The sequence below is a fragment of the Neoarius graeffei genome, chromosome 24 (assembly GCF_027579695.1).
Source record: "Neoarius graeffei isolate fNeoGra1 chromosome 24, fNeoGra1.pri, whole genome shotgun sequence".
Lineage (NCBI taxonomy): Eukaryota > Metazoa > Chordata > Actinopteri > Siluriformes > Ariidae > Neoarius > Neoarius graeffei.
The window spans coordinates 18246576-18301860 of NC_083592.1; the positions used below are offsets into that span (position 1 = coordinate 18246576).

General features: G+C 42.3%; 2 protein-coding genes across 6 annotated transcripts; both read left to right on the forward strand.

The window, feature by feature from the left end:
• The first annotated feature begins 20932 nt into the window (after window positions 1–20932).
• Window positions 20933–37066, forward strand: arl6ip4 (ADP-ribosylation factor-like 6 interacting protein 4). Of its 5 annotated transcripts, none has more exons than XM_060907658.1 (6): window positions 20933–21054; window positions 22045–22231; window positions 35719–36036; window positions 36169–36286; window positions 36387–36456; window positions 36756–37066. In XM_060907658.1, exons 2-6 carry the CDS (start codon window positions 22054–22056, stop codon window positions 36810–36812), a joined length of 741 nt encoding a protein of 246 aa, XP_060763641.1. In that variant the 5' UTR covers window positions 20933–21054; window positions 22045–22053; the 3' UTR covers window positions 36813–37066. The 5 variants fall into 5 exon arrangements, with proteins under 5 accessions (XP_060763641.1, XP_060763646.1, XP_060763642.1 ...); XM_060907663.1 differs by having other exon boundaries at window positions 35785–36036; XM_060907659.1 differs by having other exon boundaries at window positions 22048–22231.
• Window positions 37067–37548: 482 nt separating this feature from the next.
• On the forward strand, window positions 37549–40719 carry LOC132872683 (uncharacterized). Its single transcript, XM_060907664.1, has 2 exons — window positions 37549–39054; window positions 39348–40719. The coding sequence occupies exons 1-2, from the start codon at window positions 38502–38504 to the stop codon at window positions 40517–40519; spliced, it is 1725 nt and encodes a 574-aa protein (XP_060763647.1). The 5' UTR covers window positions 37549–38501; the 3' UTR covers window positions 40520–40719.
• The last annotated feature ends 14566 nt before the right edge of the window (window positions 40720–55285 follow it).

Sequence of the window (55285 nt, forward strand, 5' to 3'; positions counted from 1 at the left end):
GCTAACCACTACACCACCGTGCCGCCTAAAATGAGCGCATATATATATATATATATATATATTTATTTATTTATTTATTTTTAAATCTGTTTCAAAATTTGATATGTTGACTTTGTATTATTTTTAATGAAATATGGGGTTTACAAGATTTGCAAGTCATCATATTGTGTTTCATTTACTTTTACACAGTGTCCCAAATTTATGAAATTGGGGTTGTAGAATTAGATTTAATTTTACAGTACTGTACAAAAAGACATAGTAAAACAGTAATAAATTAAGCAAAGTCAACATTTGGTGTTATAACCCATCATCAGTTCATCTGTTATTTCAGTACCACTATGAAGTTTTATAAGGAATATGGATAATAAGTTTTATTGACCATCTTGGAGAATCTGCAACAGTTATTCTGGTGACTTGGAGTTGTTTCTGTTTCTGCAGGTAAAACCTGACAGCCGAGCAGAATGTTTTTGCCTGAAAAGTGGTCTATTTCATAATGTTACGTACAACCCCGATTCCAAAAAAGTTGGGACAAAGTACAAATTGTAAATAAAAACGGAATGCAATGATGTGGAAGTTTCAAAATTCCATATTTTATTCAGAATAGAACATAGATGACATATCAAATGTTTAAACTGAGAAAATGTATCATTTAAAGAGAAAAATTAGGTGATTTTAAATTTCATGACAACAACACATCTCAAAAAAGTTGGGACAAGGCCATGTTTACCACTGTGAGACATCCCCTTTTTCCTTTACAACAGTCTGTAAATGTCTGGGGACTGAGGAGTCAAGTTGCTCAAGTTTAGGGATAGGAATGTTAACCCATTCTTGTCTAATGTAGGATTCTAGTTGCTCAACTGTCTTAGGTCTTTTTTGTCGTATCTTCCGTTTTATGATGCGCCAAATGTTTTCTATGGGTGAACGATCTGGACTGCAGGCTGGCCAGTTCAGTACCTGGACCCTTCTATGCAGCCATGATGCTGTAATTGATGCAGTATGTGGTTTGGCATTGTCATGTTGGAAAATGCAAGGTCTTCCCTGAAAGAGACGTCGTCTGGATGGGAGCATATGTTGCTCTAGAACCTGGATATACCTTTCAGCATTGATGGTGTCTTTCCAGATTTGTAAGCTGCCCATGCCACATGCACTAATGCAACCCCATACCATCAGAGATGCAGGCTTCTGAACTGAGCACTGATAACAACTTGGGTCGTCCTTCTCCTCTTTAGTCCGAATGACACACCGTCCCTGATTTCCATAAAGAACTTCAAATTTTGATTCGTCTGACCACAGAACAGTTTTCCACTTTGCCACAGTCCATTTTAAATGAGCCTTGGCCCAGAGAAGATGTCTGCGCTTCTGGATCATGTTTAGATACGGCTTCTTCTTTGAACTATAGAGTTTTAGCTGGCAACGGTGGATGGCACGGTGAATTGTGTTCACAGATAATGTTCTCTGGAAATATTCCTGAGACCATTTTGTGATTTCCAATACAGAAGCATGCCTGTATGTGATGCAGTGCCATCTAAGGGCCCGAAGATCACGGGCACCCAGTATGGTTTTCCGGCCTCGACCCTTAAGCACAGAGATTCTTCCAGAGTCTCTGAATCTTTTGATGATATTATGCACTGTAGATGATCAAACTCTTTGCAATTTTACACTGTTGAACTCCTTTCTGATATTGCTCCACTATTTGTCGGTGCAGAATTAGGGGGATTGGTAATCCTCTTCCCATCTTTACTTCTGAGAGCCGCTGCCACTCCAAGATGCTCTTTTTATACCCAGTCATGTTAATGACCTATTGCCAATTGACCTAATGAGTTGCAATTTGGTCCTCCAGCTGTTCCTTTTTTGTACCTTTAACTTTTCCAGCCTCTTATTGCCCTTGTCTCAACTTTTTTGAGATGTGTTGCTGTCATGAAATTTCAAATGAGCCGATATTTGGCATGAAATTTCAAAATGTCTCACTTTCGACGTTTGATATGTTGTCTATGTTTTATTGTGAATACAATATCAGTTTTTGAGATTTGTAAATTATTGCATTCCGTTTTTATTTACAATTTGCACTTTGTCCCAACTTTTTTGGAATCGGGGTTGTACTTCAATGACATACAAACATTTAATTTATTTTGTTCAAAATAATAATATAAAATAATTATTGAAAATGTAAAATGTAATTCAGTAATGCAGAGCATACAGTTAGGTCAATATATATTTGGACACTGACACAATTTTTTTTTTTTACCTGTTTACTGAAACATATTCAAGTTATAGTTATATAATGGACATGGACATAAAGTCCATACTTTCAGCTTTCATTTGAGGGTATCCAAATTAAAATTGGATGAAGGGTTTAGGAGTTTCAGCTCCTTAACATGTGCCACCCTGTTTTTAAAGGGACCAAAAGTAATTGGACAATTGACTCAAAGGCTATTTCATGGGCAGGTGTGGGCAATTCCTTCGTTATGTCATTCTCAATTAAGCAGATAAAAGGCCTGGAGTTTATTTGAGGTGTGGTGCTTGCATTTGGAAGATTTTGCTGTGAAGAAAACATGTGGTCAAAGGAGCTCTCCATGCAGGTGAAACAAGCCATCCTTAAGCTGTGAAAACAGAAAAAAAAAAACATCCGAGAAATTGCTACAATATTAGGAGTGGCAAAATCTACAGTTTGGTACATCCGGAGAAAGAAAGAAAGAAAGAAAGAAAGAAAGAAAGCACTGGTGAACTCATCAGTGCAAAAAGACCTGGACGCCCACAGACGACAACAGTGGTGGATGATCGCAGAATAATTTCCATGGTGAAGAGAAACCCCTTCACAACAGCCAACCAAGTGAACAACACTCTCCAGGAGGTAGGCGTATCAATATCCAAATCTACCATAAAGAGAAGACTGCATGAAAGTAAATACAGAGGGTTTACTGCACGGTGCAAGCCACTCATAAGCCTCAAGAATAAAAAGGCTAGATTGGACTTTGCTAAAAACATCTAAAAAAGCCAGCACAGTTCTGGAAGAACATTCTTTGGACAGATGAGACCAAGATCAACCTCTACCAGAATGATGGAAAGAAAAAAGTATGGCGAAGGCATGGTACAGCTCATGATCCAAAGCATACCACATCATCTTTAAAACACGGCGGAAGCAGTGTGATGGCTTGGGCATGCATGGCTGCCAGTGGCACTGGGTCACTAGTGTTTATTGATGATGTGACACAGGACAGAAGCAGCTGGATGAATTCTGAGGTATTCAGAGACATACTGTGTGCTCAAATCCAGCCAAACTGATTGGTCGGCGTTTCATAATACAGATGGACAATAACCCAAAACATAAAGCCAAAGCAACCCAGGAGTTTATTAAAGCAAAGAAGTGGAATATTCTTACTTGAATGGCCAAGTCAGTCACCTGATCTCAACCCAATTGAGCATGCATTTCACTTGTTAAAGACTAAACTTCAGAAAGAAAGGCCCACAAACAAACAGCAACTGAAAACCGCTGCAGTAAAAGCCTGGCAGAGCATTAAAAAGGAGGAAACACAGCGTCTGGTGATGTCTATGAGTTCAAGACTTCAGGCAGTCACTGCCAACAAAGGGTTTTCAACCAAGTATTAAAAATGAACATTTTATTTACAATTATTTAATTTGTCCAATTACTTTTGAGCCCCTGAAATGAAGGGATTGTGTATAAAAAATGCTTTAGTTCCTCACATTTTTATGCAATCATTTTGTTCAACCCACCGAATTAAAGCTGAAAGTCTGAACTTCAACTGCATCTGAATTGTTTTGTTCAAAATCCATTGTGGTAATGTACAGAACCAAAATTAGAAAAATGTTGTCTCTGTCCAAATATTTATGGACCTAACTGTATATCAAAGAAAAGAAAGAAAGCACAATTTTATTCATTACACACTTGTGAAATTCCTCTCTGTATTTAGCCCATCTGAAGCAGTGAACACACACACGTGCACACACACATACCCAGAGCAGTGGGCATCCATGCTAACAGCCCCGGGGGAGCAGTTGGGAGTTAGGTGCCTCGCTCAAGGGCACCTCAGGCCATCCCATGTTAACCTAACTGCATGTCTTTGAACTGTGGGGGAAACCCACGCAGACACAGGGAGGACATGCAAACTCCACACAGAAAGGCCCCCGCAAGATTTATATTTTTCAAAAAATATTGGGAGCAGAAGACTTTTGTACAGTACTGTATATTTTATGAGGTATTATGTTTTTGTGTGATATCTCAAGAACAAATGTATCATTGTAACCACCAGATGAACTGATTAGATTTTGTAATTGATCCAGTGGCATCCTCACTGACACCATTGGCGTCAAGTTCAACTTATTTAATATAGTGTCCAAATACATTCTCTCCATCAATTTTGTGGTTTAAACATATCTTTAAGAAATTAATAAAAAAAACCCTGTGATCATTCAAGCTTGTTAAACTGGCCTTTATAATTACCACAGCTGGTATAAAGCCTCACTTTATATTCATGTTGGACATATACTTACTGGCCACTTTATTAGGAACACCCATCCACTTGTTGTTTTATGCAGTTATCTAATCATCCAATCCCTTGACAGCAGCACAATGTATAAAATCATGCAGATACAAATCAAGAGCTTCAGTTAATGTTCACTTCAAACATCAGAATGGGAAAAATTGTGACTTTCACTGTGGCATGGGGGTTGGTGCCAGATGGACTGGTTTGAGTATTTCAGAAACTGCTGATCTCCTGGGGTTTTCACAAACAACAGTCATTAGAGTTTACACAGAATGGTGCGGGGGGAGAAAAAAAAACAGTGAGTGAGTGACAGTTTTGTGGGTGAAAAAACCTTGCTGATAGGAGAGGTTAGAGGAAAATGGCCAGATTGGTTTGAGCTGCCAAGAAAGATATAGTAACTCATATAATCACTCTTTACAACCATCTCATCTCATCTCATCTCATCTCATTTTCTTCCGCTTATCTGGGGCCGGGTTGCGGAGGCAGCAGTCTGAGCATGGAAGCCCAAACTTCCCTCTCCCCAGACACCTTGGCCAGCTCCTCGGGAAGAACACAGAGGCGTTCCTAGGCCAGCCGAGAGATATAGTCCCTCCAGTGTGTTCTGGGTCTTCCCTGGGGCCTCCTCCCGGGGGGACATGCCTGGAACACCTCCCCAGAGAGGCGTCCAGGAGGCATCCGAAAGAGATGCCCGAGCCACCTCAGCTGATTCCTCTCAATGTGGAGGAGCAGCGGCTCTACTCCGAGCGCCTCCCGAGTGACTGTGCTTCTCACCCTATCTCTAAGGGAACGCCGAGCCACCCTGCGAAGGAAACTCATTTCGGCCGCTTGTATCCGCGATCTTGTTCTTTCGGTCATTACCCAAAGCTCATGACCATAGGTGAGAGTCGGAACGTAGATTGACCGGTAAATTGAGAGCTTCGCCTTTTGGCTCAGCTCCTTCTTCACCACGACGGACCGGTAAAGCGACCGTATCACTGCAGAGGCTGCACTGATCTGCCTGTTGATCTCACGTGCCATCCTTCCCTCACTCGTGAACAAGATCCTGAGATACTTAAACTCCTCCACTTGAGGCAGGACTTCTTCCTAAAACTGCCACCTTATTGTGGTGGAGGGGTTTGTGTGCTTGAATAATCCTAGGAGCTATATTGTCAGGGGCATTACGCCCCTGTTAGGGTTTCCCAAGGCAGACAGGTCCTTGGTGACAGGCCAGACCAAGAGCAGTTCACCAAAACCCCTTATGGAAATAAAAAAATCAAGGACCGTGACGTCGCCCGGTATGGCGCAGCCGGGGCCCCACCCTGGAGCCAGGCCCGGGGTTGGGGCTTGTATGCGAGCGTCTAGTGGCCGGGCCTTTGCCCATGGGGCCCGGCCTCCTGTGGGTTCACCACCCACAGAGGTAGGCGTAGGGGGCCGATGCAGTGTGGATTGGGCGGCAGTCGAAGGCAGGGTCCTCGACGACCTTATCCCCGAACACAGCAGCTAGCTGTTGGGACATGGAATGTCTTTACAACCATGTTGAGCAGAAAAGCATGTTCTGCAACAGCAGAAGACCACACTGAGTTCCACTCCTGCCAGCCAAGAATAGGAATTTTAGAATCAAGAACAAGTTCCTATTAAAATGGCTCGTGAGTGTATGCCACAATATTATGACTAATTTTCTGTAATAAGTTCATAATACAGTAACGTTGTCATACATCCAGACATCTGGGTTTTGCAGGAAAACAACTGGAGAAATGTACATGTGTTCTGTTAATAGCTGGCAGGATGCGAGAGTTTGTATCTGAGAGGAGATCCAAACTATCCCTGCCACCAGGTCTTCAGTGATATTTTTAGAAATAATTTGGATCAGTTTCTGACACAGCTGCAGAACAGCTGCAACCTATTACTGCCACAAGCTATAACTTAATGAAAGTGGTCGGGATACATGACCTGTAAGTTACAGTTACCTTAAATTATTTTGAAATGTGAGAAGGAACAATAAAACAAATGAAAATAGTATAAATAGAATTGCTTTCCTGATCATTTTTAATTAGTTTTACTCAGAAAATGTCCTAAAACTAAAATTGTACTCAGCCTAAAGTTTTAAAATAAAGTGGATTGACTAATACTGTATCTATGTTTAAATATCTTTCAGGAAATATCTACTACAGAGTAATTATTTAGGCTACTCAAACTGCTCATACAAATCATCCTGGATAAGCATGTCTTTCAAAAAAAAAAAAGACATCAGATACCAGTATACAAGCACTATTTTTAAAGATATGGTATCATGATGTATGCTTTACGTACAATAATAATCTGATAACTGACAAAATCAGATAATGACCAAATTATGAACAACCCTAATTCCAAAAAAGTTGAGATGCTGTGTGTGGCAGTGGGGGCGTGGTCAAGCATCTGTCTGTGAACGGAGGGCGGAGTCAGGGAAGGTAAGTGGCAGAATCACTGCACCTGATGTTAGTTAACCTGTGTTTGTGTGTCTTTCCCAGTGACCACAGCCTATAAAAGGAGAGAGAGAGAGCGCAGAGGAAGGGAGCTCTCTCTCCCCAACCAGAAGACTTGTGTGGGTGTGTGTGTATGCGCGCGCAGCTGAAAATAAAAAAAGTTTTTGGAACTCAGTTCTGGCCTGCCGTCCTTCTGTGCTCCACCCACCCGCTCTGATCGCTACACTGTGTAAAATAGAAATGAAAACAATTTGGGACTGGCATGTTTACCGCTATGCTGCATCACTTGCTGGACTTTTGAAGGTGAAATGTTGTCCCATTCTTGCCTGATATAAAATTTCCTTTACTCAACAGTTTGGGGTCTCCTTTGTTATATTTTGTGCTTCATAATGTTCCAAATGTTTTCAGTGGGAGACCGATCTCATTTACTATTCAGCCATGCAGTCGTAATATGTATAGAATGCAGTTTGGCATGGTTTTGCTGAAATGACCAAGGACCTCCATGAAAAAGATGTCATCTGGATGGCAGCATTTTGCTCCATTACATTCCAGGCATTAAGCAAGCGCTCTTATACAGAGCGATGTACACCATACCTAGAGCAACCTGGGGAGCAGTTGGAGGTTATGTGCCTTCCTCAAGGGCACTTTAGTCATTCCTGCTGGTCCAGGGAATAAAACCTTTTGGTCCCAAAGCTGCTTCTCTAATCTTTATGCCATGGCTTCCCCCACAGCTTCAAAATCTGTATATATCATTCAGGATTAATAGTGCCTTTTCAGATGTGCAAGCTACCTATGTCATGTGCACTAATGCCCCCCATACCATCACAGATGCTGGCTTTTGAACTCTGCACTGATAACAAGCCGGATGGTCCCTCTCCTCTTTAGCCTGGAGGACATGGTGTCCATGATTTCCAAAAAGAATTTCAGATTTCCATTAGTCAGACCAGGCCCGGCGCCATGGGGGGGCGAAAGGGGGCGTCGCCCCCTCGTGGCTACAGCCCCGCCCCCTCAACGGAGACTCAGATCACTTAATTGTTTTCTTATGAAAATATAATGTATTATAGACGTATTAATCTCATCTCATCTCATTATCTCTAGCCGCTTTATCCTTCTACAGGGTCGCAGGCAAGCTGGAGCCTATCCCAGCTGACTACGGGCGAAAGGCGGGGTACACCCTGGACAAGTCGCCAGGAGACGTATTAATAATTTGCATTTTCAAATACGAAATATTAAGTGGTTGCGCATTGCACAAAATACATTTCACATAAATCACTACTAAAACTGGCACGGTAGAACAAATCTGATTGGTTGTTATGATTCTTACGTTGCAATCGTAGAATTCAACTGTATTAAGGTAGGATTATTTCAAAAAGCCTGAATTTAATATTAACCCTGTTTTAGACATATGTATCAATCCTAACTACTGGGGACTACTAGTTATTGTGGGTGTATGTGTGAAATGCTGACACAGCCGCGTACACATAGACCTGTGATAAGGACAAGGGGAGGGGTCGTGCGGGCGGGGGTTTTACATATACACAATCCTGTAATATGCAGTCAGTTTACGGGAGTAGTCTTTCCCCCTCCGAATTAAACAAATTCAATCACAATATTGTGAATCCATTTTCTTTCTATAGGCTAAGTTTATCTCCGTTTATGTTGGTGTATGTGTTCATATATGGTCCGCTTTGTGCGCAAATAGCGTAAGAATATGTGTCGTTGACGTCACCCTCCATGCAGCGGGGGTGAAAATTCATCACTTCAGAGTGTTTAGTTCCCTACACGCCTAAACTGGGATCGCGGATTAAGTGGTTAGCGTTGACTCGGTGCGAGTCAGGAAGGCTATTACTGGTGCAGCCGCGGGGTCTGTTGATTTTTTTTAATTATGATTTTGGCCGCCGAGCCAAGTACCTTAGACTTGCATTGACGTTTTGTTTTCATGCCGCGGAGCTATTTGTATGTATTTTAAATGTAAAGGACTTGCCTGTAGGTTTGTGTGTGTTGTTTTATGTTTGGCATCTTTCCGGTTGTACCGCGTGTCTGTGAGAAAATTGGAGGGGAGGGTTAACAGGTGGGCACGGGTGCTGATAAAGCGCAACTGCCCTGGTAATATGTCACATGATTTTCCTGTAAGCAACCTCCGGGGCCGTGGTTTTGTGGTTGGCGCAGTTAATTGTTTGAAACACGTTGTCAGACCACCATCACTACTACACACTATATGAAAAATATTTGCGATTTCTAATTGCCCCCTTAGTAAACTGTTCCTGGCGCCGGGCCTGAGTCAGACCACAGGACAGTTTCCCACTTTGCCTCAGTCCATTGTAAATGAGCTCGGGCCCAGAGAAGACAGTGGTGTTTCTGGATATTGTTTAGCTCTGGTTTTAACTTGCATTTGTGGATGTGGTGATGAACTGGACATAGGTAGAACGTTGATTCAGGGAAGGCACGGAATGAGGGTGGAGCGATGAGTGCTTCCGGGAATGCGATGCCGCCAGATCCAGTGAAACTGGCGTTTGGAGGACTGGGGTGTGATACCAGACAAAGTGTTTTTGAAAACAATTTAGAGGAGTTAGAAAAAGAGGAGGAAGAGTGTAGTACTATTGATGAGGATTCTCAAGAAGAGTTAGGTGAATGGCAAGTAGCACAGAGGAAATCAGTGAAACGTAAAGGGAAAACTAAATCTCATCTCATCTCATCTCATTATCTCTAGCCGCTTTATCCTTCTACAGGGTCACAGGCAAGCTGGAGCCTATCCCAGCTGACTACGGGCGAAAGGCGGGGTACACCCTGGACGAGTCGCCAGGTCATCGCAGGGCTGACACATAGACACAGACAACCATTCACACCTACGGTCAATTTAGAGTCACCAGTTAACCTAACCTGCATGTCTTTGGACTGTGGGGGAAACCGGAGCACCCGGAGGAAACCCACGCGGACACGGGGAGAACATGCAAACTCCACACAGAAAGGCCCTCGCCGGCCACGGGGCTTGAACCCGGACCTTCTTGCTGTGAGGCGACAGCGCTAACCACTACACCACCGTGCCGCCACGAAAACTAAATCAGATGAGGCAAAGAGAGTGAGAAGTGATATCAAAGTTATACTCAAATTTCAAACCCCTTGTACATTGAATCCACTGAAAGTAAGTGAAGCGATATATAAACTAGTTGATGTTTACTCAGTCAAAACTTTGAGAGATGGTAATCTGTTAGTTGTTTGTAGAGATAGAGATCAGAGAATGGGTTTAATGCAATGCAAAAACTTACTTGGGAAGAGTGTTAAGCCTCAGGACTGGGAGGAAACCAGTCTCACTCTCAGGAGTGTTGACTGACTTGTCAGATGAGGATATTAGAAGCAATATAAAAGGTGTAAGAGTCAGCAAAGTTAAGCATTTGTTAGTAACCAGGAATGGAACAAAAGGGCCGAGTTTGTCTGTTTTGTTAACTTTGGATGAGGCTAAAATGCCTGAGAGGGTAATGATAGGCTATGTTAGCTACATGACAAGACCGTACACTACCCCACCAACTAGGTGTTATAAATGCCAAAGATACGGGCATATTTCTACAGCGTGTAAGTAAACATTAAGGTGTGCTAGATGTGGAGGGGATCATGAATACGGTAAATGTGAAGAAGGTGCTAAAATTAAGTGCTGTAACTGCGGAGGAGAGCACAGTACGGCTTATAAAGGGTGCCAGATGTACAAGAGAGCTGTTCAAGTACAAAATGTTAAAGTCAAAGAGAATGTCACTTATGCTGAAGCCATTAAAAGAGTTGACAAGGAAAAAAAGAGAAGTCAGCTGTTACAGTTGGTTTGAACACTGTTCCACATAGGCCTATCCAACCCCAAACAGTTCAGAAGTGTTGCAGAGTTACGGATGATTCTCTTATAGTGAATAAGAAAAAGTTAATTGCTTTTATGGTGGAGGTGGTTAATTGCTCAGCACAGACTGAAAGAAGAATGGAGAGAGTTAAAATAATCATAGGAGCAGCAGAGAAGTATTTAGACATCAAGGATTTATCAGTAGATTTAATCCATAACATGGTGATGCCAGGGGTATCTGAGAGCCAAACACCAGGTAGACATGGTTCATGATGGGTCTATTTATCTTGCAATGGAATGCCAGGAGTTTAATTGCAAATGGGCAAGAGTTAAAGCATTTTATTGAAGAACAAGCAGTTAAACCTAACATAATTTGTATACAGGAGACATGGTTAAAACCTTCTTTAGATTTCATAATACATGGGTATGTATCAGTGCGTAAAGATAGGAATACTGCTGGAGGGGGAGTTGCTACATTTATACAGCAGTGGATTAATTATAGGGCTCTGGAAGTAAGTGAGGATGTTGAAGCTGCCCTGATTGAAATATTAGTTGATAAAACTAAGTATAAAATAGTCAAATTTTATAACCCATGTAAAAGAATCCTGAGAGAAACGCTAGAGGATATATGTAATATGGAGGATGGAAAGTTAGTTGTTTGTGGTGATTTCAACGCTCATAATACTTTGTGGGAGGGGACAAAGGTAGATGAGAATGGGAACACTATTGAGGAATTTATGGATGATTTTAAATTGGTATGTTTGAATGATGGAAGAAACACTAGATTTGATGCTGCCCATGGGACAGAGTCAGCAATTGATCTTACAATAACATCTGATCAGATAGCGGGTGTAAGCAAGTGGGAGGTCATTAATGAGTGCTGTCTTGGTAGTGATCACTATATTATATGGATATCTATAAGAAACCAAAATATTTGCCTTGAAGAAAATTGGTTCCCAAGATGGAAATTGAGACAGGCCAATTGGGGATTATATAGTATGAAGGCAAGTGGAAAATTTATGGAAATTTTGTCTGATTTGACTGAAGATGTAGATGAATTGAACTGTGTAATTACAAATATACTATGTGAAACAGCCGAGGAGGTTATTGGAAAGTCTTCTGGTATGGGTAAAAAGAAAATGGTTCCCTGGTGGTCAGATGACTGTAAAGAAGCAGTCAAGATCAGAAATAAAGCTTTTAAAGTTAAGTCAAATCATACTTACAATAATTGAATTGATTATAAGAGAGCTCAGTCAAAAGCTAAAAGAATTATCAAAGAAGCAAAAAGGAATTATTGGAGAGATTTCTGTTGTAGGATAGGGCCAGAAATTAAGGTTAGTGATGTATGGAGCATGATCAAAAAGGTGGGAGGAATCAGAAGAGAATTTTCTATACCTGTGATTAAAAATAATAATGTGGAGGCAGTAACCAATCAAGAAAAAGCAGAAGTGCTGGCCAAGGCTTTTGTTAACGTTCATAGCTCAGGTAATCTATCTGATGAAGAATTGTGCTGGAGGAATAGGGTAATAGATGAAAACAGAGAGATATTGGGAAAGAAATTGACTGGTGAAAGTGTGATTGATAAGGAGTTTACATTAAGTGAGCTTAAAAGTGCCCTGAATAGAGTCAAGAACACTTTGCCAGGGAAGGATGGCGTATGTTATAAGATGATTCATGAAATTGATGATGTTGCTAAATGTGTTATCTTAAAACTTTATAATAAGATATGGAGTCAAGGGAAATTACCTAGGAACTGGAAACATTCAGTAGTGGTCCCCATTGGTAAACCAGGGAAAGATAAAACTGAAGTTAAGAGTTATAGACCTATTGCTTTAACATCAAATTTATGTAAGATTATGGAAAGAATGGTAACGAAAAGGCTAGTGTATGAAGTTGAGAAAAGAGGACTATTCTCACCCCATCAAAGTGGGTTTCGCAGTGGGCGGACCACTGATCCTGTTATTTGTCTGGAGAATGAAATAAGGAAAGCCCAAATCAACAAAGAATGTGTACTAGCAACCTTTTTTGATATTGAGAAAGCATATGATATGATATGCTATGGAAAGAAGGTCTGCTGCTTAAACTGAATAGGATGGGCTTTGGTGGCAAAATGTTTAACTGGGTCAAAGATTTTCTAAAGGATAGAACTATAGAAGTAAGAATTGGGACAAATCTATCAAGTATCTACTCAGTAGAAAATGGAACACCTCAGGGAAGTGTGTGTAGTCCTGTTTTATTCAACATTATGATAAACGATGTTTTTAATGCAATAGAAGATATTAGAGTCAACAGAGCATGCTGACGATGGAGCTCTTTGGATAAGAGGCCGAAATATAGATAACTTAAGAACCAAAATGCAAGCAGTAATAAACGAAGTAGAAAGGTGGGCTAATGAGTGGGGTTTTAGGTTGTCTATAGAAAAAACACAATATATCTGTTTTTCAAAGAAAAGGGTAAATCCCACAATTCAGCTTAAACTATATGGTCAAAATCTTAAGCAAGTAAATGTCATCAGATATTTGGGTGTGTGGTTGGACATTAAGTTAACTTTTAAAGAGCATATACAGAAAGTAGTAGGAAAATGCAAAAAAGGTGTTAATATACTGAAGTGTATTTCAGGATATAATTGGGGAGCATCAGGGTCCTCCTTGAAAAGGATCTTGTAGCTTTCCCTAGGTGTGGGTGGAGCACAGAGGACGGCAGGACAGAGATCAGGTTCAACAAACAGTTTTATTGTTCCACTTTTCAGGGAACACAATAGGTTTCACGCAGACACACACACATCAGGTGTCTGGCTCGGGAGAGATCTCCTCTGCTCTCGCTCTCCCTCCCTAAATAGGGCGCGGTCCCTGGGAAGACACACAAACACAGGTTAATTGCTCTCAGGTGAAGTGAATCTGCCACTTACCTTCCCTGACTCCGCCCTCCTGTCACAGACCGGTGCTCGACCACGCCCCCGCTGCCACATACCCCCACCGCCCGACTCAGGCCGGGCAGCCGTCCGGCCCGCAGCCGACTCCCCCCCCCCCTTGACGGGAGAGGAAGTCCGCCACGACCATCTGCGCCCCCGGCCTGTGGACCACCTTGAAATTAAAGGGTTGGAGCGCCAGATACCAACGGGTGATCCGCGCGTTGGCATCTTTCATGCGGTGGAGCCACTGGAGGGGCGCGTGGTCCGAACAGAGGGTGAAAGAGCGCCCCAGCAGGTAGTACCGGAGGGCGAGGACCGCCCATTTGATCGCCAGGCACTCCTTCTCAATCGTGCTGTAGCGCCCCTCACGCACTGACAGCTTCCGGCTGATGTATAGGACCGGGCGATCCTCCCCCTCCACCTGCTGGGACAAAACGGCCCCCAGCCCTCTGTCCGACGCATCCGTCTGTAACATAAAAGGGAGAGAGAAGTCAGGGGAGTGTAAAAGTGGCCCCCCCACACAGTGCAGCCTTTACCTCAGAGAAAGCCCGCTGGCACTGCTCCGTCCACTGGACCGGATCTGGCGCCCCCTTTTTAGTGAGGTCAGTCAGCGGGCTGGTGACGTCCGAATAATTAGGTATAAACCTACGATAGTAGCCAGCCAGCCCCAGGAACTGTCTCACCCCCTTTTTGGTCTTGGGCCTCGGGCAGGCCGCAATCGCTGCTGTCTTATTAATTTGGGGACGCACCTGCCCGTTGCCCAAGTGGAAGCCCAGATACCGTACTTCCACCCGCCCAATCGCACACTTCTTTGGGTTGGCCGTGAGTCCCGCCCGTCTCAGCGACCTAAGGACGGCCCTCAGGTGTTGCAGGTGCCGCTGCCAGTCGTTACTATAAACGATAATGTCGTCCAGGTAGGCGGCCGCATAGGTGGCGTGGACCCGGAGGACCCGGTCCATCAGCCGCTGAAACGTAGCGGGCGCCCCAAACAGCCCAAACGGAAGTGTGACGAACTGGTGTAAGCCGAACGGTGTGGAAAAGGCCGTTTTCTCCCGGGATAATGGAGTCAAGGGGATCTGCCAATATCCCTTCGTTAAATCCAGTGTCGAGTAAAAGCGAGCCGTGCCTAGTCGATCGAGCAGCTCATCAATACGAGGCATTGGGTACGCGTCGAATTTAGACACCGCGTTGACTTTTCTATAGTCCACACAGAACCGGACCGAGCCGTCGGCCTTGGGAACCAAGACCACCGGGCTGCTCCAGTCGCTGTGGGACTCCTCGACGATGCCCATTTCGAGCATGGCCTGAAGTTCTTCCCGAACCACCTTTTTTTTGTGTTCGGGTAGTCTATAAGGGCGGCTACGCACTACCACCCCCGGGGGTGTCTCTATGTGGTGTTCTATGAGGTTAGTGCGACCGGGCAGGGGCGAGAACACATCCGAAAACTCGGCCTGCAACTGGGCGACCTCCGTGAGTTGGGTCGGGGAGAGGTGGTCTCCACAGGGGACCGGAGAGTTACGTGATGCCAAATTCCCTTTTTGAACCTCCGGCCCCAGCTCCGCCTTCTCCGGAACTACCGACACCAACGCCACGGGGACCTCCTCGTTCCAGAGTTTGAGCAGATTGAGGTGGTAAATCTGTAGCGCCCCACCCCTGTCTGTTCGCCTCACCTCATAGTCGACATCCCCGACTCGCCGTGTGACCTCAAAGGGTCCTTGCCACTTGGCGATTAATTTGGAGCTCGACGTGGGCAAGAGTACGAGTACTTTATCTCCCGGTGTGAACTCTCTAAGGCGCGTACCCTTGTTGTACAGGCGGGCTTGCCGTTCCTGGGCCTGCCGCAAATTCTCCTGAGTTAGGTGGGTGAGCGTGTGGAGTTTTGCGCGCAGGTCCATAACGTACTGAATTTCATTCTTACTTTGTGAAGGTCCCTCCTCCCAATTTTCCCGCAGCACGTCCAGGATGCCGCGCGGCTTACGCCCATATAATAATTCGAACGGGGAGAACCCCGTGGAGGCTTGAGGGACCTCTCGCACTGAGAACAGCAAGGGTTCGAGCCACTTATCCCAATTACGTGCGTCCTCACTTACGAATTTTTTAATGATATTTTTGAGGGTGCGGTTGAACCGTTCTACTAAACCGTCCGTTTGTGGGTGATACACGCTGGTGCGGATCGGCTTAATCCCCAATAACCCATACAGTTCGCGTAGTGTTCGTGACATAAACGTAGTGCCTTGATCAGTCAGAATCTCTTTCGGGATTCCAACTCGGGAGATGACGCGGAAGAGTGCCTCTGCAATACTGCGTGCTGAGATATTGCGCAGAGGCACTGCTTCCGGGTATCGCGTTGCATAGTCCACTAGAACTAATATAAAGCGGTACCCTCGTGCTGACCGATCTAATGGCCCGACGAGATCCATCCCAATTCTTTCAAACGGGGTCTCGATTAACGGTAGAGGGCGCAAAGGCGCTTTTGGAATGGCCGCTGGATTTACTAACTGGCATTCGCGGCATGCCGTACACCGCCTACGGACATCGCCGCGAATCCCCGGCCAATAGAATCGGGCCATTATTCGGGCTAGTGTTTTATCCTGCCCTAAGTGTCCAGCCATGGGATTAAAGTGAGCCGCCTGGAATACCAATTCCCGGCGGCTCTTTGGAATCAAAAGCTGCGTGACTCGCTCTTTAGTTTGAGTGTCCTGCGTCACTCGGTATAACCTATCCTTCATAATCGCGAAGTAGGGGAAGGACGGGGTGGCGTTCGGCGGGAGCGTTTGACCATCGATTACTCTCACTTGGTCAAACGCATGCCGCAGAGTCTCGTCTCGCGACTGCTCTAATGGGAAATCCGCGAGGGATTCCCCAATAGAGAGAGGAGGAGCCGGTGGCTCCTCACCCTGACGCGAAGATGACGTAGACGGCTCCGCGACAGCTGCTCCCGCCAAAACGACACCGGGACCTCCCCCTGTCAACTGGCAGGACCCACTCTCTACTAGGCGCGTCATTAAACCCCGAAATCCCGGCCAATCAGTCCCCAAAATTAACGAGTGGGTAAGGCGAGGATTAACCGCCGCCTTCACTATAAATTTTTCCCCTCTGAAAATAATATGGACCGACACCAAAGGGTAGCGGTGAACATCCCCGTGCACACACAAAACCTTCACCCCTTGTGCTCCCCCCAATGCCTCGTTTTGAACCAGGCTTTGGCGAATTGAGGTCTGATTACAACCAGAATCCACCAATGCCTGATATGTAGCCCCTTGGATACTCACCGGTATGCGATACGCTCCGGCCCGATCGAGGGCGGCCTCTGGCGCGTCGGGGATCCGAACCACCGCGCCCACTTCCATTGCTGTGCACTGCTGTTGAAGGTGGTCCGGTTCCCCGCAGCGCCAGCAAACCGGCCCGGGCTTCCCCTCTGCACCGGTGCTCTGGGGCTCACTCACCTGAGGTGGGGGAGAGACAGACACAGAAGGGAGACACGGGAGGGCACCGCGGGTGCGGCGGGCCGGCAGGGGTGGTGCCGGCCCCCGCCTCCGCGGTGGGGGAATGGGGCGAGGACGGGACACAGAAGGAGGGGAGAGAGAGAGAGAAAGAGAAGAGGAGAGGAGAGATGTCGACATCCGCTGTCCTGCCGCCGAGACAGCCGCCAGATGATCCTCCGCCAGCTCGACTGCCTGATCCAGCGACGCCGGGCGGTGGCACTGGACCCACTCCGCGGCTCCTGCTGGTAAGCGGGCGATGAACTGTTCCAGTACCACCTGATCGACGATTCCCTCGGCGTCGCGATCTTCGGCCCTCAGCCACCGCCAGCAGGCGTCCCGGAGCTGCTGGCCGAACGCGAACGGGCTGCCGACTTCCTCCATCCGCAGCGCGCGGAAGCGCTGGCGCTGCTGCTCCGGCGTGCGCCCCACGCGCTGAAGGACAGCCCGGCGAAGGTCGGCGTAGGCCAGCCGGCGATCGGCGGGGAGCTGTAGTGCAGCCAGCTGCGCCTCTCCCGTCAGGAGGGGGAGGAGGCGCGCCGCGCGCTGCTCCATCGGCCACCCCGAGGCTTCAGCGACCTGCTCGAATAACGTGAAGAAAGCCTCGGGGTCATCCTGCGGGCCCATCTTAGTTAAGGTGAGGGGAGACGGGCCCGCGGCCGGAGCGCTGGTGGGCCCCGCCGACGCGAGGAGACGCCGGAACGCCTTGCGATCTTCTTGCTGGGCCAGCACCAGGGCATCGAAGCGCCGCTCTTGTTCCTTTCGGAGTGTGACGAGCGCCTGGTGCTGGCTTTGCTGAGCCGTGGCGAGGGCGTGGACCAGGTCGGTGAACGGGGAGGATTCCATGGGGCTGCTGGGTTGGTGCTCCATATCCCGGGTTTCGGCACCACTGTAGCTTTCCCTAGGTGTGGGTGGAGCACAGAGGACGGCAGGACAGAGATCAGGTTCAACAAACAGTTTTATTGTTCCACTTTTCAGGGAACACAATAGGTTTCACGCAGACACACACACACATCAGGTGTCTGGCTCGGGAGAGATCTCCTCTGCTCTCGCTCTCCCTCCCTAAATAGGGCGCGGTCCCTGGGAAGACACACAAACACAGGTTAATTGCTCTCAGGTGAAGTGAATCTGCCACTTACCTTCCCTGACTCCGCCCTCCTGTCACAGACCGGTGCTCGACCACGCCCCCGCTGCCACAGATCTATATAGCTTTGATTAGGTCAGTGTTAGACTATGGATGTATTGTGGTTATGTCAGCATGTAAGACATTGTTAAGTGAACTAGATAGAGTCCAAGCTAAAAGTTTAAGAATATGTTGTGGAGCATTTAGAACTTCCTCAATACCAGCAATACAAATTGAAACAGGAGAAATGCCTTTATATCTTAGGCGTATTAAACTAAGCATGGCATACTGGGTTAATTTGGGTGGGCATGAGGAGTCACATCCTACTAAACAAGTTCTGTTAGATTGTTGGGAGTATGGCAGATCTGTCCATAGTTTTGGTTGGGAAGGCAATAAGAAGGCAAAGGAGTTGGAAATAGATGCCATTCCATATTGTGAAACTGTTTCATTAGTTAGAACTCCTCCTTGGTTGTTTAGTACACCTGTTGTAATAATGGAAACAAAAAAAAAATAGCTAAGAATGGTGGAATATATCAGGATGTAGAGCAGTATCTAGAGAATATGTACTGTGACACTACTCAAATTTATACAGATGCATCAAAAGACACAGAAGGTAAAACGGGTATAGGTATACACATAGCAGAATATAAAGTTAACATTAAAAAGAGAACTTCTGATAACATGTCTATTCTAGCAGCTGAAATGTCAGCTATTGTACTTGCTCTGCAATGGATAGAAGATGTTAAGCCCCCTAAAGCAGTCATTTGTTCAGACTCCATGTCATCCCTTGTATCCATACAAAGTGGTAATTCTTCATGCCGTCAGGACCTATTGAATGAAATTAATCACCTCTTATTTGTAATTCATCAACAGAGAATAGTCATCCAGCTTGTATGGGTTCCTGCCCACAGTGGAGTGAAAGGCAATGAAGAAGCAGACAAGCTAGCAAAGGAAGCTGTCAAAAATGAAGAAGTCCAGCTGAATATTCCACTTAGTCGTACAGAAATCAAGGTATTAATCAAACATAAGGTAAATAAACTCTGTCAAGCAGATTGGGACAAGGAGAAGAAGGGAAGACATTTGTACAGCATACAAAAAGAAATATCAAGCAGCAAATCAAGTTACTCAGGAAGACAAGAAGAGGTATGGTTCACACGTATGAGAATAGGCCACACTGGATTAAATAGCAGCATACATATTATTCATAAGCATCCCACTGGCATGTATGAGTTTTGTGGAGTTAGAGAAGATGTGGAGCATGTATTATTAAGATGTGTAAAATACTCAAGACAAAGACAAGGCCTTAAGAGAATAGTTGAAGCAACCAAAAAGGTTTTCTCTTTAGAGACCCTACTGGGGGAGCCTAGATCAAGGCATATCACTAATGCAGTAACAACTTTTATTAAAGACACTAAGATAGCTGATCGCATTTAATCTTCTCTGTTTTTTTTTTTTTAAATAATGTCCGCGTGATTACACCCCAGTCCAGTAGTTGGCGGTAATACACTATGTTTGTCAACTGCCATAAAACTTAACAGAAGAAGAAGTGATGAACTGTGTTCATAGATGATGGTTTTGGGAAGTGTTCCTGAGTGCATTTCCACTACAGAATTGCGTCTGGTTTTAATGCAGTGTCTCCTGAGGGCCCGAAGATCACGGGGCATCCAATGTTGGTTTTCGGCCTTATCTCTTGCATACAGCGATTTTTCAGGCTTCCCTGAATATTTTAATGATATTATGTACCGTAGATGATGTGATCCTCAAATTCTTTGCAATTTTACATTGAGGAATGTTATTCTTAAATTGTTGCACTATTTCCCCATGTAGTCTTTCACGGCGTGGTGAAATCATCCATATCTTTCCTTCTGAGAGATGCCACGTCTCTGGGATGCGCTTTATATACTCAATCATGTTACTGATCTGATACCAATTAATCTCATCTCATCTCATTATCTCTAGCCGCTTTATCCTTCTACAGGGTCGCAGGCAAGCTGGAGCCTATCCCAGCTGACTACGGGCGAAAGGCGGGGTACACCCTGGACAAGTCGCCAGGTCATCACAGGGCTGACACATAGACACAGACAACCATTCACACTCACATTCACACCTACGGTCAATTTAGAGTCACCAGTTAACCTAACCTGCATGTCTTTGGACTGTGGGGGAAACCGGAGCACCCGGAGGAAACCCACGCGGACACGGGGAGAACATGCAAACTCCGCACAGAAAGGCCCTCGCCGGCCCCGGGGCTCGAACCCAGGACCTTCTTGCTGTGAGGCGACAGCGCTAACCACTACACCACCGTGCCGCCCACCAATTAATCTAATTAGAAGAAGTAGTAGTTGTTGTTTACATTACACAACTTTTCTAGTCTTTTGTTGCTCCTGTCCAAACTGTTTTTGAAACGTTGAAATTCAGTTTCAACATTTGATATGTTGTCTTTGTACTGTTTTCAATGAAAAATAAGGTTTCCATGGTTTGCCAATCATCGCATTCGGTTTTTATTTACGCTTAACACCCCGTCCCCCATCTCTCTCTCTCCCTCTTTCTTTTTTAAGATAGAGGTTTGTAAACACAATGTACATTTATTTGGACTTATATTTTGATATATATTGATCAAGGCACCGGAAGTTATGTTGGGACTACTGAGCAAGCTAAGAGTCTTCTTGCAATAAGGACACACTAAACTACCACAAAAGAAGAAAAGAGAAATTACATGTTCTTTAATTTATTTTATGGAAAATAACCAGAGGTATTTTCTGCTTAAATTCGGTAAGTGACTACAATGTGGTACAAGTTAAACATGGTAAAATACTCTTCAGACTGGATTATTTAATGCTTAGTGTTGCTTGGCTGACTTGTTGGCTTGCCTTAGATAAAAAAAAAGCCTTTAAACTTATGAATGTTAAACTTTATCGCATATTTGCGGTTAAAAAAGGCGTAAAAATAGATATCTCGGTTTACTATTCTGGTAGCTAGACATAAATATATCTGACTATCAGAGTCTCAGGTTTAATGGAGTTTATCAGCGAATGTATGTGTTCCGGTCAAGCCGCTAACAACACAGCGTTTCTGTGAGATGGTATAAACGAGAATATGGCTTCTGAAGTACCAGTAGTATCGCCAGAGTCTCGGTAATTTGTTTATCTTCAGTAACCGCTGTTCCCTGGTCAGTGAGGCGGGGACGTACAGAACATCCCTGCCAACATTCAGTGTACATCTAGTGTGGATATAGGCGGGAATGTTCTGTACCCTGTGGATTTAGAATAGAACTAAGATCATAATAAAATTCATCTCATTATCTCTAGCCGCTTTATCCTGTTCAATGCATGACCGGCAAGTGAATTTTTTTTTCTTTGTTTATTAGCAATTAAGGGTTAAGTGTACATAGGACTGAATGGAATATTTGCACTCATGTCTCTTCATTACCTCTCCGTTTATCTTTTTGCATTGTTTCATTCATTCAAGATTAAAAATGAGTTTTGCATCTATTTACAAAATTAGATGACTTTTGATTTTAACACAACGTAAAATAGTTCTAAGAAGTATTTCCTGTATTTTTCAATGTTATTACAATAGGGGAAGGTTGTCAATTGGGATGCAAGTCCTATATCCTCCTCCTGTCACGCTTGTATCATAAATAACCCTGATTTTTTTTTTGTCTCTATATAAATATATTTAGCTCACTTGATATATTGTATATTATTGTACCTTAAGTTGTAAATAGTGACTGACAAATTAAACTAAACTATCTACTACTAGCAGGTTGCAATGGGACGAAGTCGGTCCCGCAGCAGATCTCCAGAGGTCTCTGTGAATAGGCATGGAAAAGAACGAAGGTCATCAAAGAAACGTCACAGATCCAGCTCTTCGTCCTCCAGCTCCAGCAGTGCGAATCCAAGCCCTCGCAGGAAACGTACACATAGTTCCAGCAAGAGGCAAAATGCAGGTATTTTTGGAGTGTTTGTCTCCTCCCCCCCAAAATCTTTAATATTTTCAAAAGACATCTTTGGATCTTCGGCTAATCCATACAAATTAGTTGGGTAATTGTTTTAATCTAAAAGTACATGCAGTACAAATGAAAGGTTTGGACAGACACTCTTTGCATAAACTTATTAACATATTCCTATTTACTGCATATGTTGTTGCTGTTGACACTGTTAAAGGAACTTTTTTGGCAAAACTAGCAATACAAGATACCAGTCACTGAAACATATACTTTAGCACTGTATTGTTTGGATTGAAGCCTAGATTTGCCAGAAAATAAATCACATGGGGCACTTTTTTATTGTTCACTACGCTCCCCAGTCATTACATCAGGGTGTATAGCAGCCAATAACACAGATGGTGTTTAAACACAGGGCCGTGACAACCAGACATATACTATATGTAAATACCTAAATGCCACATTGGGTTTGTGCCACAGGTTTGGATTGGTGCTATATACAGTAGAGGCTTTGCACTGTCATGTGACCCCATAGCAACGGAAACGATGTTGTAGTCCAGGGGTCACCAAACTACGGCCAGATCCGGCCCGCCACCCCCCTTTGACCGGCCCCCCAGCCCCTCTGCCCCCCATCACTTGAACCGGCCCTATGAGGCAATCCCCAAAAGTGGTCATGGCCTATTTTTTTAAATTGCTTTTTGGCAAATAATAACATGTCTGCATCTTGTATTTTGTTGATTTTATCAATTAAAATTGATATTTAGTTATAAAATGAACTATTCATATTTTCCGAATTTTCGTCATATGCTCGCGATCAAGCAGTGACAGGCAGCGCATGCGCAGAGAACTGTCAGTGTTCAGGACAGCAAAATGGCTAGCGGTAAGCGAAAAGCTGACAGAGAGTGCAGAGTTTTTAAAGAACAGTGGACCACCGATTATTTTTTCGTTCAGTGTAAGGACTGTGCAGTTTATCTTGTATGTAAAGAAAGTGTGCTGGTTTTCAAAGAATATAATCTGCGTCATCACTATGAAACCCGCCACAAAGAGTATGCTAGTTTGCGAGGGCAAACAAGAGAAGACAGGATTCGGAGGATGAAATGCAGACTGGCTGCACAACAGAATGTATTCCTTCACCAAACCCAGATCAACCAGGCTGCTGTCTAAGCTAGCTATAAGGTAGCTCACCTACTAGCTACCCATGGAAAGCCGTTTACTGATGGGGACTTTGTTAAAGTATGCATGCTTGCTGTGCCCGAGGAGGTGTATCCCGACAAGAAGGATGCGCTCAATGCGGTGAGTCTCTCCGCACCTACTATGACCAGGCGAACCGAAGATTTGGGGGACAACGTGTATGACCAGCTGAATGAGAGAGCGTCAGAATTTGAGTTTTTTGCTTTGGCCATGGATGAGAGCAATGACGTGCAGGACACAGCACAACTGCTGTGATCTATTGATCTATTGCTCATATTATTATAATTTCACTGTTTTTTAAAATGTATTTATTTTATAGGCCTATTTATCTGACCTTTATTAAGTGCTGCATACAATTATTATTTATATTATTAATATTATCAACAGGCCTACCTACAATTTATAATTTTCCACTCACCTTTGCCAGTGTCAATCACCTCAAATAGGCAGATGTTTCTTACCTTGACAGCTTTGATATTATTTTTATTAGAAAATAAATGGAATATCAGTGGTATTTCAAATTAAAACAAAGTGTGAAGACTTGATTACTACTTTTGCAAACCACTAGTAAAGACAAACAAATATGTGCCAGGAATCAAGTGTTGATATAGTAGTATGGATATAGTAGTGGGGATGGCCATGCCAGGCTAGTAATCTCTACTACACAATGAGGCCTGCTGGTGGTCATATTTGTCTGGGTCATACAATTCTATGTGATATAGCTGACCCGACCCCGGCCCCCATCACAGTCAGGAACGACAATGTGGCCCCCAGAGAAAAAAGTTTGGTGACCCCTGCTGTAGTCCTTAGTTATTATTGATCAGTGGGGGGAGGTTTTGCTGTGTTTTTGGAAATGCAAATCATTTTGAACGAGACAAAGACATCAGATTTTTAAATTTACCAAAAGTAATTCATCAGGGGGGAAAAAAATTTAGAGAAATTTCTGTATGTAGAAGGGGAAAATGGGGGGGGGGACATTCAGCAGGAGCTGATGTCAAAAGGAGAGATCAAAAACCCTATGGTATGCTCACTTAATTTCTATGAAGGTAAGAATTTAAAAAAAAAATCACAACTGCAGCACGATGCTCATTTTTATAAAGTGAAGTGAACATGAGCATATGCACAGCCTAAACTTCACCGGGACTTAAAAAGTGCATTTACATTCAGGGATCCTTCGGCACGCTTAGGACCCAGTCGTTATGAGAAACACCTGATGATCTGAGTGCAATCAGCTTGTGCATAGAAGGACACAGAGGCTTTGTGAAGTATTATCACTGTCATGTTTGTTTCTAGCCATGTTTATGACTCTGCTTTCGGTTTAGTTTGTGTTTTGGTTTTGCATTATCATGCCTGCTAATAAACACACTTCCTGTACTAAGACCCATCTACCATCACATACCTGACAGAAGACTTAAAGTCTCTATGAAAACAGCGTGCTGATTGCGCTCAAATAATCATCATCATCAGGTGTTTCCCATAATGACTGGGTCCCAAGCGCCCGCACACAACACACTCCGAAGGATCCCCGAATGTAAATGCACTTTTTAAGTCCTGGTGAAGTTTAGGCCCTGCAGACCTGCTGTGTTGATGCTCATGTTCACTTCACTTTATAAGAGCGAGCACCATGCTGCAATTGTGAACATTTTTTTTTTCGTTCTTACATTCGTGAACATGAAGTCAGCATACCATAGGGTTTTTGACCTCCCCTTTTGATACCGACTCCCACTGAAGTTTTTTCCCCATTTTTTCCCTTCTACATAAATACATTTCTCTAGTTTGTTTCCCCATGATGAATTACTTTTGATAAATTAAAAAATCTGATGTCTTTGTCTCATTCAAAATTATTTGCATATCCAAAAATGCAGCAAAACCTTCCCATACTGATCAATAACAACTAACTTGGCTGAATGAAGCATTACAGCATGCCCCCTGTCATGGTGGCTTTGTTACTGTTGCTATGGGGTCACGTGATGGTGCAGAGCCTCTATTGTAGCAGTATACTGCAAACTTTAAAAATGGGTACCCTATGGGTACATGTGGCTCCTGCTTATAAATAAAATTGTATCAGAAAACAATGTCCATACAGTAAATATAACACACATACAGTACATGTTATCAATTATACTAGCCTCATCTCTTGCAAGTATCACCAAGCTGTGAGCAGCATCAGGGCTTTGTTCAAAATACAGTGCTGTGAACTATATCTATTTTCAAAATAGTAAGAAAGCACTTGTTCATGAATTGTCTGAAAGGCAGTATTTAGTACTAATGAGCACATTTTGTTTCACAAGTGTAAAGACTCAAAAAATTAAATAAAAAAATTAAAGTGAATAGCAGAAGTTTGACCCATTATACTTTTAACTTTTAGTTTTCACATTTTGTCAAAGAATTTAAATTTATTCATTGAAAAACATAAGTACTCTTTACAACTCTTGTTGAATGGCTGGAATTCTTAGCCTAAATATCTGCCAAAAAGCTTAAAAAAAAAAAAAAAAACACTTACAAAACCTTTCATTTGACCTTTCAGAAGAACCAAACAAAAGCTGTGATAATCAAAAGGTAAATTTTCTTAAAATAAGCACCACTTACCTGAGATTGAATCAGTAGCTTTGGTGAACCACGAGGTGAATTTCGTTTATCTTTTTTATCTGCCAATTATCTTCCGATACTACAAAGTTATAAAGAGGTTTTTCTTATTTCGTTTCTAGTTCTGATTAGTTCCGAAGTTTATCAAGAAATAGAACAGGTAATCAAACTTGATCAGGATAAGTGCTAATTGGTTACGAAGTTTTGCTATTGTTACACTTATTCTTACATTCTTATACTCGTTCTTGTGTACCTTTTGATAACGCAAGATCAACTGTTCATATCGCAAGATCATGATTCGCAGTTCTGGTGATTTGTAATACTTATGCGCATATACCTTGTGCTATTGTTACGCTCATTCTTACAACACAATGATAATGCGAGATTAACTGTTCATATCGCGAGATCACGATTCACCGTTCTGGTGATTGTAATGCTTATGCGCTATTGTTATCCTTATGCGTATGTGCGATTGTTACACTCTTACATTCTTACAGCACGATGACATAGTGGCAGCAGTAGCCACAAAACCCCAGGTACATTACATTTCAAGATTGTTTGTTTTATTTTAGTAATAAGATAAGAGCCTTTTATTATCCCACAAGGGGAAATTTACATTGTTACAGCATCAAAATATAGAAAGAGAAAAAGATAAGGCAGTGAAGGAGTAGTGCAAAAGTACTAAGTATACAAAAAGTGTGTGTGTGTGTATATATATATATATATATATATATATATATATATGAGTGATTCCACGCTTATGGGGACATGAACTTATTCACCTAAAACCATTTCTTTTTTTTACCATCAGGTCACAAAACTTGTAATCTTTAATGAATGATATGTTAAAAGATAACTTTAATTTCCTGAGATGTAATAAAAACATTTATATGCCAAAGTCAAGCCTATGAGTTCCAAAATGATGTCTGTTACATTACTTCTGTTACGATTGTCCATCTCGCGTCTGTTACAAATTAATTACAATCTAGCTATATACCATGTTAATCTTATTGAAAGAATGTGTATGTTTATTCTACTACACATGTTTATTAATTATATTTGCTAAAACATCACCTTCCTATGTTTCAAAAAGTAATTCTACATTGTTAAAATTGAGAATATATATGTCCACAACACTTCTGTTACGTTCTGACTTTGGCATATAAATGTTTTTATTACATCTCAGAAAATTAAAGTTATCTTTTAACATATCATTCATTAAAGATTACATGTTTTGTGACCTGATGGTAAAAAAAAGAAATGGTTTTAGGTGAATTTTTAAAAATAAGTTCATGTCCCCATTTCAGTACCCATAAGTGTGGAATCACTCATATATATGAGTGCAGAATTATTAGGCAAGTGAGTATTTTGACCACAACATCCTTTTAATGCATGTTGTCCCACTCCAAGCTGTTTAGGCTTGAAAGCCTACTACCAATTAAGTATATCAGGTGCTGTGCATCTGTGTAATGAGAGGGGGTGTGGTCTAATGACATCAACACCCTATATCAGGTGTGCATAATTATTAGACAACCTCTTTTCCTCTGGCAAAATGGGTCAGAAGAGAGATCTGACAGACTTTGAAAAGTCTAAAATTGTGAGATGTCTTGCAGACGGATGCAGCACTCTTGAAATTGCGAAGATGTTGAAACGTGATCACTGAACAATCAAGCGTTTCATTGCAAATAGTCAACAGGGTCGAAAGAAGTGTGTGGGGAAAAAAAATAAGGCGCAAAATAACTGCACATGATCTGTGGAAAATCAAGCGTGAAGCAAACAAGCAGCCATTAGCATCCAGTTCTGCCATATTCCAGAGTTGCAACATTCCTGGAGTGTCAAAGAGTACAAGGTGTGCAATACTGAGGGACATGGCCAAGGTAAGGAAGGCTGAAAAACGACCACCACTGAGTAAGGCACACAAGATAAAACGTCAAGACTGGGCCAAGAAATATCTTAAGACTGATTTTTCTAAGGTGCTGTGGTCTGATGAGATGAGAGTGACTCTTGATGGGCCAGATGGATGGGCCTGTGGCTGGATCAGTAATGGGCACAGAGCTCCACTCAGACGCCAGCAAGGTGGAGGTGGAGTACTGCTATGGGCTGGTATCATCAAAGACGAGCTTGTTGGACCTTTTCGAGTTGAGGATGGACTCGAACTCAACTCCCAGACCTACTGCCAGTTCCTGGAAGAAACCTTCTTCAAGCAGTGGTATAGGAAAAAGTCAGCATCTTTCAAGAAGAACATGATTTTCATGCAGGATAATGCTCCATCTCATGCGTCCAAATACTCCACTGCGTGGCTAGCCAGTAAAGGTCTGAAAGGTGAAAAAATAATGACATGGCCCCCTTGTTCACCTGACCTAAACCCCATAGAGAACCTGTGGTCCGTTATAAAACGTGAGGTCTACAAAGAGGGAAAACAGTACACCTCTCTGAACAGCGTCTGGGAGGCCGTGGTTGCTGCTGCACACAATGTTGGTTGTGAACAGATAAAGAAATTGACAGAATCTATGGATGGAAGGCTTTTGAGTGTCCTCATGAAGAAGGGTGGCTATATTGGTCACTGATTTTGTTTTGTGTTTGAATGTCAGATGCAGTATGTTTATTTGCAAATCTGGAGTTGTCATATCAGTGTACCTGGTGAAAATAAATAAGTGAAATGGCTACATATTTGGTTTTTATTAAGTTGTTATTCTGCACAGTGAAAGTTACCTGAACACATACATATTCTCCTAAAATGGCCAAAACTAAAAACGCCCAACTCTAACTTCCATACATATTCAGCTTTGATATTTATGAGTCTTTTTGGTTGATTGAGAACATAGTTGTTCAGTAATAAAACTAATCCTCAAAAATACAACTTGCCTAATAATTCTGCACTCTGTGTGTGTGTGTGTGTGTGTGTGTGTGTGTGTGTATGTGTATATTATATATTATATACACACATTGTGTGTGTGTGTAATTTTTATATATATATAATATATATATATAAAAAAATCTCCTTCTCACCCCCGGCGGGGGGGGGGTGGTATCCATGTCATCCTCAAGCTCGGGTCCTCTACCAGAGGCCTGGGAGTTTGAGGGTTCTGCGCAGTATCTTCGATGTTCCTAGGACTGCGCTCTTCTGGACTGAGGCTTAAGATGTTGTTCCTGGGATTTGCTGGAGCCACTCTCCCAGTTTGGGGGTTACTGCCCCAAGTGCCCCCACTACCACGGGGACCACGCAACCAGGGCTCGAAATTAACTTTTTTTTCTTTGTGTCCCCCAGTGGTCCCGAATTCTGTGTTGTATTGTCCCGAATGGAAGCAATAGTGTCCCCATTTTTTTCCTCTCTGAAATAACCAGTGGTTAATATTATCATATGAAGTTACTATTATATTTGTAACTATGCGATTTTGAACCCTTTATATCATTTTTACAATAAGTCACAAGACACAAGCGACACATGTCCTATACATCATCTACTTCAAAATTACAGTTATTGCATTTTCAGTTTATTAAACTTTGGCGATCTCACTGTATGAATAGATACCCGTTTATTTAAAGGGGCCAACTAGCTCATTCAGAAAATGTTTCAACTTCCTACATCTGCAGTACACTTTAGTTGAAAATAAGACCCCTTTTATGTTCATTTCATCTACTTATACCTTGAATATCTGTTGGCACTTATAAGGCCAACTTATAATTTTCACCATTACCGTTATCCATTTTTATGAACTTTCCGTTATCCATTACCGTTATCCATTTTTATGAACTTTCCGTTATCCATTTTATGAACTTTAGCTGCCGAAACGTGGGTGCAAATATTAGCAACATCAACATAGTGCCAGGTCCTAGCCTAGTTGTGCTGCTGACTGACTAAACTTTCTGAACTAGAAAGACACCAAGAAAACTCACTTATTCTGTTGAACGGTATCTTCCGTCAATATCATCCACATCATTCCTGTTGTATTTTATAACGTGTCTAACAGTGTTCATTAAGTTCATTCAGTTGCTAGCGTTGCCTGCAGACCAGGCGATGACACTTTGGATCCTGAAGGTCCCGGAGACGTTATGTCTGGGCTTTCAGTTTCTTCCCCGCGGTCGGTCCGCTTCAACCACTTCAGCATTTTTGTTCTGGCAAGAGTCGGCGCAGCGTGTGCGGTAGCAATTCCATTCCAAGTCCATATAATACGGACACCAGCCGAAGATTCTAGAACAGAATGCGCTGCTCTGTAGCCTACGGATGCAGGTGCATCGAAAATGTAGCTACTATGTATTTTTCGCTGTTAACGTTTTAAAATTAAAATTGACAAATTAGGTGAATGTCTACGTATGTGTTACGGCTTTGTAAATAATATTAATGTAGAACTTTTTTTCTAGATCTATTTTTTTCCATTGTCCCGGGATTGTCCCAGATATGATAATTTTGTGTCCCGATGACATTTTTTATGGTCCCCGGGACATCGGGACACCGTTAGTTTCGAGCGCTGCACGCAACCCTTGACCTTCCACATCCGTTCCAGCTGCTCTTTCAACCCTTGATACTTCTCAAGTTTCTCATGTTCCTTCTTCCTGATGTTGGCGTCAGCTGGGATCGCCACATCTATCACCACCACCCTCTTCTACTCTTTGTCCACCACCACTATGTCCGGTTGGTTAGCCAGGATCTGTTTGTCAGTCTGGAAGCTGAAGTCCCACAGAACCTTGGCCCTGTTGTTCTCAGCCACCTTCTGTGGTATGGCTCATTGGGACTTGGGTACTTCTATTCCATACTGGTTGCAGATGTTCCTGTATACTATCCCAGCCACTTGGTTGTGCCTCTCCATGTACGCTGATCCAGCTAGCATCTTACACCCTGCTACTATGTGCTGGACTGTTTCAGGGGCTTCTTTGCACAGTCTGCATCTTGGGTCTGATCTACTCTGGTAGATCCTGGCCTCTATGGCTCTTGTGCTTATGGCCTGTTCTTGTGCTGCCATGATTAGTGCCTCTGTGCTGTCTGTCAGTCCTGCATTATCCAGCCACTGGTAGGATTTCTTGATATCAGCCACTTCCTCTATCTGACGGTGGTACATGCCATGTAGGGGTTTGTCCCTCCAGGTTGTCTGTTCCTCCTCCTCTGCACTCTCATCAGGGTTCTGCTGCCTGAGACATTCACTTAGCAGTTCATCCTTTGGGGCCATCTTTCTGATGTATTCTCGGATTTTCGATGTTTCATCCTGGACCGTGGTCTTGATGCTCACTAGCCCTCGGCCTCCCTCTTTCCGCTTAGTGTATAGTCTCAGGGTGCTGGACTTGTGGTGGAACCCTCCATGCATGGTGAGGAGCTTTTTAGTCTTGATATCTGTGGCTTCTATCTCCTCCTTTGGCCAGTTTATGATACCAGCGGGGTATCTGATGACTGGTAGTGCATACATGTTGATGGCTCGGACCTTGTTCTTACCATTCAGCTGACTTTTCAGGACCTGCCTTATTCTCTGGAGGTATTTGGCTGTGGTTGACTTCCTTGTGGCCTCTTCATGGTTTCCATTAGCCTGTGGGATGCCAAGGTACTTGTAGCTGTCTTGGATATCACCTATGTTGCCCTCTGGTAGGTCAATCCCCTCAGTCCGGACCATCTTGCCTCTCTTTGAGACCATCCGGCCACACTTGTCCAATCCGAATGACATCCCTATGTCATCGCTGTAGATCCGGGTGGTGTGGATCAGCGAGTCTATTTCTCGCTCATTCTTGGCATACAGCTTGATGTCATCCATGTAGAGCAGGTGGCTGATTGTTGCCCCACTACGGAATCGGTACCCGTAGCCACTCTTCGTGATGATCTGACTGAGGGGGTTCAGGCCTATGCAGAACAGCAGTGGTGATAGCGCATCTCCTTGGTATATGCCGCACTTGATGTTGACTTGGGCAATGGGTTTTGAGTTGGCCTCTAGGGTTGTCTTCCACATTTCCATTGAGTTCTGGATGAAGGTCCTTAGGTTCCTGTTGATCTTATACAGTTCCAGACATTCCAGTATCCATGTGTGTGGCATTGAGTCGTAGGCTTTCTTGTAGTCAATCCAGAGGTTGGTCTGTCTCTTCTTACAGTCTCGGGCGACTGTTCTATCGACCAGTAGCTGGTGCTTGGCTCCTCTGGTGTTACTGCCAATTCCTTTCTGTGCCTCGCTCATGTATTGAGCCACATGCTTACTCATTTTTGCCGCAATGATGCCTGACAGGGCCTTCCATGTTGTGCAGAGACAGGTAATTGGCCGGTAGTTGGATGGGATGGGTCCCTTCTGGGGGTCCTTCATGATTAGGACTGTCCTGCCTTGGGTTAGCCATTCTGGGTGGGTCCCATCCCTCAGCAGCTGGTTCATCTGTGCTGCTAGGCGTTCATGGAGTGCAGTTAGCTTCTTCAGCCAGTATGTATGGATCATATCGAGGCCTGGTGCTGTCCAGCTCTTCATCTTTGACACTCTTTCTTGGATGTCTGCCATTGAGATGGTTACTGGTTCTTGTTCTGGGAGGTTGCTGTGGTCAGCTCTTAGGTCCACTAATCATTGGGCATCGGTGTTGTGTGATGCCTTTCTTTCCCATATATCTTTCCAGTATTTTTCCACCTCAGCTCTTGGTGGGTCTGACCGGTTGTTGTTCCCCTGCCACTGAGAGTACACCTTGGCTGGTTCAGTGGAGAACAGCTTGTTTATTCTCCTGGCGTCTCCCTCCTTGGTGTATCTCTTCAACCGGGTGGCCAGAGCTGTTAGTCGCTGTTTGGCAGTTTCGAGTGCCTCTGGTATGGAGAGTGAGTTGTACTTCCTGGGTGCCCCTTTATTCACCATGTTCCCTTTCTGTAGTTCACCTAGCTGGCTAACTTCTCTCCGTGCTGCCTTTATCTTGGCCTCTAATCATCTCTTCCATGGTGGATACTGTTTATGTCCCGAGCCCACCTTGTGTCCAAGCATCTCCATGATTACTGTTGCTATACTGTGTATCAGCTTGTTGGTCTCAGTGATGGTTCTTGTGGAGATTGTCTTCAGAGCAGCATTCACATCTACTAGTAGATCTTCTGAAGGTACTTGGCAACTCAGCTTCGGTATTCGTCGGGGGCTCCAGGTTTCCAGTTGGGTCACGATCTTCCTTCTCAGGTCAGCAGCTCTTGTGTTGAGGCTGTTAGCTGTTGGGGCTTGGTACCCAATCTCTGGTTGTGGGGGTGATGATGACATCTCCCCGCTGACCTGTCTTCCTGGCTCCCCCTTGCCGTAGCATCGTTGTTGTATTTCATTAATCTCTAGTTGTGATAGTAGATTTCGATTACGGATGTTGGAACACTGGGCTAATAGCTGTTTCTTTGTTAGCCTTGATTGTGGGTTTCGAAGTATCCAATGGTCCCACATTCGCTGCATGTATCGTCTCTCTCTGGGATTGCTTGTATAGTAGCATTCCAGCAAATCCGTATTTTCTGTCCTCGTCCATCGATGTCTTGTTCCAGTAGCCCGTTAATATATTATTATAAATAAATTTTATATATATATATGTATGTATGTATATGTATGTATGTATGTATGTATATATATATATATATATATATATATATATATATATATATATATATATATATATATAAAAGTGTGTGTGTGTGTGTGTATGTGTGTGTGTGTGTGTGTATGTATGTGTGTGTGTGTATATATATATGTATGTAGATACACACGTGTATGTGTGTATATATGTGTGTATGTATGTGTGTGTGTGTGTATGTGTGTGTATATATATATATATATATTACACACACACACACACACGTGTTATTGAATATATTACTGTACCTTTATATCGAATGACAAGTATTGTCTCCTCTTTTTCTTTTTGTTACCAAATAGTTGTTAATTTGTCAAGCATGTTTTATCTTTTTCATACATATTTAAGTATTATATTAATTCATATAAAAATATATTTTTTTCTTTGTAAACATGAGTCTGCTTTGATTAGCAGTGCACTATTTGCAGACTCGTGTAGTCATGTTTATATGTAATTGAAATAAATGATTTGATTGATTGATTGATTGATTGAAGTGCGTCTGCGCTCTACATAAACGCTGTCTAGTGTGCATGCTCTCTACATAAACACTGTCTAATGCAGACATCCCAAGTCTCCCGGAAGTTCCGGGAGTCTCCCGCATATTGATAGTGGCTCCCTGAGGCCCGCAAATTGGATAATATCTCCCGGAATCTAGAGCAAAAGCGTGCACGCGAAACATTAATGTCTGCATCACGCATATGATGGCGTGGGAGGGAGAGCGAGAGAGTCTGCGTGTGTGCCTGTTCATGTAGCGCATGCTAGACAAAGAGCATCCTGATTGGTTTACAGACATCCAAACTCATTTCAGGAAGGTGTTGTGACGCATGACTTTTTTCACGACACCTCCCTGAAATGAGTTTGGATGTCTGTAAACCAATCAGGATGCTCTTTGTCTAGCATGCACTACAGGAACAGGCACACACGCAGACTCTCTCTCACTCTCCCTCGCGCACTCCGTCATATGCGCGATGCAGACATTAATGTTTCGCGTGCACGATCTTGCTCGCGCAGTTGGAGGAAACGCAATGCGTTTTGATAGTCCTATAGCCAACCCACTAACATTTTCGTCTCGTTATATTTTCGTGATCAAAGAGTTATGTTTAGCTCGTCACTGTCTCGTTTTAGTCATGAAAAAAAGGTGCGTTAACAAAATCATATCGTCATCGTTAACGAAAACAACACTGCATCAGACATACGCTTTCCACTGGCTAACGGTGCAATTTTTCCCACGCCTCGAGGAAGTCAGGTATGCAACCTGTACTTGACAAGTATTTTGCCTGTACTCCTCCCCCAAACTTTCCTCCGGGTTCACTGCAACCCTGCGGCACGGCTGCGAGCTACCAAACCCTGCGACCCGTGCGTGTCCAAAACACTTACGGCGGGTTGTGAGTGAGGCCTTAAGAGGCCTTGGCTAGATAAGACATTTTTGGAAGTTTCAGCACCTCTGAATCAATAATCTAAGTGAGTATATGTAAATTTTTGACCCTATGTATAATTTTGACCCTGTATTGATTTCAGAAAACCCAAAGAAAATTAACTTGTGCACCAAATTCTAGTTTGTGGTTTTTCTGTTTTTTTTTTTCTCTTTTTCTTTCAATAACAAGATGCCACCCGAAATGGTGAACCTCCCTCAGCCAGTGATGTTTTTTAAAACAAAAAGAGCTGAATAGCCAATGTGGCATCTAGATATTTATATCTGTAGTTGCAACAGGAAAAAGGCAGCTAGAGTTTCTCTTTACATGCTTGTTTTGTCATAGTCCTGTGTGGCTAGATGCAGTCTCTAAAGAGATTACATGTCTGGAAACACTGTTTTAGAAACATGGTCGTGAATTGTGATGAGAATGGAACCAAACAAGACCCAGTACAGTGTGCTTGTTGACTATCAGACAATGAGCTCTGCCTTCACAATGTCTAGGATATGCTTAGAAATTTGATACAGAAGGCAAAATCTGAAGGAAAACTTTGGTCAGATGAATTCATAGATGTTATTTTTCCATTATGGACATGAAATCTGGTCCTGTGAGATTAGGTTTTCCCCCATTTACCTGCATGATGTTTTTAGGGGACTAAACATTTCACTGCATTAGGAATGTTGGGGCTACATTATGTATCATAACATTTGTGGATATGAAATTTATGGCTTTTGCTTAAGACCCACATGCACTTGTATTTAGAGCACAAATCTGCAAAGAAAGCGCAGAAAAGAAATCATTCTTCATCAAGCAGCTCATCTTCATCAGGTAACGAAGAAGCCAAGAAGAGAAAGCATAAAAAGGCCAAGAAGCAGTTGAAGAAAACTAAAGCTAAGGAAAAAAAGAAGGTAAAAAAGGAGAAGAAAAGGCTTAAGAAGATGAAGTTGTTAGCAGCAAAAGCTGAGGCAGCAGCAAATAAAGCTCCATTGATGATCCCTGTTCCAGTACCCATTCAAATTAAAAAAACCCAGTCATACTTGGAGACCTGGCAAAGTGATGATGCCACAGAACATGGTCCTGGTGAGTGGCTTTATTAGAAACTTCAGAACATCTGTATAAAATTCCAATGCTACCAGTGCTACATTTTCTTTTTTTCTTAGGGATTGAAATGTCATCCAGAATGTTATCATAATGTCCTTTTATTTACTTCAGTGATGACTGATGAACAGAGAGCCAGTTTCTCCACCAAGAGGCCCCTGACGAAAGAGGAATATGAAGCCAGACAAAGTGTCATCCGGCGAGTTGTTGACCCTGAGACAGGACGTACCAGGTGTGTTACCTCCTCCAGTACCACAAATTACCTAGATATGAAAATGTCATTCACTGAATCTACAGACAATAGATTGAACCGTGTATTACTTTACTCATAGGCTTGTGAGAGGAGATGGAGAGATTTTGGAAGAGATTGTCAGCAAAGAGAAGCACAAAGAAATCAATAAGGTATACTGTTTGTCATTTCCCCACTTTTTCAAGTCAACAAGTTTTCTCATACTTTAAATACACAGATTCAATGAGTTACAAAGGTTTCATGGCAAAATTTGTGACATTACAAGGGTGTCTCTTCATTAAAACTATCTCTTCCATATTAATAAAGCATGTAATATGCTTTTGTACATATTCACATTTTGTAGTAAAATTGTCATTGCCATATTTACTTACGTACTCCCTCCTCACAATCATGTTGGAACATGGTATAAAATGTTTTATTTTCCTTACCTAACTTCGGTTTCTTCCATTAGCAAGCAACCAAGAGAGATGGTGATGCATTCCAGAAGAGACTAGGGATTAACAGGTAGAAGAATTTCACTGGACATGTAAAAACTATATCCCGATGGTTTTAAGCCCAAACCCTAAGGAATCTCAAGAAAGCCTCATATGTTCAATTAAATAAACAGTTTTTATGCCTTTGAAATTGTCTAAATATGTTCCACATCTACTTCTTGAAATGCTTTAAAGATTATCTGAATTCCTATTATTTTGATTGTTTTTAATTTTTTTTTTATAGTCTTCTAAACCGGCAAATAAATACCGCCTTGATTTATTGCTGAAACATACCTCTATTCATTATTGTGTGACTGAAATTGGGTGGTAAATTTTAAGGATGTATGGAATTGGAGGACATGACAGTAAAGCCCTGATACTGCGCCTCATTTTTCAAGCTGAACATGAAATGAATTCAGCATTTGCTTCAAATCATATAATTGGCAATCAACTGAGGTTCACATTAGCGAGTTTCCTTTTATATAACTTTACACAAACCCATGAGTTCTCGAAGGGTACAAATGTTTTCCAAACAAGATTTTCCTGAGCACCAAATTTCTTATGTAAACTGACCTGTGAAAGACTTACTGTAGTGAGAAATTTAGTGTTCATGAAAATCTTGTGAGGAAAACATTTGTATCCTTCGAGAATTCATGGGTTTGTGTCAAGTTATGTAAAAGGAAGCTCGCTAATGTGAACCTCAGTTGATTGGCTTCAAATCATATAATTGGCAATGAGTGACTGCAATTTTATACAAGGAATTTATTATTATTATTATTATTATTATTATTATTATTATTATTTATTCCATTACATGTGCAATTTGAATGAAACTTTTGTGAAGCCCAGCCATTTCATGGTCAGTACTAATTGCAGAAATTTTAAATATGTGGGGAAAAAGAAATAATCCAAGCCAATACAAATTCATAAACTGAGACAAATAAACCCACTTAATTCAATTATGACCACATAAATGGATTTGTTGCCACAGCATTATCTTTTAATGCTGTGCAGCATTTTAGAGCCAAAGTAACCAACCTGGTATGTCCCAATGAGCAGTATATTCTAGTGTACTGTGAGCCATCATTGGCTTCTTCCCAAATGTGTCAGGTTTCAACTAATTTTATTAATAATAATATAAATAAATAAACTTGGAAAAATGGTCATTGGACATATTTGTGAAAAGTCACTCTTCTTTTGGTTGTTAGCTGCTTTGCATCTAGTCTGTTGTATTAGAGCCCTCTTGAGGACAGTTTTCAAAATTTTGAGTAAAATGGGAGATTTAGATTGGCTTGACTGAGAGGGAGTGTGGTTTTCTCAGGGGGATTTAGTACATCTTAAACTAAGTGTTCTATGCTTGTTCCATTAATTACTAAATATTACAGTTAGTGGTGCTCAAAACAAAATTCATCTCCTCATAAATGATAACTGGGTGCTGGAGTTGTAGGGCCCTATGATTTCCGCGATGCGGAAAACACGGACGGAATCACGGAATCTAGACATAAAAGCGGATTTTTCTGATAAACACGGAATAGCGCGGAATTCGTTCATTTTTCTTTGCCTGAAATAAATTTAATCACCCTCTTTCTAATTTTAAGACACAAACACTGTTTCTGCCCGATTTTCTCACATCTTTCACTTTCAGTGAGTCCGGGGTTGCCTAGAGACCATATCTTGTTAACCACGCGAGTTTGTTTCCTCACTGATGCGACTGCGAGGGAAATATGTCTAAACATACAGCCCCTGCTGCAAAACCAGCAGTTTCTAAAAAGTTACGAAATACGCAATTAACTGCCAAGCTTCGAGCAGAGCAATATCCAAATGATTATTATGCATCTGGCCAACAACTTTTCTGCAAATTCTGTCAGCATACAATTGACTGGAGCCGAAAGGACACTTGTAACGATCGTTTGAAATCCAAGGTTCATCTGAAGAACAAAGCAAAATCAAGCGGGAGAGCCCTCCAAGTGTCACTGGACGTAGCGACCAAGTCACAGGATGACAGATGGGAATTCGTGGAAGATTTCGTGGCTATGTGTGCAGAGGCCGATATACCTTTAGAAAAAATGAGGAAGATACGCCCCCTTCTAGTCAAGCACTGCAAACAGGGAGGTGCGCTGCCTGAGAATCCAAGCAGTCTTAGACAGATCCATCTCCAGCGGGTGTTCAACGAGCACATGCAGACAGTGCTACAAGAGATCCGTGATAAGAAGCTCTTTGTTGTTGTTGACGAAACGTCAGATAACCGAGACCGCAGTGTCCTCAACATTGTCATAGGTGAGTAGCCCCCTACCAAACCTACCCCCTCCTCCTTTTTTTAGGTAGCCTGATAAAGCATATCCCTGTCAGTTTTTTATGTTACAGGTACCAAAATAATAATATAAAAATAATATTATTATTAATAATAATAATAATAATAACAACAAGACCAACATCAATTGAGGTTAATGTTAAGCTATTTGCAGTTTTATTACAAAGGTGCTTATTTAGTCTAACATGTAAATTAGGCTATTTCCTAAAATGCGCATAGGCCTAATTATTTTTTCCTTTGTTTCTGTTTAATTCAATAGGTACTGAAGGCAAATACTATCTGACGGATGTCATCTTCATGGACAGCTGCAACTTTTCAACATTATCACAGGCACTACTACAGTCACTTCACAGCAGTCAGATAAATTTGAATGATGTACTGGCAGTAGTCACTGACAGTGCATCATACTGCCTAAAGGCCTACAAAGAAGTACTGAAAGGAGTAATGCCAAACAGCGTATATGCAAACTGCTTGTGTCACATCATCAATTTGGTAGGAGAAACCTGGCAACACTACAGCTACTTCAGTGATGTTACAAGTCTGGTGATGTGGATCAAATCTGCCTTCTTCAAAAAGCCTGCAAGGAAAAGAAGGTGGTTGCACTTTTTGTCTGCAAAGGATGCTGTGCATGTGAAGGTTCCACCTGAACCAGGAAATACAAGGTGGAATAGCTGGTTTGAAGCGGTGCGGTTCCATGCTGAACATGTTCACCTGTACAAGGAGTTTTTCTCAGCTGAAAAGTCTTCTGCCCAGGCTGTGAAAAACATCCTTGATCTGGTGGAAACAGATGACAAGCAAGAGACCCTTCAAAGGAAGCTGACATTCATCTCTGAAGGGTGTGGGAAACTGGTCAGAGCCCTGACAGTTTTGGAGGGCACCCACACTCTTACAGCAGTCTCTGCCTACATCATCATGGAAAATCTAGGCTCCTACCTAGTCAATGGCACAGCCAAAACCTATGGTTTTGGAGCGAAAACCGACGAGTTGCTCAATGAGATGTCCATTCGAAAGAAGAAATCTGTGCTGGATTACCTTCATGATGCATTTCACATTGCATTTGAGAAGTTTTCAAAGCACTGGGATGTCCATCCTGCCAAACAGGTCTACAAGATGATCAGGGTGTTTGATCCTAGACAGGCTCCAGCTATGGAAAGGCAGTTTGAAGCCTATGGCACCCTGTCAGCATTGAAGACCCCATCTGCAGAGCTCAGTGAGGAGTGGGCTGCTTACCAGCACTGTGTCAGAAATGAAGGCCTCTCAGAATTGCTGGACCTTGCTGAGTACTGGAAAGGTACAACCCAGCGCTTTCCAGAGATTGCAGCCATTGCCAAATCATACATGCATTTCCCAGTCAGCTCTGTTGACTGTGAGAGGAGCTTTAGCAAATATAAAACAATTCTCACTGACAAGAGGGAATCTCTGACCGAATAAAACACCAAATGCCTCACTGTCCTTTACTTCAATGGCGACGTGTCAAAAAGGTGGGAGATGCCTGGCTGCTCAAGAGATGTGGACAAATGAATTTTAGCTTTACAGGAGTTGATTAAGTTAAGCTGCATTAAGTTTATTAAGTTATGCTGTATAATTAAGTTGATTACAGCTTTGAGTTGTCATTACTGGGGTCTTAAGTTGTTATGCATATCTACTTTTGAATAAACAGTGGCTATAACAAATGTTTCTGTATGTGTTAAAATAAAACTGTTAATTTGACATACAGTTGTGTTCAAAATAATAGTGTGTTTAAAAACGTGAGTAAAGCTCAAAATCCTTATAAGAGTTTTTATTTCCATGCATTGGGAACACTGCACATTATATTCTACATCAAAACACGAAGAAAAATGTATGAATATTTTAATTACTTTACAGAAAATGAAGAAAAATGAACATTGGGCTGTTCAAAAAAATAGCAGTGTCTGCATTTTTCATTACAAACTCCAAATATTTACTGTATAAACTGAAAAAATCTTAAGGATTTAGTATTCCTGTGAATCACTAAACTAATATTTACTTGTATAACCACGGTTTCTGAGAACTTCTGGCACCTGTGAACAGGTATTCCAGCCCAGGATGATTTGACAACATTCCACAATTCCTCTGCATTTCTTGGTTTTGCCTCAGAAACAGCATTTTTGATGTCACCCCACAAGTTTTCTATCGGATTAAGGTCCGGGGATTGGGCTGGCCACTCCATAACTTTCATTTTGTTGGTCTTGAACCCTGATGCTGCTCGCTTACTGGTGTGTTTGGGGTCGTTGTCTTGTTGAAACACCCATTTCAAGGGCATTTCCTCTTCAGCATAAGGCAACATGACCTCCTCAAGTATTTTGATATATGCAAACTGATCCATGATCCCTGGTATGCGATAAATGGGCCCAACACCATAGTAAGAGAAACATTCCCATATCATGATGCTTGCACCACCATGCTTCACTGTCTTCAGAGTGTACTGTGGCTTGAATTCAGTGTTTGGGGGTCGTCTGAAAAACTGTCTGCGGCTCTTGGACCCAAAAAGAACAATTTTACTTTCATCAGTCCACAAAATGTTTTTCCATTTCTCTTTAGGCCAGTCAATGTGTTCTTTGGCAAATTGTATCCTCTTCAGCACATCTTTTTTTAACAGTGGAACTTTGCGGGGGCTTCTTGCCAATAGATTAGCTTCACACAGGCATCTTCTAATTGTCACAGTACTCACAGGTAACTTCAGACCATCTTTGATCACCCTGGAGCTGATCATTGGCTGAGTCTTTGCCATTCTGGCTATTCTTCGATCCATTCGAATGGTAGCCTTCTGTTTTCTTCCACGTCTCTCTGGCTTTGCTGTCCATTTTAAAGCACTGGAGATCATTTTAGCTGAGCAGCCCATCATTTTCTGCACTTCTTTACAGTATACGTTTTACCTCTCCAGTCAACGTTTTAATCAAAGCACGCTGTTCTTCTGAACAATGTCTGGAACGACCCATGTTTCTCATGTTTTCAGAGAGAAATGGATGTACAACATGTGCTGGCTTCATCCTTAAATTAGGGCCACCTGATTGACATCTGTTTTTTTCACAGAATGAATGATCTCACTAATTAAACTCCACACTGCTATTATTTTGAACACGTCCCTTTCACTTAATTATTCGATTACACAGACTCAGGAGCATGCATATCATGAATGTTTCAAGTTTATTTGTACAGCGCTTTTAACAATAAACATTGTCGCAAAGCAGCTTTACAGAATTTGAACGACTTAAAACATGAGCTAATTTTATCCCTAATCTAATCTATCCCCAATGAGCAAGCCTGTGGCGACGGTGGCAAGGAAAAACTCCCTCAGACGACACGAGGAAGAAACCTCGAGAGGAACCAGACTCAAAAGGGAACCCATCCTCATTTGGGCAACAACAGACAGCCTGACTATAATATTAACAGTTTTAACAGGTATAACCCTCAACTGTCCTCATGGGGCCGTCCTTCACAGGAGTGGGGCGATAAAACTCCGACCAGACACAGGGCACCAGGATGGATCAAGCAGGTCCGAGGGGCAGAAGAGGCCAGCATCTCAATCCCAGGATCAACATGTAACTCAGAGGGACAGATGGGGGGGGGAGGGGGAAGAGAGAGAGAAAGAAAACACGTTGTTAGGTATGCCCTAAAAATGACAAGTATTAAATCTGTGTGGTAGGCTCGCAGAGACGAGAGTCTTTACATCAGGCATAACACACAATGGCATGTTAATATGGTAGAAAATATATCATGACCTGCTCTGGCTGGATGCTTGATTGGGTGATGGGAGCACACTCCTCAGCAATGATGAGATGCAGATGGGACCCTTAGGCCTGGCCAAGACAATTCAGTTACATTTCACCGGGTCTGGGACATGCGACAGAATGTCTGATGGCCGATTCCCTGCAGGCTACGATAGCCAGTCGAGGTCCCCACCGTCTCCACCAAAAGATTTCCTGTTGACTCCATGTAACTCAGAGGGACAGATTTGGGGTGGGGGGGAGAGAAAGAAAACACAGGTGGTTAGGTATGCCCAATGTCACCTGAATAAGTAGGAACAGTATACATATTGCACCGAGTACAAGCAGGGACTCCGGCAACTAACTATGACAGTATAACTAAAAGGAGAGAGCCAGAAGGTAACACAGGCATGAGGGAGCCCCGGGACATAAAGCAGCCAGCCACTACACCGTCAACAAACTCGAGTGAGCAAGCGAGTGGGGACTGACAGCATCCATACATCCCAGTTTACCAAAACACTCTATGTCTGAGGACCCTCCAGATCTACTCCTTTACCTCATAAACACCATTAACAAAAGGCTTGACTAAACAGATATGTTTTCAGCCTAGACTTAAATGCTGAGACTGTGTCTGATTCCCGAACATTACTTGGAAGGCTGTTCCATAACAGTGGGGCTTTGTAAGAAAAGGCTCTGCCCCCTGATGTAGCCTTCACTATACGAGGTACCAGCAGATAGCCTGCACCTTTTGATCTAAGTAGGCGTGGCGGGTCATAGAGGAGCAGAAGTTCACTCAGGTACTGTGGTGCGAGACCATTTAGTGCTTTAAAGGTCAATAGTAGTATTTTATAATCAATACGAAATTTGATTGGGAGCCAATGCAGTGTGGATAAGACAGGCGTGATGTGGTCATATTTTCTAGTTCTAGTAAGGACTCTTGCTGCGGCATTTTGAACTAACTGGAGTTTGTTTATGCACTTATTGGAACATCCAGACAGTAAGGCATTACAATAATCCAACCTGGAGGTAACGAAAGCATGGACTAGTTTTTCTGCATCATGCAATGACATTAAATTTCTTATCTTTGCAATATTTCTGAGATGAAAGAAAGCTATCCGGGTGATGTTATCAATGTGAGTTTCGAATGAAAGACTGGGGTCAATAATCACTCCAAGGTCTTTTACTGCTGCACGTGAAGAAACAGAAAGGCCATCCAGAGTTACTGTGTAATCAGAAAACTTACTTCTAGCTGTATGTGGTCCTAGCACAAGTACTTCAGTCTTGTCAGAGTTAAGCAGAAGGAAATTTATAAGCATCCAGTGTCTAATGTCCTTAACACATTCCTCAATTTTATTAAGCTGGTGTCTCTCATCAGGTTTTGCAGAGACATACAACTGTGTGTCATCAGCATAACAGTGGAAACTAATACAATGTTTACGAATAATATCGCCCAGAGGTAACATGTATAGAGAAAAAAGCAGTGGACCCAAGACAGAACCTTGTGGAACACCAAACTTTATGTCGGTACGTCTAGAAATATCACCATTTATATCAACATACTGATAACGATCAGTTAGATAAGACCTGAGCCAGGAGAGGGCCATTCCCTTAACTCCCACAACATTTTCTAGTCTATCCAGAAGAATGGAATGATCAATGGTATCAAATGCTGCACTAAGGTCAAGCAACACAAGTAGCGAGACACAGCCCTGATCAGACGCCAACAGTAGGTCGTTTACTACTTTAACCAGTGCTGTCTCTGTGCTATGATGAGGTCTAAATCCTGACTGATACATTTCATGGATGTTATTCCTATGTAAATATGAGCATAACTGCTGTGCCACAGCTTTTTCAAGGATCTTGGAGATAAAGGGGAGGTTTGATATTGGCCGATAATTGGACAGCTGACAGGGATCAAGGTCAGGTTTTTTAATCAGGGGTTTGATAACTGCTAGTTTAAAGGATTTGGGTACATAGCCAATCATAAGAGAAGAATTTATTATTTTTAGAAGCGGTTCAATTACTCCAGGCATTATCTGTTTGAATAGATGTGTCGGTAAAGGATCTAGTACGCAAGTTGAGGCTTTTGATGTAGAGCTTAATGAAAGTAATTCAGTTTCTTTTAGGGGAGTAAAACATTCTAACTGATGATCTGATACAGTTATATTGTTAACTACAAGGTCACTTTCATTGTCTAACCTTAAATTAGTAGTTTGAATTTTTTGTCGGATATTCTCAATTTTGTCATTAAAAAAATTCATTAAGTCGTTGCTACTACATACTGCAGGTGTGCATGTGTTGATAGTGGACTTATTCCTGGTTAATTTTGCTACAGTATTAAATAGGAATCTAGGATTATTTTTGTTATCTTCTATTAGGGAGGAGAAATATGTTGATCTCGCAGCACTAAGAGCTTTTCTATACTTCAGGAAGCTCTCCTTCCAAGCTAATTTGAACACTACCAATTTTGTTTGACGCCATTTACGTTCCAATTTTCGAGTGGTCTGTTTTAATGTGCGAGTGTCATCATTATACCAGGGTGCTAATTTTTTGTCTCTGACCATTTTCCTTTTTAGAGGAGCTACATTATCTAAAGTATGGCGGAATGTTGACTCTAAGCATTCAGTTGCCTGATCAAGTTCTGCAGGGGCTGACAGTGACCCAATCAAAGTTGACAGCTCTGGGAGATCATTTATAAAGCTCTGTGCAGTAGTTGACGTGAAAGTACGTTTAATACAGTAGCGTGGTGAGGTGCATATATTATTACTCAGACATATTTTGAATGAGATGAGACAATGATCTGAGATAACTTCAGACTGTGGAAGTATGACTATATTGTCTACGTTTAATCTGAATGTTAGTATTAGATCAAGGGTGTGACCACCATTATGGGTCGGTCCTATGACATTCTGCTTAATCCCGACTGAATCTAAGATGGACACAAACGCTGTTTTTAAAGGGTCTTCTGGGTTATCAAAGTGAATATTAAAATCTCCGACAACTAAAGCTTTGTCTAAGGAAATAACCAAATCTGAGATAAAATCTGCAAATTCAGAAAGAAACTCAGAATATGGCCCCGGGGGCCTGTAAATAATAAGCAATGGAATTAACTGGGTAGACTTATTTTTCGAGGCTACATACATTATATGAGTATGAAGAACTTCAAATGTATTAAATTTATAACCAGGTTTGTGTGTTACACCTAGATAATCGTTATAAATAACCGCGACGCCTCCTCCTCTGCCAGTTAGACGAGGCTGGTGTATATAACTGTATCCAGGAGGACTCGCTTCATTTAATGCTATATATTCATTTGGCTTAATCCATGTTTCTGTTAAACACAGTACATTAAACTCCTGATCAGTAATGAGTTCATTAACCATTAGCGCTTTAGATGTAAGAGATCTAATATTTAATAGCCCCACCTTTAGATCAAAGGTGCTGGCAGCAGCTGTACAGTCAGTCTGATCTAATTTTATATTGATTAGGTTACTGGAACAAACTCTCTGAAAATTTCTACCTTTTTGTTGAGCTCGGGGAACAGACACAGTCTCGATGTAGTGGGCCCTGAGTGACGACTCTGTGCAGCTAGCAGACAGTCGGTTTAGCCTGTTCGTCTGCTCCCTGGCCTTGGCTCTGGATTGTCAGAAATTAACTAGGCCTGTTCTGAGACTATGACCTATGCTGCAGCTTGGGTCTGTTGGTTTTCTATGACTCTACTACACCTACTGGTAAATTATTTGCCATGTAGTAATATAATTTCCACCAAAAACAGTGATTGATCTGGTTAGTCGTGTTGGACTGCTATTATTTTGAACACAAGTGTATGTGGTTGTGTTTGTCATTGACTTTTAGAGCTAGATATTGATTAAAATTGTAAAAATCCGAAACAACAAAAAACAAATCCGAAAAATCCGAACACCCCCCCCCCCCCCAAAAAAAAAAAAAAACGGAATTTGAGAAAAAATAAAACGAATTTCATAGGGCCCTAGAGTTGCCTACAGGGCAGCATGGTGATGTAGTGGTTAGCACTGTCGCCTCACAGCAAGAAGGTCTTGGGTTCGAGCCCAGTGGCCAATAAGGGCCTTTCTGTGTGGGGTTTGCATGTTCTCCCCGTGTCTGTGTGGGTTTCCTCCAGGTGCTCTGGTTTTCCCCACAGTCCAAAGATATGCAGGTTAGGCTAATTGGTGGCTCTAAATTGATCGTAGGTGTGAATGAGAGTGCAAATGGTTGTCTCTGTGTATCAGCCCTGTGATGACTGGGCTGTGATGACATGGGGTGTACCCCATGTCTCGCCCATAGTCAGCTGAGAGAGGCTCCAGCTTGCCTGCAACCCTGTAGAACAGGATAAGCGGCTACAGATAATGGATGGAGTTGCCTACATTCAGTCAACTCCCTACACCAACATTCCTACAAGTGTAATAAAAAGACTTGATTTTATTGATATCTTGCAATAGAGAGGTTTCATTAACCAAGCCTGCTTCGTAAACAGATCTCATCCATAAGCTTCTAAATATATTTGTCATCATCTTCTCTCCATTTCAATACTCGGCATGCCCTCATCAACTTCCCCTAACAACTTGAAAGGGCATCACACCTATGCTACACAAATGGTTACTTGCCAAACAAAAGCAGGATGGGGGGAAGGAGCAGATTTTAAAATAGGAATGCACTTGTCTTCAAAACTAACATGCATGAAGTGATTTCCCTTGTGACTTGCATACTCCAATTACTTCTAACAGTTCATCGTCCTGTCATTGATAAGATGACAATTTTAACAGATGGTAATACTTTAATATCAAGTAAGTTTAATTGAAAACTTTACAACCAATACTAGGCTAGTATTTTTAAGACAATTAACTATTCAAACCAAATTAGGAATAAATTGCATTTTTAGACATGCAAGCATAATGTAAGGTACATTAAATTAATTTTTGTGCAAATTAAATTTTTATTGCTTAGGCTTATACAGTACCAGTCAAAAGTTTAGATGCACCTCTTAATTTGATATTTTTTCTTTTTTTATTAAGACACTTCATCTCTTAAACTAACAATGGACTGTTTATCCTCACTGAGCGGTTCTTGACATAATCTGGATTACTACAGTTGTTGAATAGGGCTATTTACTGTGTTTATTATTTACTATTTAATGGTCTCAAACATTAAGAAGGCAAGAAATTCCACTAATTATCTTTTGACCAGGTACACCTGTTAATTGAAAAGCATTCCAGGTGACTACTATACCTCGAAGGTGGTTAAGCTAATGCCAATATTGGGCAAAGCTGTCATCAAGGTAAACGGTGGTAACTTTGAATAATCTAAAATATGAAAATTTTTTAAACACTTTTGTTTACCACATAATTTCATATGTTGTTGTATAGTTTGTCTTCAGTATTGTTCTCTAATGTAGAAAATAGTCAATACAGAAAAACCTATGAACGAGTAGGTGTCCAAACGTTTGACCTGGTATTGTGCAGTGTCTTGCAAAAGTATTAATCCCCCTTTGTTTCGTTTTCGTTTATTTAAAAGGGACAATGCACATTAATCAACATCTCCATCTGAATTAAAAACGTAAATGTGCCAGAGTTAGCAAATTAGCTAATTTTCATCTGTAGTCCCTTGGCAGGTCAGTACAGCAACATAAAACAACAACAAAAAACAATACAAGCACCCAGCACAAGAATAAGTAATTTTGTACAAGAGTGATGTGTGACCTGAGGGCTATTCATGGTTACAAGACTGGTTAATTTTGATCCATCTCTTAAGTCTGGTTTTAAAAGTTGTATAATTTGAACTTTCCCTTACCTCTCAAGGAAGACTATTCCAGTAGTTAGAGACCCTGACTGAGAAGACTGTATGCCCAAGTTTACTATATCTGCGTTATATCATACAGTCTCCTCAGGTGGTTGCCCTAGTTACCCTGCCACTACCATCCATCTGCTTCACAAATTCATTCAATGGGGGAGGTGCAAGCCCATGTAATATCTTAAAAATTAGGCAAGCATCTAAAAAATGTAAAAAAAACTATCAAAATTAAATAAATTGTACTTCTTAACAATATGACAGTGGTGATAGCTGATTGGTCTTTGTGTTTGTCCTGTTTTGTTGCATTACAAGATGGAATTAAAATGGATTTTTGGAGGGTTAGCACCATTTGATTTACACAACATGCTTACCACTTTAAAGGTGCAAATTGTTGTTTTATTGTGACAAACAATAATTAAGATGAAAAAACAGAAATCTGGAGTGTGCATAGGTATTCACTCCCTTTTGTATGAAACCCCTAAATAAGAGCTGGTCCAACCAGTTAACTTTATAAGTTACATAATTAGTTGATTAAGATCCACCTATGTGCAAAGTGTCACACGATCTATCACGTCGTCTGTATAAATCAACCTGTTCTGGAAGGACCCTGACTCGAACATGACTAAGCAAGTGACATGAAAACCAAGGAGCACTCCAAACAAAGTTGTGGAGAAATATAGATCAGGGTTGGGTTATTAAAAAAAAAAAATCCCAAACTTTGAATATCCCACAGAGCACCATTAAATCCATTATGGCAAAATGGAAAGAATATGGCACCACTACAAACCTGACAAGAGAAGACCGCTCACCAAACTCTCAGACTGGGCAAGGAGGGCATTAATCAGAGATGTAACAAAGACACCAAAGATAACACTGAAGGAGCTGCAAAGATCCACAGCGGAGATGGGAGTATCTGTCCATAGCACCACTTTAAGCCACAGAGTGGGGCTTTATGGAAGACTGGCCAGAAAAAAAGTAATTGCTGGGAAAAGAAAAAAAACCCCACACATTTGGAGTTTGCCCAACAGCATGTGGCAGACTCCCCAAACACATGGAAGGTGATGATTCTCTGGTCAAATGAGACTAAAATAGATTTATTTTTTGCCATAGTGGAAAATGCCATGTGTGGTGCAAACCCAACACCATGAGAACACCATTCCTACAGTGAAGCATGGTGGTGGAAGCATCATGCTGTGGGGATGTTTTTCATCTGCAGGGACAGGAAAGCTGGTCAGGACTAAAGGAAAGATGGATGGCACGAAATACAGGGTAATTCTGGAGGAAAACCCGTTTGAGTCGGCCAGAGGTTTCAGACTGGGACAAAGGTTCATGTTCCAGCAGGACAAACACCAAGGGGGATAAATACTTTTGCAAGTCACTGTATGTTTGAGGAAGTAGGTGAAAGTGTTCAAATAGTGGCTATATACTTTAGTGCCAAATATTATTCTGTTTTAAAAACTATGAAAACAATCTTTTGAGGTTACAATGACCTAGCCCTGCAATTTTGGCAAGCACAACACTTAAAGGTCCACTTATTGTAAAATTATAAGACACCCAAATAGAAGTCTTTAAATTCATTGCCATTTTCTTGAAGTTTCCAAAGTGCGCTGTTCAGAACTGAGTTTATGCTATTTGGAGAGCTTTTACTGACTTATTTTTCTGACTTATTTTTCTGACAGGCAAATGAACGTGTCCTACTTCAGATGCTGTGATGTAACATGAAATATTTTAGTAAAATCAAAGGTTTTCATCTTCAGAAACTTTGTTGCAGTTTTCTTTTGGCCCTTTTTCACTACCCTTTTTCAGCTCACTTCAGCCCGACACGGCTCGCATTTCGACTACCTTAGAGCAGCACGACTCAGCTCGCTTCAGCCCTGCTTAGCACCCAAAACTCGCACGGCTTTGGAGTAGGGCTGAAGCGAGCCAAACCGAGCCGAGTGGGGCTAGGGGCCTGAGGAGACACTCCCCTGCGCACTGATTGGTGAGGAGGAGTGTCCTCACACGCCCACACATGCCCCGCGAGCACGCTGGGAACCACCATCTGTAAACACCGTAAACCCGGAAGAAGAATAATTACGAATTACGAGAATTTCTGAAGCCTTATGCGCCTCGCCTCATCTATACGCTCTTGCCAGTATCTCTTGGCGTTGTCGGTGACAACAAGCCACAGCACCAAGACCAGCAACACTAACGACTCCATGTCCTCCGTGTTTATTGTTTACTATCCAGGTCGTGAGACTACCACTTAAAAGCTCACTGATGTCACTGTTTGCGCCGCCTAACGACATCACGTGACGTCCACCCACTTTCGCTAACTCCACCCAATGTGTCCACCCACTTCCAGCCAGCACGGTTGTAGTCGAAATGCAACTCCAACAGCCCCACTCAGCTCGACTCAGCATGGCACGGCTTAGCCCAACTCAGCCGCGTTGGTAGTGGAAAAGCGGCATTTGTGTCACTGTCAGGTTCATAATTCATTGGCTACTTTGAAATCACTAGTTAATATCACAAATGTGAAAAAATTACATTTCACTCCTGAGAAATCTGAATCTATAATTACAACTGCAAAACAAAAGGAATTTGTGTTTTGAGCTATACAAAGACAGTCAGCTATGTGCATGACCAATGGCACAAGGTAGAGGGGGAAAACAGTATGAACCACTGCAGAGTTTCAAGTCACGTTCTGTGTGCCCTACATTTCCAGCTAAATGAGAATTAGAAGTTGTCATCGTCCTGGCCTGGACAACCACCTGCATACTCTTAACAGAGGTCTGTGGGTCCTGTGCAAATATTATATTATTATTATTATTATGCAGACACAATGAACATGGACTTGATATGGTTTTCAGGACAGTGGCGATCCTTGTCTCTAGGCCCTAGCCAAAAAAGCCCATCAACGCCTGCAGCCCGCCCACCCACCATCACTCCCCACTCTGCTAACTCTTCCCCTGCCTCCCCCCTTGCACCCCTCACTGTCCAGCCTCAGTAGTGAGGCTATGCTTATATGCCTTATAACACAGGGTATTTTTTTTTAAATGATATTTGAGATGTAAATATCCCAGAAACTACATAGTCTAGGCAAATGAAACTGAACAGGCTTAATGATGAGCAATATAAGATTTATTCCTCAAAATTTGAATAAGAAATTCAAAGGTATTAATGATTTCACAAATTTTCAATATGCATGCCGCCTGAGTCACAGACACGCACAGACAGCCTTCCTCTTTGAACTTTTTGTGCCATGTCCAAATCTGCATTGCAGTTGGTGCATTTTTAGAGAATTCCCTCAAATGCACACTGCACAGTCTTGTTTGACTGTGTTCGAGTGTACTCTAACACCCAAAACTCCTTTTCTTTTCCAGTGAATGGCATTTCTATACCTAAAAAGATTAAAAACAAAAGACATTAAACATAAAATTTTGACTTGTTTCCACACGTTGTAAAAATTTGAGGTCAACTGAACGAGAATTGGCAGTTATTAGATTGTGAAATTGTATCAGTTTTTTTGAAACACCCTGTATTTAAAAATTAATTTGCCTGCTATGTAAGCTATCTTGTTTGCCAGCGTTCACCTACTGCCTGACAGGACATACAAAACAAACATGTTGGTTTGGTCATAAAAACTGCCAAGGCACATATTTAACAGACTGTGTGTTAAATTGTTAGATTTTTCTGTAAGCCAAGACACTGAGTGTGCTAACACTGGAGTTAACTCTAGCTGCAACTCATGAAACATGCTGACCGTGACTCATTGTCCTCTAAACAGGGTCTTTTCTCAGTGGACAGTATGCCATGATGTTGGCTTGTCAAGAGGAGAGCAGAACATGCATATTTGTTTTTAATTTGTACTGCAGTTAAGCCAGCCATATTTCCTGAAACCACAGTAAATCTATCCACACATATATTTTAGGTGCACAGCTTCTAAACACTTAGAGGTAATAGTGGAACATGAGTGTCCCTGAGCTCCTACATAACCAAGACACACACACACACACACACACACATATATATATATCTTCTTTTGGCTGCTCCCGATTAGGGGTTGCCACAGCAGATCTTTCGTCTCTATTGCTCCCTGTCTTCTGCATCCTTCTCTACCACACCTGGCACTTTCATGTCCTCTCTCACCACATCCATGTATCTCCTCTTTGGCCTTCCTTGTTTTCGTGTGCCTGGCAGCTCCATCCTCAACATTCTCCTTCCAACATCCTCTGCATCTCTTCTCAGGATGTGCCCATACCATCTCAGTCTCATCTCTCTTAGTTTAATTCCCAAGCTCTCCACACGTGCTGTCCCTCTGATGTGTTCGTTCCTTATCCTGTCCAACCTCATCACTCCCATCACAAACCTTAACATCGTCAACTCCGCCACCTCCAACTTTGCCTCCTGTCTCTTTGTTAAGGATATGGTCTCCAATCCATACATCAAAGCTGGTCTCACTACTGTCTTATACATCTTACCTTTCACTTTTGCTGGGGCTTTCCCATCACAAATGACTCCCGAAATCCTTCTTCAACTGCTCCACTCTGCTTGCACTCTCTTTCTCACCTCACTTTCGCAGCCCCCATTTTCCTGCACAGTTGACCCCAGGTACTTGAATTCACCAACTTTCTTTGTCTACTCCTTGCATCTTCTCTACACTCTCATCCCCATTCTCAGTGATGCACATGTATTCTGTTTTGCTACTGCTCACCTTCATTCCTCTTCATTCCAATGCATACCTCCATCTCTCCAAACCTAACTCAACCTCCTTTCTACTTTCACCACATATCGCAATATCATCCGCGAACATTGTTTCATGGTGTGACTTGCGTCACTTCGTCCGTCAAGCTATCCATCAGTATGGCAAACAAGAAAGGACTCAAAGCAGATCCTTGAAGTCCCACCTTGAACCATTTAATCATTCCAACTGCACACCTCACTGCTGTTTCACTGTTCTTATATATGTCTTGCACCACTCCTTTTTTTTTTTTTAGATTTTTTTTGGGCTTTTTTTCACCTTTATTGGATAGGACAGTGTAGAGACAGGAAATGAGCTTGAGAGAGAGACGGGGAGGGACCGGGAAATGACCCCGGGTCGGAACCGAACCCGGGTCCCCGGACCCACGGCACGGCGCCCTATCCACCCGAGCCACGACGCCCCCGCACCACTCTAATATACTTCTCATTCACTCCACACTTTCTCATACAATATTGTAACCCTTGTTACGATGTAATAACAGAGCACAGGGAAATAACAGTCAATATTAATAGATGGACCAGTAATAGAAGACCATGAGCTTGTGAGAGCCTTTGTTGTTAAGTAACCAAAAGACACAGGCAACAGTGGTTTGAGTTTTTTGTGTGGCCACTTGTTATTAATAACCAATAACACAATGAAAATAAAACAGTTTGTTGCAAGGCATTCAATGAAAAATAACAACTAAAATAATAAAGCCGGCAAAATAAAACCCTCTGTCCCAAAGTTAGCGTTGGGGGCCTTTTTCTTCAGATCCGTGTCAAGTGTATGTGTATTCTGTCCTACCACACAGTCCGTGAGGAAGGGGGAATGAAGGAATCCTTCACCACTCTCAGTTCAATATCAGTGGTTTCGATGTGGCTCGCCACCCAGCTCACACTGGGAATCTATAGATCATGGACTCTAGAAACAATCTCTCTGGATCTCTGGAAACCTCACACGAACCCAGCTGGAAACTCCTCAATAGACAGTGGACCGTGGCTGGGACCTCATCAAATGAAGTCACAGAAAAAACCTGACCGAGTGATCAATTTAGGAACGAGTGTTCCAGCAATTACCCTCATCCGGTCTCACACTGCTCCCTTCTTCTTCTTCTTCTTCTTCTTCTTCTTCTTCTGTCGATTTATTGGCGGTTAATAATTGATGTGTATTACCGCCATCTACCGGGCTGAGATGTGATCTCAAGGGATATTAATCGTTGCAAATGCCTGCATGAGAATAACTCAAAACTGAGCCTGTAGTCAGACCTTGAGCAGGTCACGTCCTGATAGAATGTTCAAAAAGATATCAATATTATGTCTCGAGCAATGTGTTATCATAACAGTACAATACACAGTGAGACACAAGGTCACAGAAGAATTCTAGCCTTCTTTAACAATATTTAGAGATGTATGCTTGAGTTAATCCTTGCTCTTCTTGACGTGTATTGGTGCTCAGAGGGCGGGCATGCCCTATCAGCCCTCGTCCCACCTCACCGGAGCTTAGAGAAACTCCGGCCAAATTGTCTAGAGTTTGTGTAGAATGCTAAACCACATAACTAAACAAAAATTTTCCCGTAAACCAATTACGAGGATAACCAAACAAAAATCTTCCCGTAAACCAATTACGAGGATAACCAAACAAAAATCTTCCCGTAAACCAATTACGAGGATAACCAAACAAAATCTTCCCGTAAACCAATTACGAAGATAACCAAACAAAAATCTTCCCGTAAACCAATTACGAGGATGACCAAACAAAATCTTCCCGTAAACCAATTACGAGGATGACCAAACAAAAATCTTCCCGTAAACCAATTACGAGGATAACCAAAGAAAATCTTCCGGTAAACCAATTACGAGGATAACCAAACAAAAATCTTCCCGTAAATCACACTGCTCCCGTGGATGAAAACAGGTTCAGGGATGAGTTTTCCGCTTTTTGGCG

Excerpts from the sequence above, each read along its gene's own strand:
- arl6ip4 (XM_060907658.1), top strand. The coding sequence starts at position 22,054 with ATGGGACGAAGTCGGTCCCGCAGCAGATCTCCAGAGGTCTCTGTGAAT. Across the intron at positions 22,232-35,718 it reads CAGCAAGAGGCAAAATGCAG|AGCACAAATCTGCAAAGAAA; the intron begins GTATTTTTGGAG and ends ACTTGTATTTAG. Across the intron at positions 36,287-36,386 it reads CCTGAGACAGGACGTACCAG|GCTTGTGAGAGGAGATGGAG; the intron begins GTGTGTTACCTC and ends CTTTACTCATAG.
- LOC132872683 (XM_060907664.1), top strand. The coding sequence starts at position 38,502 with ATGTCTAAACATACAGCCCCTGCTGCAAAACCAGCAGTTTCTAAAAAG. Across the intron at positions 39,055-39,347 it reads TGTCCTCAACATTGTCATAG|GTACTGAAGGCAAATACTAT; the intron begins GTGAGTAGCCCC and ends TTAATTCAATAG.